Here is a 72,089-nt window from a genome sequence, read left to right as displayed (position 1 = left end):
CACACTCAAACCAGTCTTCGTCGGTGTCATGAAGGTTGCACGCCGCGCACATAGGCGACTTTGCGAGATGGACTGTATGCAGTTTGGAATTAGCTGATACTTTCCTGTTGACGGCTTTATACCATGTCGCCTTCGCCTTGAAGGGTAAGTTCCTATCATTGATGTTTCTCCAAATAGCAGGCCAGTCGCTGCTGGGATATTTCTTTTCAATGAAAATTGCCTTCTTTCGTGTCCATCAGACATGTATACACGTTCTTTACTTTCTGAGAGCCTCGGTGAGATGTAACTGAATTCAACGAGGAAGTATTTCAAATGATAAAGAACGTTGGTGTATATCTATAGGTGGTTGAAGGCTGGAAAGAGCAATTCCATTCAGCAAATGGGCTGTCAAGTTGTTTGGAGACTTTTTCCACATCTTGTATGTTCACACACATATAACCTCGTAATTTGTGTGATAAAACATCCACAGCCATCCTTACGATGTCATTTGCTATATGGCTAACAGTTTCGGTGCTTCAGTGCACCATTTTCAGACCTTATCTGACATTGAGGGGGTTAACACCATCCGTATACACGATTCAACAGTGACCAACATCAATAGTTTGTGGTTGGAGAGACAACATCGTTGTTACAGGTAGTGTGAAAAAAAAAACAGGTACTGATATTGGCCAGTGTACGTTTACATCGTAATGACGGCTGTAGGTATTCCATGTCATTACATGAGTGAACGGCCAACGTCCCTCAGACCTCCAATCACAAGGGCGGACATAGAGAAACAAGTAAATTGTAGCTGACGTTGGTGAATTTTAATTCTCCATTCCCTACGCGCAGTGTTAGTGTGTCGAACTTCACTTTAATGATATTGCCTTGACTCACAATGTTTCCGAGGTCCGACAAAATTCTTTTGGTTATTTCTGTGGGTATCGGCAAGGTATATATATATATATATATATATATATATATATATATATATATATATATACTAGAGTGCTCCCGTCCGCTGCTGGCGCGCCGCCATGTTGCGTAAGCCAAGGTCAGCGTTGCCAGGCGGGGTCAAAGGTCAAACTGATAAGAACTTTAACATGGAACATGCTGTTGCCTCCTTGAGCCCCCGGTTCGTGATGTACCCTTGTCCGGTTCTCAGCTGCGCTACAGATCAATTTATTTATGGAAATACAAAGTACAGTCTCCAACAAATTTTACATATTCACATACTCCTTTACCTTTAATCCAAATGAATACAGACTCATTTACAGATACTTTTCTCCTACTACGAGTATACAAAGACAATGCAGAAGGTGACATATACACAGATTTACCAAAGTCCTTATTAGCAAGTTCTCCAATATGGTAGGTACGGTATGCTATAATGTCTCTGTCTACAAAACTTTCAAGGCCAGGAACATTAGGAACTCCAGTACCACCTCGTACAATAGCTACAGTCAGCCAACCATTACCGTGCGTGAAAGAATCGTTAATGTCAATGCTAAAGTTAAGTCTACATCCACAGAAAACACATGGTCCGTCGACAAGTGCAGTATATATATATACATATATATACTGCACTTGTCGACATATATACATATATATACTGCACTTGTCGACGGACCATGTGTTTTCTGTGGATGTAGACTTAACTTTAGCATTGACATTAACGATTCTTTCACGCACGGTAATGGTTGGCTGACTGTAGCTATTGTACGAGGTGGTACTGGAGTTATATATATCAGTTTGGTTTTCTATATCTCTTCAAGTTGCCTCAGACCGTTTGCTGGTACAGACACTTGCTTACAAAAAGCTTTTTCTAATTAACCGAAATGGTATGACGGATGTTGCTTCTAAATTCAGTACCCACGGATTTTAACTTGGGTACTTCCGTCAGTTCTCCCAGATACTGCAGGCATATCCTCTGCCTACGTACATGATGCCTCACTTCTTTTTGTTCAGCTGGGCACCAGATGCAAGTTCGTACGTGAGTACAATCTGAAGTGCTTGCGCTACTTCACCTTCATTCGTGGCCAGGACGCCCACATTGTCTGCATAGGCGTTGCACACTATTTTCTTGCCATTAATATGCCGTTCTGGAGCTGTTGTACGAGTGTCGAGAGAGGAGCTTCTATTGCAATTGCGAATAGGACCATTGGCATGAGGCTGCCGTGTCTTACGGTAATGGGCATCTCAATCTCCTTACTTAGCTGTACATTAATGATTATTCGTCCTGTGCTGGTTTTGATAACCTGTTGAGTAATCCGCTTGATTCATGATAAGAATCCCATTGCTCCCGTTGATGATCAATTCTGTCAAACTCCTTCTCGACGTCTAATGACACTAATGCACATTTTATGCGGACGACTTCTGAGGTTGATATTAGATCCCTGTAGTCCCATGTTCTTAATGGATGTTATTGTATTTACCTGCACATGTCTGGTAAGGCCGGCCAGAGTGGCCGTGCGGTTCTAGGCGCTACAGTCTGGAGCCGAGCGACCGCTACGGTCGCAGGTTCGAATCCTGCCTCGGGCATGGATGTGTGTGATTTCCTTAGGTTAGTTAGGTTTAATTAGTTCTAAGTTCTAGGCGACTGATGACCTCAGAAGTTAAGTCGCATAGTGCTCAGAGCCATTTGTCTGGTAAGTACCGCTGATGGAGTTCATTACCCTATTCGTTACGCTACCTAAAACGCGGACCATGTTCTTGCAATCGCCGTTGAGCAATGTGATTGGGTGCAGATTTTCAGCTCCTTTGCTTACTGAATTTCTAGAATTTAGAACTAATAGTCCTTCAGAAAACTCTTTGGGGATGTCGGAATCTCCGTTTATGAGCTCGTTGAACTTGCATAGCCATTTGCTTTTCATTTGTGGCCAGAAAACGTGGCAGAATTCTACTGGAATGACATCAGGTCCTGGAGATATAGCTTTAGGATACAACGCCGTCAGTGACATTGTAGCGAGAAGGAAGTGCTTCTCTGGGCGGTATCACTAATCTCGTGTCTTACTGCTTTGGTAAGTCCCTCGTAGCACAGTAGTAGCGCTCAGTCGCCAGGTTCCATGTAGATGGTGATCCTGCTGAAGTGGAGTGTTTAGGAATGCCAGTTGTTGTCAACAACGTTTGTACCATATTTCTTTTAGTATAGAAATTGATTTGTCACACACGTCACAGAATCAGAATTTGCCGGCTCTGGACTACGCCGTTATATCTGACCCTTAACACACATTAACACCGTTTTCTCACTTTACATAATGATAGACACTGCCCATGACACGTGACGTTCTGATAACTAATAACTTCACTTTATATCTTGTTTAATAGCTGGAATATGCTCTCGCGACCGTTCTTTTAGAGCCGCCCCGGTTACACGACCGTGCGTTTTGAGTGGCTCCTCGCGACCAACTCGCCTTGTCTTCCCGAAGGACAAGAGAGACCCCCCCCCCCCCCCCCTTCCTCCCTCAGCCAATACGGACACTTCTCTCGTTTCTTACAAACATATATATATCCAAACTTTCAGCCAATGGGCGTTCAGATCGCTGTTGCTAGGCGGATTTGACGTCACGTTTGTGGACATTGTGGCGGAAGTTTGTCTCGGAACACTGTCTCAGATTGTAAGATCCCAATCCCGAATAGTCGGATCTTATCCCTACTAAGGTTGCACAACATTGCCTCCTATGATTTCATTACTAATACTCCTTGCTCACGCTTAATTGTCAAATGTACATGTAGCCTAGCTCCTACTGAGCATTCCCGATGGCATAAATATGCCTAATACTTGGCTTAAACACGTGAGCGGACTGCACATATGCATTGCAGGGACTCTGTGCTGTTGCTTCTTTCAGCTCGTCCTCCTCTATCTTACCCGAGAGATTTTCCGTTTCTTCTGTGCTAATTTTGCCTTGTAAGCTCCTAAAGAGATCTTGCCACACGTTGTCGTCAGTATGTTTGTTAGACCTTAGCTCTGAGATATGTCTGTGAACTGCATTCTTTATTTCATTCTCTTTTATAGAAGTTGTTTCGTCATTTTGGACTTTAGGTCTGAGATAGGTCTATGAACTGCGTCCTTTATTTCATTCTCTTTTATAAATGTTGTTTCATCATTTCACTTAATTTCTGTCAGTATTTTTCTGTCTCTTCTCTTATTCTCACGAATATTCTGCACTCTCGCCCATATTTTGTAGCTTCCGCCTGCTGCCGTTTCAAAGCTAAAATGTTTGCTTTGATTTTCTGGATCCTTTTATAATTGTCAATTATTCGTGCGTCAATGGTGTACAAATTTCTAGGAGAGTTAAAATAAAACTCAGTCTCTTTTTTGTACCAAAACTTTTCTGTCATGAGTATTCAGAGTTTCTCTTTTCTTTAGCTTCGCACACTGCATCCACCAAGCTATGGAAGAATTATATAAAACAATTCTGCTTTCACATTCTTTACATATGTTGGTAAATACCACACCATATTCCTTATCTTACAGATGTGAAATATTTATTTTCCATTAAGTCCACTCTTCGGACTGGAGGACGCGCTTCTTTAAATAAATTGATACATAAATCCTGTCCAGTTTGCTTGCTAGGTGACTGGCACATAATATGAAACCAGGCGCTGCACCATGGGTATGTTGTCACGAATCAGTTAGCTGCAACTGATAGACTATACGCTCCAGTTCTAAGCATTTACTTGAGTTCGGTATTTGATCTTTTGGACTGAGAACAGAATTAAAGTCGCTGGCTAAGACTACGTGGTCTAGATGATTACTGAAAAGAGGAACAATCTCAGTTTTAAACAATCCAACTCAAGCGTGCCTGTTATTGCTGCCAAATAGTACATAAACTATGGTAATCCGAGCGCTATTAACAGTTGCCGCAGTTCCTCTTCTATAGGGTGTTCGATGCAATTCCTGTAGAGGAAGACCGAGCGAGGTGGCGCAGTGGTTAGCACACTGGACTCGCATTCGGGAGGACGACGGTTCAATCTCATCTCCGGCCATCCTGATTTAGGTTTTCCGTGATTTCCCTAAATCGCTTCAGGCAAATGCCGGGATGGTTCCTTTGAAAGGGCACGGCCGATTTCCTTCCCAATCCTTCCCTAACCCGAGCTTGCGCTCCGTCTCTACTGACCTCGTTGTCGACGGGACGTTAAACACTAATCTCCTCCTCCTCCTGTAGAGGAAGATATGCTGGTACGAACTCTGGCCTCTACACACGAAATTGAATAGACACCAGGTTAGATGTAAAATATATACCAAAACTTGCCTATAACAACTTTGGTGGCTACCACAGTGAACAGTGTTGTATTATTACCGTTCTCTACGTACGGTGTGCTAGGTTCTTTTTTGTTTTGGAACAATATAAATACGTAATGTTCTAGTGTAAATACAAACAAATGTGCTTAAGTGATAAATGGATATTTCTTGATGTTTCCTGTGATGGTACAGTTTGGTGTCCCACGATTTTCTCACCTGTATGTAGGAAGTCTTGCGAGTGTTGTAGTGCAAAGACGAGCGTGTCTTACTAGTGTTCAGCTAGGTAATTTTGAATGCTCGTATTGCGTTCATCTGGTTTTATTTATTATCACTGTTAATATTTGTTATAAGATGTGCTCCCGGAAACATATCATTCCAGATGTTTGTTCCAGCAGAGTAGTTTCCAGACTGATCTCGTTGGGCAGGATCTACCCCGTACCTACAGTTTCAGCCATTTAACAGTCTTCTTTCAATTCATCCAATTCATCTGCCCAGTTCTTGTGTTGAATAATGTTTGATGTGTCGTTGTCTGCACGTTGTAACGCCGCTTCCTTTGGACGCAAAGAAAAAAATAAAAAAAATACTACTCAAAACCCAATACAAGCCCCAAATCCAAGATCCAAATTTAATAAAAAAAGAAAACAAAGTACCACTGTGATAGCATCACTTGAATAGTAGCAAGTATACTGAAGAGAAACAATGTAAAAAGAAATAGAAAAGAAATCCAGTATAAAGTAACTTAGTATTTTTGCAAAAGAAGGTAAAATAGAATCCATTTTGTATCACATTAAAGTAAAAGTAGATCGCAAAGTAGTGTACTTATGGATCACGGAACAGAACAAGTGACCTCAAAGAATACACCTTGTGAGTACTCTTTGAGGACACCGCGGAATACAGAAGATAAAGTAATACATTGTAAATGTGCTTCTAGCGCTTGCTTGATCGTGTCGTAACTTAACGTGTTCTCTTGTACGTAGGCGATGCGAGATTGTTTTTACGTTTTGGAGATTTGCGATCTGCTAGAAATCATTAAGCTTGAAATAGGTAGATCAGCAACTTTGAGTATATCATTACGTAAAACCAAGATAGGAAAAGAACCCAAATTGGCTTGAATTGATTATTGTCAATGGAAGACTGAACTTTGTCCCAAAGTGACAGACTGTTAGTTATTTAACAAAAAAGGAAGTGAATACTAGTATCAAATGGTGAGAAAATACTTAGGTTTCGTTAAAGCAGCTGGTGAAATCTGGATCTTATCGCAAAAAAAAGCAGCTGGTGAAATCTGGATCTTATCGCAAACTCTTTGACTGGAATTTACGTAACTAATTCCACCCAGATTAGGGAAAGGTTGCTTCTTTAAAACAGTGATAGGATGTGCTTAGACTATAATAAACGGGCCTTACGTGAATTCACCGTGTTTGACATTTATTTCAAACCAAATAATATTACGTGCTTACGAAACATTTTATCAGTGCAGCGATACAGATTAATAACACAGCGCTGCATATATGCAGCTGCAAAAAAAAAAAAATAAAAATAAAAAAAAAATATCGTACTGATTCAGACTATTTAGCTTACGTAAACTGAAAACTTTAGTGGAGAAACTATTGCTGTGTATAGGTTGTAACCATGATTAGTGCAATAGTAGCAGTTTGTATGCGTCTACGCGTAGCGGTGATCGTACACGTCGGCGAGCATATGATTATTTGAGCTGCCCGGTGCAATTAATACGCACTCGGCGTGAACATAGTTGCAGCATGACAGACTTCTCTTGTAACGTTCCCCATCAGACAGTATACAGACATTCTACCGCTAGCTGGTCGGGGCACGAACCTCATCAACGAACATTTCCAATAGAAGGAGCAGTTAGAACGTCTGGTCTCAGGAAGCACTTCCTTTGTGTCGTGAGTAGCGCTTAGCTGCAGTATTTCGTGGCACAGGGCGTGCAGTAATCTTCTCGCCTTGAACTGAATCGTATACATGTATGCTCAAACACAAACTTCTGTTTGTTACTGACTTTCTTTGTCTTTTCTCTCAGAACAAGTACCGATTCTTCAGCGCACTTGCGAACCAGTCTCCTCTTTTATGTTTTCTTGAACGACTGCTTCTTAGAGAGGTATCAGTGTTTTCCAGTGCCACATTTGTTTCTTGTGCGCGGTCCTATTCTCTGGCAGATGGGGCCTCGAGCATTATTGTTGTTTTCTGGCCTCTTTTTCGTCTGAAATATTTTAGTTGGCTCTGCTGTCTTTTCCGGCACTGCAGCAGTTTCCTCATCTTGACGCTCGGATTCCTTTGTTACAAGGGAGTCGTTAATGTCCATCAGTAATTCACTTTCATGAGCATTTTCATTCCGGGTGACTTCTGAAAGCCGGCCGCGGTGGTCTCGCGGTTAAGGCGCTCAATCCGGAACCGCGTGACTGCTACGGTCGCAGGTTCGAATCCTGCCTCGGGCATGGATGTGTGTGATGTCCTTAGGTTAGTTAGGTTTAAGTAGTTCTAAGTTCTAGGGGACTGATGACCACAGAAGTTAAGTCCCATAGTGCTCAGAGCCATTTTTTGACTTCTGAAGCACGAGGCACAGGGCTTTGTCCAGAGGCTGCCGCTGCGTAGGTTAACGGCAGTGTTCACATGGTCGGGTGTCTCACAGCTTCGCCTGCGGTAACTGGGCCGCTCAGCGTTGTATAGTGAGGTGAGAAAAGTTGTGGGACACCTCCTAATATAGTGTCGGACCTCCTTTTTCCCGGAGTACTGCAGCAACTCGACGTGGCGTGGAAGTCGTTGGAAGTCGTTCGAAGCCCCTGCAGAAATAGAGAGCCATGCTGCCTCTATAGGCAACTACGAGGGCAGTTCAATAAGTAATGCAACACATTTTTTTTTCTCGGCCAATTTTGGTTGAAAAAACCGGAAATTTCTTGTGGAATATTTTCAAACATTCTTCGTCTCGTATAGTTTCATTGACTTCCGACAGGTGGCAGCGCTGTACGGAGCTGTTAAAATGGCGTCTGTAACGGATGTGCGTTACAAACAACGGGCAGTGATCGAGTTTCTTTTGGCGGAAAACCAGGGCATCTCAGATATTCATAGGCGCTTGCAGAATGTCTACGGTGATCTGGCAGTGGACAAAAGCACGGTGAGTCGTTGGGCAAAGTGTGTGTCATCATCGCCGCGAGGTCAAGCAAGACTGTCTGATCTCCCGCGTGCGGGCCGGCCGTGCACAGCTGTGACTCCTGCAATGGCGGAGCGTGCGAACACACTCGTTCGAGATGATCGACGGGTCACCATCAAACAACTCAGTGCTCAACTTGACATCTCTGTTGGTAGTGCTGTCACAATTGTTCACCAGTTGGGATATTCAAAGGTTTGTTCCCGCTGGGTCCCTCGTTGTCTAACCGAACACCATAAAGAGCAATGGAGAACCATCTGTTCGGAATTGCTTGCTCGTCATGTGGCTGAGGGTGACAATTTATTGTCAAAGATTGTTACAGGCGATGAAACATGGGTGCATCACTTCGAACCTGAAACAAAACGGCAATCAATGGAGTGGCGCCACACCCACTCCCCTACCAAGAAAAAGTTTAAAGCCATACCCTCAGCCGGTAAAGTCATGGTTACAGTCTTCTGGGACGCTGAAGGGGTTACTCTGTCCGATGTCCTTCCCCAAGGTCAAACGATCAACTCTGAAGTGTATTGTGCTACTCTTCAGAAATTGAAGAAACAACTTCAGCGCGTTCGTAGGCACAAAAATCTGAACGAACTTCTCCTTCTTCATGACAACGCAAGACCTCACACAAGTCTTCGCACCTGAGAGGAGCTCACAAAACTTCAGTGGACTGTTCTTCCTCATGCACCCTACAGCCCCGATCTCGCACCGTCGGATTTCCATATGTTTGGCCCAATGAAGGACGCAATCCGTGGGAGGCACTACGCGGATGATGAAGAAGTTATTGATGCAGTACGACGTTGGCTCCGACATCGACCAGTGGAATGGTACCGTGCTGGCATACAGGCCCTCATTTCAAGGTGGCGTAAGGCCGTAGCATTGAATGGAGATTACGTTGAAAAATAGTGTTGTGTAGCTAAAAGATTGGGGAATAACCTGGTGTATTTCAATGCTGAATAAAACAACCCCTGTTTCAGAAAAAAATGTGTTGCATTACTTATTGAACTGCCCTCGTATAATGGCGAAACTGTTACCGGTGCAAGATTTTGTGCATGAACTGACCTCTTGATTATCTCCCACGGATGTTCGATGGCATTCATCTCGGACGATCTGAGTAGCCAAATCGTTCGCTCGAGTTGTACAGAATGTTCTTCAAATCCATCGCTAACAATTATGGCCTGTTCACATGGCGCATAGTCATCCATAAAAATTCCATCGTTGTTTGGGTACATGACGTCCAAGAACGGCTGCAAATGGTCTGCAAGTAGCTGAACATAACCATTTCTATTTAATGATCTGTTCAGTTAGCCCAGAGGACCAAGTCCATTCCATGTAAACAGAGCCCACGCCATTAAGGAGCCATCACCTGCTTGTTCAGTACCCACTTGGGTCCATGGCATAGTGAGGTTTGCGCCACACTCGAACCCTACCACCAGCTTTTACCAGCCGAAATCGGCACTCATCTGACCAGGCCATAGTTTCCCAGTCATATAGGTTCCAGCGGAAATGGTCACGAGTCCAGGAGAGGCGCTGCAGGCGATGTAGTGCTATTAGCAAAGGCACTCGCTTTGGTCGTCTGCCGCCATAGCCCATTAACGCCAAATTTTGACTCGGTGTCCTAACGGATACGTTCGTCGTACGCCCCACATCAATTTCTGCGATTATTTCGAGCAGTGTTGTTTGTCTGTCAGCATTGACAACTCTACGCAATCACCGCTGCTCTCGATCGTTACGTGAAATCCGTCGGTCACTGTTTTGTCTGCGGTGAGAGGTAACGCCCGAAATACGGAATTCTCGACACATTCTTGACACTGGTGATGTCGGAATACTAAATTGTCTAACGATTTTCGAAATGAAATCTGCCACGCTGTTGCATAGTTGTCATCTTGCATCGAAAGCGTAGCTTTCCGCGGAACTTGGAGGAGAGATGATGTTTGGTTCTCACACTGTCACGGCTTAGCGAATCGTGTACCGAAATAATGCTGCGTGCTATACGTCACGCATACGATCTATGAATCTGAAGAAGTACTATTAAATATTGATAGATGTTTTTCATACTTCGGTTACCAAATTCTGTGAACAACACAACCGTACTGTTAAAATTTAAAATCAATAATTTCAGCACTATGGAAGATATAAGTTTTACCTAAAACACACAAGAACCGTGCTGGCACTGTGAAACGTAGTTAGGGCCTGTAATGTATTCGTATATAGTATCAATTGAAACTACAACCAAGAGGATAGGTTCATAAAATCTAATTTTCTGGAATTTTCTTTAGTTTCGTTACCAAAGATTTCTGATGTAATTAAAAGTGCATTGGAAAATTATTATTTCGTCGTGTTTTGTTTGTGTGCTAAACCAGTATCTGGCGTCGCAGAGTGATGCGGCAGACAACCTGAAACTTATCCAAGTAGGCGGGCTGATTGTTTAAAGGGTAGTGGGAGACCAACCCGCTCCGCCGCAATGCGTCTAGCTGCAATTACCATTTCGCGTTCAAAATCTGTTAATTTCAGTCTTGCTGCCGTTTCATGTCGGAAACCTTTTCACATGGATCACCCACATACAAATGAGAGTTCTGCCAGTGCATCGCCCTTTTATACCTCGTGTACGCGATACTATCGTCATTTGCATCTGTGCATATGACTCTCCTATGGTTTAGGTCACCTCTCTGTATGCATTACGAGCGGACGTGCCTTGTAGTACCACACGACACGCAGGTTCTTGGCAACCCGTCATTTATCACGATGGCATGAAAACCGCACACATTGATATGTATTTATGTAAATCTACCCACAATTTCTAGTTCCATTGAGGATGGGGAACTTGTGAGCATGCGATCACTTTTCAGCAGAGTTACTGATTATTCTCCCGTAAGGAATTTATTTGTTCTACAGTGACCTCGAAAGGCAGCTCAAAGGTACAACCAGTGCTAATTCCAAATGCTGATTGCGTGACAGAAACCTCATTCACGTTGCCGTCCCGATTTTTATACTGAAACGTTCCACCTCTGGACTCAACGATTTTCTCATCAAACCGGTGTTTCTAAGCTTCACATACACTGTACTTCTCACAACAGAAAGGAGAATACCTACACTATTTGATCAAAAGTATCTAGACACCTGGCAGAACTGACTTACAAATTCGTGTCGCCTTCCATCGGTTATGCCGGAATTCAGTATGGTGTTGGCCCACCCTTAGCCTTGATAACAGCTTCCACTCTCGCAGGCACACGTTCAATCAGCCGCTGGAAGGTTTCTTCGGGAATGGCAGCCCATTCTTCACTGAGGGGAGGTATCGATGTCGGTCGGTGATGCCTGGCACGAAGTCGGCTTTCCAAAACATCCCAAAGGTGTTCTGTAGGATTCAGGTTAGGACTCTGTGCAGGCCAGTCCATTACAGGTATGTTATTGTTGTGCAGCCACTCCGTCACAAGCCGTGCATTATGAACAGGTGCCCGATAGTAATGAAAGATGCAATCGCCAACTCCGAACTGCTTTCAACATTGAGAAGCAAGAAGTTGGTTAAAACATTAATGTAGGCCTGTGCTGTGATAGTACCACGCAAAACAACGTGGGTTGCAAGCTCCCTTCATGAAAAATACGATCACACCATGACACCGCAGCCTCCGAATTTTACTGTTGGCACTACAAACGCTGGCAGATGATTTTCACAGGCCATTCGCCATACCCCACACCCTGCCACCGGATCGCGACATCCTGTGCCGTGATTCGTCACTCCACACAACATATTCCAGTGCTCAATCGTCTAATGTTTACGCTCCTTACACCAAGTGAGGCGTCGTTTTGCGTACACCGGTATGATGTCTGCCTTATGAGCAGCCACTCGACAACGAAATCCAAGTTTTCTCACCTCCCAACATCTGTCATAGTACTTGCAGTGGATCCTGATGCAGTTTGGAATTCCTGTGTAATAGTCTGGATAGATGTCTACCTATCACACACTACGGCCCTCTTCAACTGTCTCTGTCAGACAACAGACGAGGTCGGCCTGTACGCATTTGAGATGCACCTGTCCCTTCACGTTTCAACTTCACTATGACATTGGAAACAGTGGACCTATGGATGTTTAGGAGTGTGAAAACCTCGCATACAGACGTAAGACGCATGTTACACCCAATCACCTGACCACTTGCGAGGTCCGTAACTTCCGCGGAGCGCCCCATTCTGCTCTCTCACGATGTCTAATGACTACTGAGGTCGCTGATAAGGTGTACCTGCCAGCAGGTGGCAGCACAATGCACCTAACATGAAAATCGTATGTTTTGGGAGGTGACCGGATACTTTTGATCACATAGTGTATAATACCTACAAAAGGAATTTTCACAGTTGCCATGGCTCGATTTAAAACGAAGTCGTTCTCTGAACGTTCTCATCAAACATAATCTACAATATATCTCTCCTATTAGGCAGAAAAAAATGGCTCTAAGCACTATAGGACTTAACATCTGAGTTCATCAATCCCCTAGACTTAGAACTAATGAAAACTAACGACATCACACACATCCGTGCCCGAGGCAGGATTCGAACCTGCGACCGTAGCAGCAGCGCGGTTCCCGACTGAAGCGCCTAGTACCGCTCGGCCACAGCGGCCGGCTATTAGGCAGACTCATCTTTGTTTCTAATACGAATCCATTCAAGTCTGAAAGAAAGCAGCTAACTACTGCAACAGGCGCTCTGACTAGCCGAGCAGAGCACAGGAGATTGCCGTACACAGCACGTGTGGGACGTCTGCTCACCACGGCCGCCAAAAGCCGACCGCCCGCCACTGTGCCACCTCTTTGTTGAACTAGTCATTGATAAAAGGCATACAAACCACCTAGAAAACACTGAAAAGGTAGAATATCTACAGATAAGTCGAGACACCTGTTCGCTTATTTTGATCCCTCTTCGACTGAGCGACGTTTCTGGGAAATTAGATTATGGCACTTGCCATGTTCTCCTCATAAGTTATTCCGACTCGTTCGACCACACTGAAATCGTCTGCGCCATGTAAGCACTGTGTCTTGTAATGGTGCATTGTCATCGTAAACTGTGCCAGATCAGCATGGAGTGTAGCAGCGCCACTTTCCTCAAAATGTAGAAAGCGAAACCTCGACCTATAATCCATCTCATCAGTAGAATGGGTTGTTTTCTTTGGCATCTTCCATTGGAATACTGCAGCAATGAGCAAGGTGGGGATTTCAGTGACTACCGACCTATGCCTGTAAACCAAGAAATATTAATTAGGTACCTTTATTTTTTAGAGGTGACAATTAAATTTTTATGGCTGTGTCTCATATCATAAGTAGGTTGTCGCTGCAATACGTGCTATTATTTAAATTTATGACAGCGATTAACTGTACCAGCTTATTTTACTGCCTTCAAGAAAGTAGCAGTCTTCATGTTATTTAAGCACATATTATTTAATTGAAGGTGCAGGGGCGAGAAAGGAAACGAAAGAAAAGGAACTAAAGATATTAGCTACATCGGTACCTTATGCGGCTGGTCCCGGCGGAGGTTCGAGTCCTCCCTCGGGCATGGGTGTGTGTGTGTTTGTCCTCAGGATAATTTAGGTTAAGTAGTGTGTAATTTAGGTTAAGTAGTATGTAAGCTTAGGGACTGATGACCTTAGCAGTTAAGTCCCATAAGATTCACACACATTTGAACATTTGAATTTTTGGTACTTTATGCGGAATCAGCGGCGACGAACGAAAGTGCATGTCAGATTGCGACTCGAACCTAGGATCTCCTGCTTGCTAAGGACCTGCGTTAACCACTGCGCCACTCAGACACAGTGGTTATCGCAGATGCGTGGGCTGTCTCGGCACTCCCTATGTATTGTGTCTCACTGTTCAGAGGCACAAAACGCGTGGGTGTTTCAGCCGAGTTGATAGGAGCTGAAGGAATCCAGGTTGCAATAATATGCGGTACAGCACACTGTTAGAGAGAATGATTATTATTCAAGAAACACATAGTACAATGAAATTACTTATCTTCAGTAGTTTGTAGGACTGCAGCTGCTGCTATGAACTGACAATCTCGTAACATGGAATACCATGAACTAATACAACATATTCTCAGGGACTAAGCCTGATGGCCCTCCTCAGAGAATCAATGCAAACATTATAGAACTGGCTGAGGGCCGATTATAAAAATGCGTCTGCCTAGGTTGAAATCTAGCTAAGAAGTGAACGAGGCACACTCCAGTTCCGTCGAGCTGCACGGCCCTCTAGAGTGCGCTGTGCTCGGCAGACGACGGGCTGCCAACCTTGTGTTGGCGCGGCGTTGTAGTAGTATCTGTGGCAATCATACTACACTATGGCCGATTAATGCTGTCACCCAGCGCCATCTATCCGCAGTCCCCGCCTATGATTGCTAGTTTTTCTTAGATTCCCACTGGAAGTCCAACGTTAATGTGCGTCCAGACTGAAGGTTGTGGATTCATCGCCCATTGAGGCGAATCAATTATATGAATGCGTGGTGACTACTGTTTTGGGTGTGTCCAAAAGAACAGACATGACGCATTCATGTAATTGATTCACCTCGATGGGCGATGAATCCACAACCTTCAGTCTGGACGCACATTAACGTTCGACTTCCAGTGGGAATCTAAAATCACCGAGCATGGAGGACATGGATGGGGTCTGCGCTGGGTGGAATTGTAAGTCGGCCATGGAGTATGTCGAGATAGTCCACGCATTTGCATTCAGTGCTGTATCAAACATTTCTGTAAGTTATTGATCCCTTTCACAATTAAAGGTTACTTTTGTGTAACTAAATTATAAACACCAAGTGTGTCACAGCTGCGGATTCCGCGTGGTATCTCTTCTTTTGGACATTTCTGAAAGAACATATAGCATGCTCTCATATAAGCACATCTTTTTTATAATGGCTCATCTTCAGTCTGATGTGGCTAACACTATACCAGCCATGCACCTCATGGTAATTACTAGGCGATTATAATGAAAAAGAACGTTGTTCACCAGTACTTCGATACCATCGATAACATATACACCGAAAAAAATAATTTGACACTTTCTTTTGTAAGATTCTTCAAAGATTCTAATAAAACTACGTCGGATATTCAGAAAAAGAGAAAAGGATGTCTCCCACATTTCCCCTTGTGCGAAAGATATGCATCTGAGATGATGATGTCTGGTTTGTGAGGCGCTCAACTGCGTGGTTATCAGCGCCCATACAAATTCCCAATCTGTGCTCACTCCAAACTCGCCATTTTCATCAATGATGATGAAATGATAAGGGCAACAGAAACACCCAGTCATCTCGCGGCAGGTGAAAATCCCTGACCCGCCAGGAATCGAACCCGGGCCCCGTGCTCGGAAAGCGAGAACGCGACCGCGAGACCACGAGCTGCGGACTTCACCTCAGCAGGATAATAACGAGTTACCTACAACTTGTGTCTCATATTGCTAAAAACGGGATGTATTTAACGAATAATCAACAGTAATATGTTTTTTAAGGAGGTGAATAAATGGAATGTTCAAATGAAACCAAATACTCACTCAGTTTGTTATAAAAACTGATTTCTGAAGTGGAATTTTACGTGCTCCTTCGATAGAGCGGTTCCAAAGCAATGTAGTGTGACATTCGTTTTATGGATGTACAGGGCTATTACAAATGATTGAAGCGATTTCATAAATTCACTGTAGCTCCATTCATTGACATATGGTCACGACACACTACAGACACGTAGAAAAACTCATAAAGTTTTGTTCGGCTGAAGCCGCATTTCAGGTTTCTGCCTCCAGAGCGCTCGAGAGCGCAGTGAGACAAAATGGCGACAGGAGCCGAGAAAGCGTATGTCGTGCTTGAAATGCACTCACATCAGTCAGTCATAACAGTGCAGCGACACTTCAGGACGAAGTTCAACAAAGATCCACCAACTGCTAACTCCATTCGGCGATGGTATGCGCAGTTTAAAGCTTCTGGATGCCTCTGTAAGGGGAAATCAACGGGTCGGCCTGCAGTGAGCGAAGAAACGGTTGAACGCGTGCGGGCAAGTTTCACGCGTAGCCCGCGGAAGTCGACGAATAAAGCAAGCAGGGAGCTAAACGTACCACAGCCGACGGTTTGGAAAATCTTACGGAAAAGGCTAAAGCAGAAGCCATACCGTTTACAATTGCTACAAGCCCTGACACCCGATGACAAAGTCAAACGCTTTGAATTTTCGGCGCGGTTGCAACAGCTCATGGAAGAGGATGCGTTCAGTGCGAAACTTGTTTTCAGTGATGAAGCAACATTTTTTCTTAATGGTGAAGTGAACAGACACAATGTGCGAATCTGGGCGGTAGAGAATCCTCACGCATTCGTGCAGCAAATTCGCAATTCACCAAAAGTTAACGTGTTTTGTGCAGTCTCACAGTTTAAAATTTACGGCCCCTTTTTCTTCTGCGAAAAAAACGTTACAGGACACGTGTATCTGGACATGCTGGAAAATTGGCTCATGCCACAACTGGAGACCGACAGCGCCGACTTCATCTTTCAACAGGATGGTGCTCCACCGCACTTCCATCATGATGTTCGGCATTTCTTAAACAGGAGATTAGAAAACCGATGGATCGGTCGTGGTGGAGATCATGATCAGCAATTCATGTCATGGCCTCCACGCTCTCCCGACTTAACAACATGCGGTTTCTTTCTGTGGGGTTATGTGAAAGATTCAGTGTTTAAACCTCCTCTACCAAGAAACGAGCCAGAACTGCGAGCTCGCATCAACGATGCTTTCGAACTCATTGATGGGGACATGCTGCGCCGAGTGTGGGAGGAACTTGATTATCGGCTTGATGTCTGCCGAATCACTAAAGGGGCACATATCGAACATTTGTGAATGCCTAAAAAAACTTTTTGAGTTTTTGTATGTGTGTGCAAAGCATTGTGAAAATATCTCAAATAATAAAGTTATTGTAGAGCTGTGAAATCGCTTCAATCATTTGTAATAACCCTGTATATTAACAGGGACAGTGTAACACGAAGAATAACCACTACTGCAGCAGCCACAGCACCACTGACACTCGCGCTGAATGCAGCAGCAGCGCTCCCCAGTTGCTGCCGGAGCACTGGGCTTGTTCTTCGTGTTATACTGTCCCTCTTAACACGAATCAATAACACAAACATCGCAGGAGACTAATTTGGGACTGCTCAGCCGAATGGGCAATTAGATTGCACTTTAAAAATCATTTTGTTCGTAACGGGAAACAAACCGACTCTTTCCGTCAGCAGCTGACGTCGTATGAATGACTTGATGAACTACCTTTGTTTGAGCTAACTCCAGCAAAATCTAAAGTGCAAAATATCTGTCGGAACACTGGAGAAAATGCACCTGACCACTCTTAGGACAGACAACTTGTCTATATGTTTACGAATATGTATCTGGTGGATCTCTCACAGGTTCAAGTGATTTTAGTGACTGAATTGCTCTAAGATAAACTCGAAAGTTTTGGCGACTTGTTCTAATTTGAATATTTTTTTGCAGTTCGAACTGAGGTACAATAATTTTTACGTTCCCAATTCTGCATAATGTTTCTTGAGCAGGAAAAACATTTGCTCTTATCACACATTTCACAGAGAGCATTAAATCTCTCTAAACGATTGGCATGCAAGTCAATCATTACTTAGTTCACTAATTTGAATCCACTGTGCAAAAAATATCAGAGTGTTTCGCTCAAATGTTGGTTAGCTACGTTCCTTTCCCTGCGTCTTGGTACGAGAACAATCTCAAAAGTAAGATCTATTTTTTTATAAGTACATAGACCTGCTTATTTCTACAGTCGTTTACATCAGTTTATAGCTTGAACATGTAACTATTTTTCGACATAATCACAATTTCTGTCGATGCATTTTTGTAGACGCTGGCGTAGTTTTTGTATGCCCATGTCATACCAGCTCGCCGCCATGCTGTTCAGAAAGTTATGAATCTCTTCTTTCACCACGTCGTCGGAGCTGAATCGCTTTCCGGCCAAATGTTCTTTTAACCTAGGGAACAGGTGATAGTCACTGGGCGCCAAGTCAGGACTATAGGGTGGGTAGGTGATTATGTTCCACTGAAACTGTTGCAGGACAGCAACGGTTTGCAGGGCTATGTGTGGGCGAGCGTTGTCACGGAGAATGTGTACGCCCTTGCTCAACATTCCTCTTCTCCGGTTCTGAATTGCCCGTTTGAGTTTTTTCAGAGTCTCACAGTACCTATCAGTGTTAATTGTGGTCCCAGCGATTCAGCTCCGACGACGAAGTGGAGGAAGAGGTTCATAGCTTTCTAAACAGCATGGCGGCGAGCTGGTATGACATGGGCATGCAAAACCTGCCACAGCGTCTACAAAAATGCATCGACAGAAATGGTGATTATGTCAGAAAATATCTAAATGTTTGCAGGAGAGCTTCTGTAAAGTTTGGAAGGTAGGAGACGAGATACTGGCAGAAGTAAAGCTGTGAGTACCGGACCTGAGTCGTGCTTCGGTAGCTCAGATGGTAGAGCACTTGCCCGCGAAAGGCAAAGGTCCTGAGTTCGAATCTCGGTCGGGCACACAGTTTTAATCTGCCAGGAAGTTTCATATCAGCGTACACTCCGCTGCAGAGTGAAAATCTCATTCTGGAAACATCCCCCAGGCTGTGGCCAAGCCATGTCTCCGCTATATCCTTTCTTTCAGGAGTGCTAGTTCTGCAAGGTTCGCAGGAGAGCTTCTGTAAAGTTTGAAAGGTAGGAGACGAGATACTGGCAGAAGTAAAGCTGTGAGTACCGGGCGTGAGTCGTGCTTCGGTAGCTCAGATGGTAGAGCTCTTGCCCGCGAAAGGCAAAGGTCCCGAGTTCGAATCTCAGTCGGGCACACAGTTTTAATCTGAATTGCCACTATCTGCCGAAACATCAGAGAAAATGTGCTGACGTCTCTTAGGAGGGGCGTTCCGTGTATACACCGACGAAAAAGGAAAGAACATCGCTGGATCAAGAAGGAATCGTGCGACGTTAACGAAAGTTGGTTGGTATGTTTCTACATCTGAAAGATGACGTCTGTTCAAATTTCACGCCAGTCAAATAAGAATGACGTTAGTAGCGCCACTGTGAGGACTCAAATTCCTTTAAATACAGCGTGTAACAGTCATGAGCGTTAGTTTACCTTTGAAATTGGAAGTGGTCAGTCGATGTTAGTCAAGAATGCCTTTGATGCGATAGAGACGCCATTATCAACACCTCTCTGAATCTGAACGACGTCGTGTAATAAGGCTATGACAAGCTGGACGTTCCTTCTGCGGTATTGCAGAAAGACGTGGCAGCAATGTAGCTGGCAGTGCTGGTCACGGGGATGTACAGTATCGAGACGGAAGACCATCGTTTTCGGCGTATGGCTCTGGCTCATCGTACTGCACATGCAGCAGCAATTTTAGCAGCTGTTGGCATCACTGTGACACAATAAACTGTTCCAAATCGGCTACTTCAAGAATATCTCCGAAGACGATGCGCTGTGGCATGTAATCCACTGACCCCAAACCACAGTCTTTTGCAACTTCAGTGGTATCAAGTTAGAGCTCATTAGAGAGGAGGTTGGAGGTCTGTTTTTTTTACGAAAGCTGGTTCTGCCTTAGTGTCAGTAATGCCCGTGTTAGGAGGAGGCTAGTTGAGGGCCTGCTGCCAGCCTGTCTGCATGCTAGACACATTGGACCTACATCTGGAGTTACGGTCTGAAGTACAACTTCATATGACAGCAGGAGCACTCCGGTTGTCATCCGACACACCTTGTCTGCAAATCTGCATGTTAGTCTGATGATTCGACCTGTTGTGCTGCCATTCATGAACAGTATCCCAGAAGGTGTTTTCCATCAAGATAGCGCTCTCCACATACCGCCTTATTAATCCAACATGCTTTACAGAGTGTCGACACATTGCCTTGGCCTGCTTGAACACCAGATCTGGCTCTAGTCGAGAACATAAGGGGCATCACCAGGCGATAACTACAACGTCATCCACAAATAGTATTAACCATCCTTGTATTGACTGACCCAATGCAACAGGCATGGAACTCCATCCCACAAACGGACATCTGGCACCTGTACAACAGAATGCACTCATGTTTGTATGCTTACATTCAACATTCTGGCTGTTACAGAGGTTGTTAATGTACCAGCATTTCACATTTACAATACCCTATTTTGGGCTTAATCAACGTATGATCTTGCAACGGAAATCACTTGAATATGATACATAGCCAGATGTATTCGCGAAATTTCATTACTCTACATTAATTTTTTTTGGTGTTGCGATTTTATTCTGCCTGTATTTTTTTCTTGTACCTGTTGCTTTCTGTGCCACAAACTAATCAGAGCGAAACATGTTATTTCTTTTCTTTATTATCTTACCAATAATTAAGCACCTGTATTATTCCCATATCCTTGCCCTATAAATTAACTGGCTTTGCTATGACAGAATCTCTGAAAATTGATTTGTCAAGAGAGTAGCCAACAGCTGTCTCTCTGCTGTTGTAAGTTCGTCTGTTGCTCCAGTTTTGCCAATAGCTGTAGCAGACGTAGCAAGGCAGAGAGGTTTCTGTAGATCATTAGAACGAGTATAATAGCTGATAAACGTCTAAACCTACAGGTAAAGACTAGTCACATCTTTGGTGGTTTCTTCCACCATAGAAGAATGGAAGCACTTAAGCTTTTGTTACTGTTCTGCAGAAGCCTGGTGAGTATGGACTGTGCTGTGGGCACTCCATGGATGAAGGTATCTGAATTATTTAGTGGCTCAATTTCAATCATTTTAATTTCACTTCTTCCAAAAGTCAGGGATGAACCATGCTAGTTATCAGTAGTGGGACAAAGTTCGTATTGCCCCACTCTGCATTCTTGTCAGATATTTTCAAGATGGCGGATCCAAGATGGCGGCTGTAGATGTCGCAACGCCACACTGACGTCAAGGTGGGAAATTCAAATTTTGGTGGGAAAATGGATCAATTGGGCTACATACACCAACCTCACTCCTCCCTCCCCTACCTCCTCCAATCTGCTCACCTCCCCCATCTTGAAATTCGCTGGAAAAGGGCTCATTCTGTGCTGAGCTGCCAGGTAGGATGGATGTTAGTCCTTATTTTATAAGCAGTGTGGTATATTGCTTATTTGAACAATCTGAGTTGCCACTGATCGAGCACTGGACAGTTGCTCCATCTAGTGTGTTCACTGAGGTCTGGAGACCAACTGACAACGCCACTACCAGAGCATGCCGTTGCGTCTCCCCAACTCCCTCCTCCCCTCCCTACGTCTGATGCAATCCAAGATGGTAGCCTGGGGGAAACGGTGGGGAATTCAAATTTATTGGTGGGATATCAAATTTTGTGTCTTCACCTTGAGGTTTGGAGACCAAATGACCTGGTTCACAACACCACTATCAGAGGGCTCTGTTGATCCTCCACAACACAACTACCAGGACGCGCTGCTGACCCCCACCCACCCCCCTACCCCTCCCCAACTGGAAATTAGCAGATTAAAGGACTCAGTCTGCTGGACTGCTAGATAGCACAGACATAAGTCTTTATTATTTTGTATGCAGTTCGGAAAATATATATTTAAACAATTTGAGTTGCCATTGATCGATCACTAGACAGCAGCTTCATCCAGTTTCAATAATAACCGCTGGACATGGAGTGGATGTTTTTGCTATTAGTCGAGAACTGGAGAGTTGCTCCAGGGAGACTATACAATAGCCCTATATGGGAAGGATGGGTGGTGGTGCTAATATGACAGCAAGCTATCACTGAAGTACAGGGTGTAACGTTCTTTTAAAAATTTCTTCTTTTTTTTAACACATTGGATGAATGTGTGTGCGTACAAAGATATATATATTGTCTTACCTTTAAAGCAGCTACAATTGAAAGCAGTATATTCTGATCTCTCATGAAAAAAAAAGTATTCTAGCTACAGGCTCAGCAGTGTGCAATGCTCGCCATAATATTTTGAAATGGACATGAAATTCTTTTGGCTCATAAATGAAAACATTTAAGAAATATCGAATGCTTTTGAAAAACATATGACCTGGACAGGTAGGCAGTACTGATTGTGGTGAATTACTAACACAGAGTTTTTTTTAGCAAAATTACATTCCAAGTTAAGTTTATCTTTTCAAAAACATTTGACAATTTAAATTACATTGGTACATAAATCTTATTTACTAATAGATCCACAAAACTGAGATTTATAAAGCAGGTATTATCTAAACTCACTACACCAGCATAAATGCAAATCATAAAATTACATATAGCTCTGTTAACAAATCTTAGAAACATTATAAAAGTGAAATGTCTAACTAGCCCCTTTATCAATCAGTTAATTCACATTCTCAACAATTACAAATTATCAGCTAATTCATCTATATTAACGTGCAGGCAAAATGAACATCATAATTATTTAACAACTTTACCTTGCTTCCATGAAGACTCCAGCTTCCATGTTCCTATAATTCCTATATTATTCTAACACTTGGTGGCTTCACAAAGCACACCACAAAAACTGCTTACTCCACCCCATTTCGCTCACAGAAAGTTACCTATAACTGTGTGCTCAGCGCTCTCTTACTACAACACTAACATTTCAAACCAGATACAGTATCTTTGGCTCTGTGGTCGCGCGAAGTCAGCAAGTCTCATTATAAAGCCTATCAGATACATACATCATTTATGAAATCATAGTTCCATTTTGGTTTTCATTAATTATTATTGTCATATTCGGATGCTACATACATGCATGCCCTAGTAGACTCCTTTCACAACCATCCTGCAGGGTTGAACAAATTTGGCACATATTTGGAAGTACCTTGTACAATAAGTGTGTGGTAAATTTATCTCTTTACTGAGAAGCAGAAATCTTCAGTAGTCTAGCAAGATTACAGTGTAGACCTAAGGACTACTATAAAGTAACATGTCATGACTGTACAAAAAAAAATCTATCTACATAAGATCATAAAACTTCAAATAATTGATAGCGCTCAGGTGCACTAGTATGAATTATAATATTGTTATATTATGAGTAAATTGTCTCGTAAACAAGATTTCTGACAAGCAAGGCATATAAAACAAAATCAGTATACAATCCTAATCGTCAAGATAATGCTACAGGATTGGGCAAGGGAAAGGCAGAGTCATGGCTTAAGCCTATGAGCATGTTGAAGTGACTGCATCATGAAGTCCATTTCTTTCTATTGTGAGCAGCTTCAACAACTTAGTAGTCACCAAAGTGGATTGCATTCAGTGTACCAAGAATCTGAACTCCATATTATTTGCTTCAGTTATGTGCAGAGATACAATAGGTACTTGGCAACAAATTACCAACAACTACTGTTAGCGATTATGAAAATGTCAGTAATGTGATGACCATTGTCATCACTGATCTTCGTAGTAGATTCTTGTTAGATCCAAAGACGCTCGCATAGTCACTTATGTTGAAGTACGAATGCTAGTAATAAATTGCTCCAATACCATGAACAGAGGTGGGAGAGAATAATGGAACGTAAGAAATGGTAGCAAACGTAAGGTAATGGAACATGACCATTTCTACCTACGTCAACATCGAATAATCTGTCTGATCAGAAGAAGTTCAGTATCCTACTGGAATTAAAGAAACAGTGCTTTACATCATACCGAATAGGCAAAATTGAAAGTGAACTCTGAATAAGACAAAATCAATAAGTGTGGCAGCAGGCTGCCAATTAGGCATAGAATAACCAAACATGACAGAGAACGTTACTGGTTCATAACATCATACTGTGGCTCTCAGTGGCCTTGTATGTGCAATACTGAGACATTATTACTTAAGAACACCTAAAAGTAAAGTCAAGAATTGAATGGTTCCAGTTGGCCTTGTACTTGGAATACATGCAAATCTTAATAATTAAAACAACTAAATAGAAAATATCAATCAGAGATTCAAAGTGGCCTTTAGACATACATAAATGCTGATCTTAGTAGCTATAAAATGATACAGAAATCATCTTTGTGGCTCAAAGTGGCGTCGTTTTACATCAAGTAAATGCTGATCTTAGAAGCTAAAAAGTGACAAAAATCTCCTTTGTAGTTCACAATGGCCTAGTTTCACATGAAATAAATGCTGGCTTTAAGAGCTAAAAATGTGACAGGAAACATCTTTGTGGCTCAAAGTGGCCTCGTTTAATGTAAAATAAATGCTGATCTTAGCAGCTAAAAAATGTGAATAAATCTTCTTTGTGGCTGAAGGTGGCCTAGTTTTACACAGCGTAAATAACAAAGCTTAGAAAGTATCACAAAATATTATTTACCTGTAACTTTCTATGGCACTCAGATGCCTATGCATAATTCATAATGAGAATACATAACTCGACATAGCTTTTACAAGAGCAAAGTGCATAAATAGCAGTATTGTATAAAAGTACAGGTCTGTATGGCCTGTATGAGAACATGTTAGATAAACAGAATCATAGAATTGAAGTATGGCGTCATATGAGCAAAGACACAGTATTTATAAGTTGTGTCGCATCCTCAGGGCTTCATAAATTTCAGTCAAGTCAGTAACCTAAATCTCTAACAATGCGCATACCTACAGGGAAGGCTATGTGAATGCTGATAAGGGCAATGCACTTTATCTGTAAAGAAAACGATTAACAGTCAATCGTCATTTGTCTTGAGCCAAGAATTGCAATGGCGAAAGCAAAGAAAAAATGTGATTATAGTATATGCAAGAATAAAGGCAGGAGTACTAAGTGCTACATAATCTACTCACTATGTAAATTTAACATATCACAGTAAATCATGAGATAAATATACAAAGATGCGATTGAATTGCAGAAATAGTGGAAACTAAAAATGTGATTATTAACCTGGGAAAAAAGGCAGCCATGCACACTAACGTAAAAAGGCAGTATAATATGCAATCTCATTAGGAATGGTGAGAAATGTTTTAGGTGCAAAGTTTCTGTGACAGTCTCACACAAACACCTCCAGTCATGTGGCACAAGGGAAGACAGATTGTTCTAAAAAGGACATACACAAAATACATATTAACATCATACAATATCATTATAGGAGAATCATCAATATATCAATATAATCGTCATTACTGGAGTGCAGCTCAGGCCATAAACACTCACACTGGTGCAGGTCATGGCATGAACACTCATTTAATATTCTAATAATACTCTTATACTTAACATAAAATGCAGAGAAAAAATATTTTTAATCCTAAAACTTTATAGACCATTTCCCCAATGTACCTAGTGCACTAACAGGAAAATGTTTGTAAAGGCCTGCCAGGAAATAGTGTGAGAAGTGTCAATGGGGTTTAGTATTCCATGTAAGTTGCTTTGTCATGCTTTCTACGTAATGCATTTCCTGCACACCTTTGCAGTGGTGCATTTCTCACTTTCATGTGCTTCTATTTATCAGCGTAATGTCTTGTTTGGATACAATGAGACTTCGGTACATTGGTTTTGTAAAATATACAAAAAGAATAAGTATATGCGAGGGACATGAGTTACAAGGCACATTGATTTCTTAAATATACACAGGTGAAAGCAAGTAAACTAGTGCCATCATCAAGTACAAGAGATATATAACAAATTAGAGCACAAGACTGGACTTAAAGGAAATGTGGCAAAGACATAGAATACAAAGAATAACCAACCTAACAGAAATGTAGTAGTAACTCATTAGACAATAGTGTAAATATCAGTATAGCATCATAAAACAATAGCACATTAAGTGGTATCAGTAAAGACAAAATACCATCAGATATAAATGAACATAACATACAGAGGTTATATACAAAAAGGACACACATTCTTATTATGAAAAAATGTCTGACTTACAGTTTGCAGTGGTCAGACCACCCAAGGGATGTGATCGTATCAAGTCTGGCGTGTATATAGGGATGTGAACTTGCATGTAGAACCAAAATAAACATAAGCTGAGATATGCTGGTAATGCAAATAACGACATCTGCAAGACCAATGCCATGCATCATATTTCCTGAAAAGTAGCAAAAAACATTTATACAAAGCTGAAAAGTTTTAAAGAAATATGTATAGCAGCAGTGTGATGTCTTCAGAATTCAAGATGTTGAATTGAAGAAATAATGTATGCCGTCAAAATTGGTGCATATCAGCAGTGTAAATAAAGTAACTGGTTAAATAGAAATTTCGTAGACTAAATGCCATAAAATTTTCTTCTGAAATTCTTGCTGCTGAAATAAGTGTGTGTATAATTTCGTTCATAATGGCAGCCGTATTCTTGGTGCTAAGACTTACCTTATTGGTATTTCAGTAATTTCTTGTTATTGCTATACAATGGAAGTTGGAATTCAGTACATATCATTCAGGTGTTGTACAGCTACAAAAGACGTAAAAATTGGGCAAATTCAATGTATCAATGTCAAAATCGTGTGTATCGTCGCAGTCCAGGAAAGCAAAATCGTATAAAAATACAGTGTGTCCCACTCAAACCTCCCTGATTTTAAGGACCCAGGAGATAAAAATCACAGTAGATACGCCAATGAAAAATGCACCACATTGTAGAGCATCTCAAAGAATTTATACTCCCACGTCAGAAGTGCCAAGTATTGTCGCTAGAGTGCAGCATGGTCGCATAAAGTGAAAATGGCGACTCCACGGCAGCGCGCGCAATAAGTAGTGTGGTTCGCAGAAACCAAATTGTTGATTAATCTGCAAAGAAATTATCGTCGTGTGTATTAACGTGATCCACCTGATGTGAAACCAATTAAGAAATGGTATAGGAAGTTTCTGGCAACAGGAAGTGTCCTGAAACATTCTGGTGGTGCACATTACGAAGTTTCAGAAAAGACAGTGGAGGATGTCAGACAAACGTTTCTCAGAAGTCCGCTTTAGTTGATTCGTCAAGCATCTTGGCAACTTGATGTACCTCGATCAACATTGCATCGTGTAGTATGTGTGCATACAAAGTGCAAATTCTGCTACATCTGACGCAGAACGACAAACCACGCCGACAACAATTTTCTGCGGATATGCTGCAGCGTATTGATATCGATTCCAGCTTCCTGGGAAGATGTTTATTCTCAGATGAGGCAACCTTTCATCTATCAGGATGAGTTATAGGCATAATGTTCGGATCTGGGATTCGCAAAATCCGCACGTTGTTATTGAACATGTTCGTGATAGTCCTAAACTAAAGGTCTGGTGCAGGCTAATGCACGACAGGATTGTTGGACCGTTCTTCTTTGAGGAACAAACAGTGAATGGGGTCAGTGTACCTGGACATGTTGGAGCAGTTAGTGTACCCTCAGATACGAGACTTGCAACCCAACATCAGTTTTCAACAAGATGGAGCTCCGCCGCATTGGTCAACGGCTGTTCGCAACTTCCTGGATAGGAAATTTCCCAATCGTTGGATCTGACGCGGAGGACCCATTGCCTGGTCACCACGTTCACCCGACATTACGTCTCTTGATTCCATCATGTGGAGATTCGTGAAGGACTGCGTGTATGCGACCAAAGTGGACGATATTCTTATGTTGCGACATCGTATCACTTATGCGATTCCAACAACAACAGAGGAAATGTTACAAATAACTTGGCAAGAAATTGAATATAGACTCGATATCCTTCTTGCTACAAATAGCTCACATGTAGAGGCGTATTGATGATAAATAAATAAATTCTTTGAGATGCTCTACAATGTGATGCGTTTTACACTGTCGTATCTACTGTGTTTTTTTCCCCTGGGTCTTTGAAATCAGGGAGTGGGACACCCTGTAATTTATGTGATGGTAGAATCTGCTATGTTGTATCTACATAGTGCAATCCAGCCCTGATTCATCCCTGTGTTTGGTTTGGCATAATATTTTTGAGATGAATGCAGGTGTGATTAGTTTAGGAAATCGATGTTTTCAAATAAATATGCTTGACAGTGTGGTGCTGGTAGTATTGAACACTGGTTATTTCTTTGTGGATTGGTTTGCTGCTGATGACTTGGCGATTAATTTCATAGGTCTGTGCAATGCTGTTAAATCAGATGGGCATTGCGAGTAAAAGAAAGTAACTTTGACTTCGGTGGGCTTGATGTTTATGGAGGAGAGTTAATTTTGGTCAGCGTGGCGGTACATTGCTCCCCGAAGGTATTGTTGACAGCGCCGCTGCTATTTTCAAGGAGGGCGTGGTACATACCTGTTGCAGGTATCACACTTTGTCTGTTTGCGGTCTCTGACGTGGAAAACTTAACTTTGTTATTAGATTTAGTAGGCACAATTGGTTCATCAATGTTGTCCGAGATTAGTAAACTGCTGTTGTTGATGGTAACGTCGGAGGAAAAACTGACAATTTAATGCCGCTTAATAGAGGTCATGGTTAATTCCTCAGGAAAATTTTGTTCTTTGTAATCGATGGTTTTTTAAAAATAGGATGTGACGTTTGCGACATGGCAACGTCTGTAACGGGATCTATGGAATTATTTTCAGTAGCCTTGGTACCTGTATCTACTTGTTTGAAACGGTTGTCAGTCGTTTCTGTATACGATGTAGGCTCGTCACCTATGCGGTAAAATTGTTCATTGGACTGTGCTGTGTCGTCATGTAGTTGTTGTATGCTGGTGAACTGTTCATCCCTTTTATTAAATCGTTGATTGATCTGAGCAGTGAAGGCATCTTGCGTTTCTAGTATGCTGGCGGACTGTTCGTCCATTTCATTAAACCATCCATTGAACAGAGTATTTCGTTCAACCATCAACTGCATCAGAGTTTGAAGCATCGCTTCCATATTACTGTAAACTGATGTGTCGGATGTCACCTGTGTTGTGCTTTGTGATGTGGAGACAGCATTGAAAATCATGGATGTCTCGTTTGCTGCATTATCTGCGTAATTACCGTTTACGGAATCTGCAGGTTTTTAAAAACAGACTGAGTACTTTTCAATGCTGTTTCCTCTGACACAGTATCGGCATTCTGATTATTTGTCTGAAAAGTAGGTTAAACATTGACCTCATTTGGTAAACAGTCAAGCTTTGAACTGTGCAAGTAAGCTACGCATTGATTAGATGCATCCGCAGTATATGAATCTACCGTCTGAGTAATACTCAAATCAGTGGTTAAAATTATAGTGTGAGGAGTTTTTTCATTATTTTGAGAATAGGTATGTACAGTGCCTGTGGTGCATTGCAAATTAGGCATTGCAGAATTGTCACTATCTTTGTCACTGTTACATTCAATGTTGTTGCCATTAACAGGTACATTATTCATGTTAGTATTGTTAACAGTGAAATTGCGTACCCGATTCGTAATAACAATGCGTGTCATCGTAAATCACATACAAAGTACTAGTCAAAGACGAAAATATTCAACTATCAAATTAATGAAAAACAAGGCGGAGCATAGGAACGCCGATGAATATATATATTGTCTTACCTCTAAAGCAGCAATGGTGGAATGTGGTATAATCTGATCTCTCATGAAAAAATAAAAATATACTAGCTACTGACTCAGCAGTGTGCAATGCTGGCCATAATACTTTGAAATGGATATGAAATTATTTTAGCTCATAAATGAAAACATTTAAGAAAAATCAAACTTCTTTGAAAAACATGTGACCTTGACAGGGAGGCAGTACCGATTGTGGTGAATTACTAATACTGAGTTTTTTAGCAAAATTATATTGCAAGTTAAGTTTGTCTTTTTAAAAAATTTGACAATTGAAGCTACATTGGTAAAAATATCATATTTACTTATTGATCCACAAACAATGAGATTTATACAGCAAGTATTACCTAACCTCATTAAACTAGTATAAATACAAATCTTGAAATTACATATAGCTCTGTTAACGAATCTTAGAAACATTACAAACGTGAAATATCTAACTAGCCATTAAATCAATCAGTTTATGTACATTCTGGGGTTACTCAACAATTACAAATTACCAGCCAACTCAACTACACTAACGCGCTGGGTAAACGAGAATCATAATTATTTAACAGCTTTACCTTGGCTACATGAAGACTTCTGCTTCCATGTTCCCGTAATTCCTATATTAATTTAACACTTGGTGGCTTCACTAAGCACACCACAAAAACAGCCTACTCCATCGTCTTTCGCTCACAGACAGCTAGCTACAACTGTGTGCCCAGTGCTCTTTTAATCCAACACTACCATCTCAGACCAGACGCAATATCTTTGAATCTAGGGTCGTGCACAGTCCGCGATCCGCATTATAAAGCCTATCAGAGGCATACATCGTTTATAAAATCATAGTTCCATGTTGATTTACATTAGTTATTATTATTGTATTCAGGTGCCACATACAAGTGTGCCCGAGTAGAATACCTGCTCGAAGTGAAGAGGATATTTTCGCTATTAGTCTAGCACTAGATAGTTGCTCCAACCAGTCTAACCAATAGCCACATAAGATGTCAATGGATGCCCCAGGATAAAGGTACAACTAAACGGGCTTGAGAAAGGTGTGGGCCGTTTATCACATACTTCTTCTGGTTGGCATTGAAATCATTACAGTTCCCAATAGTGGTCAATGTCATAACTTGTTTCATTTACTCACATACATCCATGGCTTTGGGATCAAGAACAATGTCTAGTCTTTTGGAATTGTCTGAAACAACAGTCACAACACATATTCATGTACATACGTTTGTCACTGGAAAATTCAGCCACTAATTAGTATAGAGGTGTATCATTCTGATTTTATCATATGTGTACAGTTTTTGGCTCTCTGTTGCATTCTTACATAGGTCAGGCAATAATCTCCTATTTTCGTTGTCAATAATTTTTTTTATATCTGATTATTGCCATGATTTTGACCATAGAGAGAATACATTGTTATCTCTTACAGGATTCCGTGGAATATATTTTTGGTTGTTTTCTTGTCATTTTGTATGTTGATTCCATTTGTACATTGGTTTTTATGTCGTGTAAGCATTGAGTAATGGCGCCACTTCTGCGTTTTGGTAGTGCAGGTTGTCTACATTCAGGAGCAAGCATTCATTCAGGGGCAAATATTCAGGTGAAAACGTATTATTCTCTTTTCATTGACAGGTCCTTAACCTATTGTTCTGCTAAGTGGATTATGACCCCCTGGCGGCAAGGAAAAATGGCGATATTATCCTCCATATGAGTAATACAACCTAACATCCAATTATGACTTCTTTGTGTGAGAGGAAGCTACCAGGGGCTGTGGGGCTCTGCGATAAGACTGTCACATCTCCTCTGGCTACTAATTGTGGTATTTATTTCCTCATCAGATGGCACTGTTTCTCTGTTTGCATTTTCGGCTGGCAACGGTCATTTTATAGAACTGTATAACGTCTAGAGCGCCCATAAGCACGCAGAAGAGAGGCAACGTAACGCGGTAGGGACTTGACTAATCTCTGAAGTAGTGCTGCAGGGGACTGACACCATGAATCCTGCAGGGCCGTCCATAAATCTGTAAGAGTACGATGTAGTGGAGATCTCTTCTGAACAGCGCGTTGCCAGGCATCCCAGATATGCTCAATCATGTCCATGTCTGGGGATTCTGATGTTTAAACTCAGAAAAGTTTTCTTGGAGACTCTGTAGCAATTCTGGACGTGTGGAGTGTCGCATTGTCCTGTTTGATTTGGCAAAGTCTGTCAGAATGCAGAATGGACATGAATGGATATAGGTGATCAGACAGGGTGCTTACATACGTGTCACCTGTCAGTGTCGTATCACTCGAACTGTACACGCCCCACACCATTACAGAGCCTCCACTAACCTGCTGTCATGCAGGTTTCATGGATTCATAAGGTTATCTCCATACCCGAACACATCCGCTCAATACAATTTGAAACGAGACTCTTTCCGACCAAACACCTCGTTTCCAGTCATCAACAGTCCAATGTTGGTGTTGACGGGCCCAGATGAGGCGTAAAGCTGTGTGTCATGTATTCAAGGGTACACGAGTGAGCCTTCGGCTCTGAAAGCCCACATTGATGATATGTCATTGAATGGTTCACACTCTGACACTCAGTGACCGCCCAGCATTGAAATCTGCAGCAATTTGTGGAAGCATTCCACTTCTGTCCCGTTGAACGATTCTCTTCAGTCGTCGCTGGTCTCATTCTTTCAGGATCTTTCTCCAGCGGCAGCGATGTCATAGATTTGATGTTTTACTAGATTCCTGATATTCACGGCACATTCGTGAAATGGTTGTATCGGAAAATCCCCACTTCATCACTACCTCAGAGATGCTGTGTGCAATTTCACTTAAATCTTGATAACCTGCTATTGTAGCAGCAGTAACTGATCTAACAACTACGCCAGACCCTTGTTGCCTTATATAGGGGTTGCCAACAGAAGCTCAGTATTCTGCCTGTTTACATATATCTGTATTTGAACACTCACGGCTATATCAGTTTCTTTGAATGTAAGAATGCTCTATGACTTCCATCCATATAGGGCAAGATGGGCAATCGTCTTTGTATACTACGCAGTGTGATCGAAGTGCTACAAATATGTAGATCGGTATAGGACGCTACCTGGTATACTTTGGAATATATGTTCGAGAATTAACCATGAATGGACGTACTGCAGAGTCCTCTATCTACATTCGCAGTCTACTATATGCTACTCGAAAAGTAGTGGAGGGTTGCTTTAGCGATGACACAGAAATTGGGAAGCGTGGTGTCATGTCATTGGTCGGTGTTGAAGTTATGGAGCATCTGGTAAAATTGCTAAAACTGATCGTACTAACAGGTGAGGTGCTTGTTCCAGTACATTGTCCCATATCGACGGTTTCTTTTCCATCCCATGCGTCCACTGGTATGCTGTTAATTATCACATAATGACTGACTAACGCCACTTCCGTTTATATTAAGAGAGTCTTAGTGGGTGCATCACTTTCTGAGGATGGCAGCACAAAATAGTGATCGCTTACATGACTGCAAAATGAGGAATCAATTAAAATGGAACAGACATTTGCTACCATATCGCTGTGAAAGATGGGTTTAAATGTAGAGGTCATCAATCACCTTCATGAAGCTTTTTGGAGACACTCCACAGTGGCGCAAAACTCTCCCAGTTTCCACGTGTCTCGATGTCTTCTATTTTCTCAATAAGAAACACAGCCCTTGTCTTTTATTTCAGTCATCCTGTGTGTTGTAAGAGCAGCAGCAACAGCATAATTTACATTGTGCGATGTCTAGCTTCCTTTGAAAGGCAATGGATCGAGACATGTCAACGTCAGTTTAGCACCTGACATAGATCTCAAAGTCGTGGAAAAACAAAATGTGTGGCAGTGTACTAAGCTGCGGTCTTACACTGCTTGAATGTGTTACAGTAGAAAAAACAATGTATCAAACAATAACTCACTGATGGTCCTCCTACAGTATAGGCGATGAAACTTTTCACTGATCTGTGGAAGCGACTCCAATCACTGTCCACTTGATCCAATGGACCAGTACGTGTATATTTGATGGGATCACCGCATATGGTCAATGTCAACACACAGACGGTATTTGTTTTCATTATATCGAAAGAGAGACGTCTGGTAAAATCTTATAGAATTTTCTACCTGGTGACGTTAGTGGAGCTTTTGTAGTTGGTAGTTTTTCTGTGTTGGATAGTACAATCTAATGAGGTTAGGGAGAATGTTTGGGTGACGAAAGCCCCCTGAGAGGCGCAGAAATCATTTGGACTGGAGTACCCACATGTAGTTTGGCAGAGACTGGCAAGTAGTTACAAGACGACAGGGACTGTCTAAAAAACCACACTGCAGTATTACTGTGCGGGGTGCTTGGCAGATAGGTTCGAAAAAGGTGACTCGCTTCGAGATATCAGAGTGGGATGAATATGATTCCCCAGTGGCTGTAATCATTAAAAGACTTCTCCATAGGATCCAACACAAGTATGTGGTAAATGCACATACTTGATTCCAAATCACCGGCAGCAGTTCTACCAGAAAGTGTAACACTATCAGTGACTTTTGCACGTGACTGTAGAACCACGCCAGCTTTTTATGTAGGCTGACAGCAACATAGTCGTTGTGATCGTTTTTTTTTTTTTTAATATCGCGGTCCTTACGCGAAATGTATGTTGCCAGCGGTAAAATCCTTCTGCAGTCAGCTTAAGATGCAGGTTCTCAGTAGTGTTCTCCAAAAAGAACATTGTCTTCCCTCCAGGAAATTCCTTTTCAGCTCCCTGGCGAGTGTCCTCCGACTGCTGAAAAAAAAATTACCCGCCATACAAAGTGACTCTCATGATCAATTTAATTGATTAGCCTATCAGTTTGATATCAGTAACATGATGTCCAGCGGGTGTAAGCGACGGCTAGGGAACTACAGATATGATTTGGGAGTGGGAGTGGGAGCAGACATCTTTTCATCGTGGCGATATCTTTTAACGAAAATTTCAGTCATTCAACGACAATGGTAGAGACGAACATCGTAATAAAATCAGATGATTTACCGAATTTATAAACTGATATGTAGTATAAATCTGATATTTACGACTTCTCTGTGCTGATGCCTTAAGAGACTTCATATGTGGCGAAGCATTTGGTTAATTTAAGAGAGATCGAAAGTGAGAAGGCATCTTGTGACAGGTATATCATAACACTCCTTCATGAGCCAAAAATGAGTTAAGTATTCTAGTCCTGTGATGTAGGATGTATCAGATGTTAAACTGATTAGAACAGATTTTTTTCTACCTGATGAGAGAATGCTTAGAGGAAATGTAGCCTACACCATACTATTGCACGATTTTCACAAGTAACGATACAGCGATGTGAAGACACTTGTATGCCCCGATTTCTTCTGTCTTCGGAAATAACTTGTATATGAGAGAGAAATCTGCATTAAATGTGAGAAATTCGAAGTGTGTGGTCAACAATATCGCTGTCGTGGATTGAGTAAAGTTCATTTTGTAATCGAGGGGGTCTACATCGGGCTGAAATTGGTTAGAACTACCATATACATTTGAGCCGCAGCTGTTTGTTTTGTAGTGTACTGTGGCTGTTGACGTTTGTTTCGCTGTGCACCACGGCTGTGGCAAAAGTTGTCACGAGGCTTCAGTGACTAGAACTTGTGGATTAGCTCAGCCTGTGATAGGCGGTTAGATACAAAGAATGCAACAAGGTGTCTCTGACCTTGCCAGGCAGAGGGGGCTAGCAACGTAACCAATGTGCTGGGTGAGCGGGGATAGTAGCAGACGTGTGTGACTGGTGTCTGCATTGAATGTATTGATAACATATTAATTCCTACCACTTCATTCATCCCCGAATGCCCTCCATGACTGGGGGTGGTGCACTCTGGCACACTCACACGCCTACAACAGTAGTTTCCACCGACCTCAGAGTGTTGGGGTCGGCGGTGTATGAGGAGACTGGGATGCTGTTTGTGGATACGGGACATGAACGCACGGGATGTGCAAGTGTTTCAGCGATCTCCCACATCTAGCCATGACAACTACTGCTACAGTCCAGATCGTGGTTTAAATGTGTCGTGTTTAGTGCTTCCCATTACAAAAATGGTTCAAATGGCTCTGAGCACTATGGGGCTTAACATCTGAGGTCATCAGTCGCCTAGAACTTAGAACTACTTAAACCTAACTAACCTAAGGACATCACACACATCTATGTCTGAGGCAGGATTCGGACCTGCGACCGTAACGGTCGCGCGGTTCCAGATTGAAGCGCCTAGAACCGCTCGGCCACACCAGCTGGCGCTTCCCATTACATCACAGAGATATTTTTTGTTGTTGTTATTATCCCATTATGCAGTATTCCCTTCTTCCATCCGAGTGCATCGGACCGAACCGATTTAGTAATTCTATAATGCTTTAAAAACCCATTCGCGACGTCAAATTCCAGATTGAGAGCTATCTCTGACATCTAGCCATTACAACTTATTACAAAGTTCATATCATGGCTTAAGCGTGTCGTGTTTAGTGCTTCTCAATAACTGCAGTGGATACTATCTTGCAGAGGTATTTTGTTGTTACTATCCCATCACGTGGTAGACCCTTCCTGCTCCTTCCAGATGTAGTGGAGAGAACAAGTTGAGCAATTCTATTGTGCTTTAGAAACCCAACCGCGACGTCAGATTCTCGATTGATCAGTTTATTGTTTCTTATAGTTCTACTGCAACGTAATGAACTTCCTAACAAATGACCTAACTGTGTCAGTATCCACAGATAGGAGGCAGAGGAAAACAAATCCAGTGAGGTTTGAAAACTGGGTGTTTTCGGAATAGAAACCTGCCAAATATTCCAATTCTAGTATTCACCAGTAGAAAGCAATGAAAAACTTCCCACACAAAAGGTATCGATTTAATACACTAGTCAATCAATCTGATGGAGTGATGGAATATTTGCAAGACATCCACAGCTGGGGGTTTACCAGGTATACGCTGCTTTGTTTGTGGTTCAGGTGCGTGCAGGTCCAGCAGTGGCACACAGCATGACGTGGCCTCTTGAGACAGAGAGCGAGCATGTGTTTTGCCAGGAATTTCTCAGTTATCGACAGGAAAAGCCTGCTGCCACCTAACGCTATTGCTCGGGAATTAACGCGGTACTTCACGTACGTGTGAAGTGGCCGACAGCCGTCCAGCAAGCGCTCTGGCGTTTCCGAGTCCCTCCAGCGCGCCCCAACTCTGGGCAGCCTGCACAGACGGCGAGACGTGAGAGCGTTTTTCAGTTATATTTAAGCGATCTGTGACTGTGTAACTACGTGTTTCCTTAAGCTACTGGAATGAAAAAGCGCCGCAATTGCTTAAGTATTCCACACACTGCAACAGATTTCCTGATAAATTCTTTAAATAAACTATATTCCATAAACCACCTTGTATCCCATAAATTGTTTAAATAAACTGTATTGCATAAACTGAACTCCATTACCCAACATTTTCTTAAATAAATGAGTGAACTGTATTCCAGACACTGCCTTGTATCCCATAAATTGTTTAAATAAAGAGAGTTCCACACTTCGTCTAAATTGTTTGAACGATATTCCGTTCACTGCAATCGGATTCCTGCCAAACTCCTTATAAATAAATAAACTGTATTCTATATACCGCCTTGTATCACCTAAATTGGCTAAATAAACAATATTCCACGAATGGTTTAAATTGTTTAAACAACATTCCATACATGGCATTTGATTTCTCACCAAATGACCAACCAATTGAGTATTTTCCCAAGCAGATCATATCCAGGCTGTGATGTGTAAAGTGACCACATACTCATTATGATGACGACTGAACTAAAATTCAAGAACATTAAAAAAAGAAGTATATGTAAATTGGATTTGACAAACCTGAAAAACGAAAATACACTGAAGCACTATCAACTAGAAACAGACAAGAAAACAAATGCAGAGGGCTGCAATGATATCCAAAGCAGCTGCGAAAAAATAAAAAACTGGTATTTTAGAAGCAGCAGAAGAAGTAATAGGAAAAGAAAGGACAGAGAAAAGGAAGGAATGCGTTACTAATGACCTACTAAATATGATGGAAGAAAGAAGGAAATTAAAAAAATCTGTGAAGAGGGAAGACCAAGAGAAATACAAGAGTCTGAAAAACAGAATCAACAGAGAGGCAAAACAAGCAATAGCAAAATACCTTGATGATCTCTGTATTTCAGTTGAGGACAACATGAGAAAGGGAAATATTGGCAAGGCCTATAAATGTGTGAGACATTTCTTTGGAGACAGAAGAAACAAGTGTAGAGCTGTGATGGATAAAATGGCAATATGTTGGATGACGATGGTGAAATTGCAAGAAGATGGAAACATTACATAGGAAAACTGTACAGCGGACCAGAACTGTCTGAAAACATCATGGAAGAAGAAACAGAAGTAGACGCACACAACGTAGGTGAACCTATATTAAAGGAAGAGTTTGAACTAGCTCTGAAAAAATTGAAAAACAACAAATCGCCTCGTATAGACAATGTCCCAACTGAACTTCTGAAATCTGGAGGAGCAAAACTGAATCAGGAGTTGTATAATCTTGTTTTCAACATGTACGAGCAGGGAAAAATTTCTTACAGACTTTGAGAAAAACATTATGATCCCCATTCCAAAGAAGGCAAATGCTACAATATGTGAAAATTATAGGACGCTTAGCCTAGTTACTCACGCCTCTAAAATAGTAACCTCAATTATCCTAAAACGCATAGAACAAAAAGTCGAAGCTACACTCTCCGAATAACAGTTTGGGTTCCGGAAAGATAGAGGAACCAGAGAAACAATATTTGCCCTGAAACTAATAATAGACAAAAGACTTCATAAGAACCTGACAACATACATAGCTTTCGTTGATGTAGAGAAAACTTTTGATAATGTTAAATGGGATAAGATGTTTGAGGTACTCAAAAAAGTCGGAATAGACTATAAAGATAGATAAATGATATGGAAGCTGTACAAAAACGAGACAGTTATCCCTGGACGGACAAAACAAGAAGAGGTGCAGATACGGAAAGGTGTCCGACAAGGTTGTCCACTATCCCCGTTATCTTTAACTTATACATTGAAGAGGCGCTGAAAAAATAAGGGAAAATTCACAGACAGGTGTAGTAATTCATGGCCAATGAATAGATATAAGATATGCCGATGATATAGCTGTCCTAGCTGAAAGTGAAGGAGATCTTGTAGTCCTACTGAATAGAATGGATAAAGTTATGGGGGAAGAATATTATATGAGAATTAAAAAAGCAAAAAAAAAGTAATGGCATGGGACAAAAAAGATCAAGTGAAAGTCCAAGTTCATGTAGGCAATAAACTGCTTGAACAAGTTGATAAATTTACTTATCTTGGCAGTAATTACCAGGGATGGAAGGAGCAAGGCAGAAGTGAGAAGTAGAATTGCTCAAGCAAAGGCTGCTTTTAACAAGGAAAAACATCTTAACATCTAAGAACATCAGCCTTGAAATCAGGAAAAGATTTTTGAAATCATATGTGTGGAGTGTGGCACGATATGGGTGTGAAACATGGGCTCTCGGGACAGAGGAAGACCAGAAGCTCAGAAGCTAAATTCTGTTGAAATGTGGTGCTATAGACGCATGCTCAAAATAAAATGTATCTGCAAGGTCACAAACGAAGTGGTTCTGGAAAGAGCAGGTGAGAAGAGAATCTTCTGGAGTTTCATTGTTAAAAGAAGAGTGCAATTTACAGGCCATCTATTAAGACATAAAGGACTCCTGAACACAATCATAGACGGATATGTCGAGAGAAACAGACCAAGAGGAAGACCACGGCAGAGGTAGATGGATCAAATCGTGAAAGATGTGGGATGTAACACCTATAAATAAATGAAGAGAAAAGCTAAAAGACGCACAGAATGGAGACAAGCAGCCATTGTAGCTGTTGCAAATCAATACTTGGATTGACCACTACAGAAGAAGAAGAAGAAGAAGAAGAAGAATTTCCAGTTGGGAGAGGGGGTGGGGAGAACTGGGGCTTGCCAGAGGGGAAGAATTAATTAATTGATCGAGTTAATTAATTAGTCAATTAACTGATATGAAAGGTGTGCTTGTAACACCGAGGAGAGTTCCCAGAGGGGCAGGGGAGGGGGCGAGGGGTAAGGTGCCATGGAATACCACTTAACTGAACAACAGGTAAAGGATGTTTCAGTCAGAAGACAACTATAGGTTTGCCCTGAATATATACTTGTCCCTGAATGTGGACAACCTGCACTAACGAAATCTCCTCATGATGCCATTACTCGACTACTGATATTGTGGTTCTGTGGTCGTACAATCGTTACTACATACTACATATTTTGATTGTTTATATCCAATTTCTTCATTCGTATAGCACAGTACGTCCTGACTGTAACGAAGCCAGTTAGGTTTTCGGCATCGTTAAAATTTGAATAGGTCGTTTCATGGTACTACATAGCTGAGTTTCCTGTTATGTCTGTTTTGTACAACATAGTGCACCTCACCGTGTTAATTCTAGTACAGTATTAGTTTTTTATTCTCTTTTTTTGCTCGTTGTATTACTTATAATACGTAAATGCACTGCTCACGTTTCTGTAGTACAAATATGAAGTCGTGATACTTTCCTTAAAACTTTGGATGATGAACACTTTGCTTACAATTGGAATTAGTTCTTATATACAGGGTGTATCATAATTAATGGTGTAATGTATACAGTTGATGTCTGTCTACACTAGAAGCAGAACTGTCTGAGTAAACATGGGGTCGATTATGCATACCTTAAGAGCTACGAGCAATTTTTCATCTTCAATACAGTGAAACAGATCTCTTCTACTGCATGTTCTTTGCTTGCCATATTTTTGGAACTGGTAGTATGGACCAAAACAAGAAAAAATGTCCAGTAAACGTGTGCTCTAAAATGCGTTCCGTAAGAGCTATGAGCACTTGTTCATCTTTGTTACTTCGAAACACAACTCTGCTAATCATCAAGTGCCCGTAACTTTTAAGGTATGCGTTTTAGAGCAGATGTTTGCTGGACATTTTTTTCTTATTCTGTTCCATACTACCACTTCCCAAAATATGGAAAGCAAAGAACTTGCAGTAGAAGAGATCTGTTTCATATTATCGAAAATGAAAAGTTGCTCGTTGCTCTTGAGGTATACAGTTTAGACCCTATGTTTACTGAGACTTTTTTGCTTCTAGTATCGTGTACTTTCAACTGTTTGGGTTTACGCCATTAATTATGATACACCCTGTAAATGAGGCACCACATTTTTTTTTTTATGGGTGGCACTTTCATTTCAAGTCATTACCGCTCTTACTTTTCCCGCAAATCGTCTACATGTTCCCAAAATTAGTCTACTAAGGCATTTATGAATGTGCATCTTAAACAGCATAATGCGTGCTAGATATATCTGGTAGCACTCCACCATACTGTTTTACTTTAGGTAATAGGGCTTTGAGTCAGTTCCGTGGTGCATAGGAAGGTCTGCACACGATGCAGTGTGAACTCAAGTTATACACCCCTTCTAGTGTAGAATGATTGGTATGATGATGGATATTTGTCTGTTAAAGAGTTTTTACATTGGACGGTACACTACTGTAGACATCGATTTGATTTATTCTTCAGTTGTTTCGGTTACTTAATATGTGAGTAGCGTGTTCTATAACGCGTCTACTCAGTCTGTTCTGGTTGATCGTGACTGACAACAGTGCTTCGCGGATTTCTTGTCCTCGCCACACCAAGGCGCTGTGAGCCCACAGTAGTGCTTTGGTTTCGTCTCTGATCGGGAATATTAGGTCCAGTTCGTTGTTCGTAGTTGAGTAACTTGGGACCCATGGTTATTCTCACTCGAGGTTCATAATTTGTGATTGGACCGCTTTTCTTTCTAACATGCACGCTGTTCCTAGATGATTTACATAGGGGCAATTATATTGTGTTTCACAGACTTAGATTAGGTTTCCTTCGTAATTTATTACAGGAGATACAGAAGAAAATTATACCTGATTACGCATTTGGTACCTTGCGCATAAGATTCAGGCACTTACTTCAAAGTTTCTCCTATTAATAACAAACTGCACAAGTACGAAAATAGTGTTTACGTATATTCGTATCCATACAGTTTGTTACTTAATCAGATGTGAGGATGGGTTGTTTAGTGTAGTGTGCTTTGACTGTATCAGTTTTACTTCCAGTTATAGATGTTACCCTCTTAGTCAGCCTGCTTACTATGCATTTTTGCAACACATTCGAGTATTGATGGTTTCTTGGACTACATAAATCCTATATTTTGAATTTGTCTTCAGGTGTAGAATAGTTGACAAAGTACATATTTCTGGACTCTTACTTCGTGTAATACTGCGCACAGTACACTATGTATTTAGGGATAGTATTAACATACCTCACTCTGTTGTATTTAAGGACGGTATCTTCTATTGATGTCTGTCTACACTGTACCCTACGCCTATGGTGTAGGATTGGTTTGGCAGTCTACATTGATACCGAACTCCTGTTAACACATTTAACTCAGTCATGAGGGTTTTCTATTCTCTCAGTTTTTTAGATTGTCTCTATTTTAGTTCGTTAGTAAACAGTTCACATGACATACTGGCGGGGATATGACGATTTTATTTTAATATTACACCTATTTGTCGGTAGGTTTATTAATGGAAAGGTTATGTTTCTCTGATATCCGTTAATCTATTTGTTTACTGGTATGTAAACTATTGTGCGGTATACTAAGAACATTAGCTTTTGTGTGGTATTGGCTTGGTTCAAATGGCTCTGAGCACTATGGGACTCAACTGCTGAGGTCATTAGTCCCCTAGAACTTAGAACTAGTTAAACCTAACTAACCTAAGGACATCACAAACATCCATGCCCGAGGCAGGATTCGAACCTGCGACCGTAGCGGTCTTGCGGTTCCAGACTGCAGCGCCTTTAACCGCACGGCCACTTCGACCGGCTTTTGTGTGGTATTCTAAGAACATTAACTTTTATGTGGTATACTAAGAACATATATTTCACTACCACCTCAGATTCATTCAGATACATTATTGAAAACCAAACATGCTGTTATGTACCTACAGTTTGTACCTTTACTTTATGTAATTCTTCTTGGTAATATTGCAGATAATTTTGTCATTTAGAACCTTTTGATGGCGTATTATATGGCTGAAACTGGTAGCCTACAAAAAAAGTGGAGATCAGCTAGCAGCTAACGGTGTTCTTGATATTTTATTCATATTTATTGTTGTCCTACCATTCAGCAAAGCAAGAATGAATGCATCTATGTTAGATTTGTCTATGTTTTGTTTATGGGTGTAACAACTTCCCAGAGTATTACTTTTGTAATACTTAAATTCTCCGAATTCATATGCTGTGTGCAATGTGCTGTTAGCATTCTGTGGGCAAGTCAGGTAAGTTCGACTGGTGTGAATGCTGCGGTTGGACCTCAGACTTGCAGGCAAAGACGTAGTTGTGCTAAGTACAAGATCCACTTCACTCACCCTGTTAGACTACAGCAGCCTGATATGTGTAGTTCGCATGTTGTACACTGTTGTTTAGAGTCAGAAACGTCATTATTTTATCACATAGCATACCGATGTGTTTTATTTTGTTTGACACAAAAAGGTAACAAGTCAGATTCTCGTAAAATACGAGAGGGGAGACTGTATAGGTTAAAAGGTGACTGTGTACCGAATGCGTATTGTGCCAGTAAAATGACTCATACTGATGGTATTCTAGTAGTTATGGTAACTTATCAAAAAAGTTAATCAAAAAGAGCTCATGCAAATTGAGTTCCATCTTAAGTTATTTGTGTAAACAATCTTTTATCAGCAGAACATTTCCAGACACCAAAATATGCTGAAGTTAAGCCTCTTTAAAAGAAGGGAAGTAAAGGGATACCATCAAACTATTGGTTAATTTCACTTTTGCTGGCTTTTTCAAAAATATTTGAAAAGATTGTGTTCAAGCATTTCTTCAATCATCTCACTACAAATAATATATTGACTAAGTCACAGTTGAGTTCCCCACAGGTTCCAACGTAGAGAAAGTTAAATGCATGTACAGTGAGGATGCACTTCATTCATTAGATAACAAATTAGAGGCTAGTGGCATTTGCTGTGACTTGTCAAAAACTTTTGACTGCACAAACTGCGGTGTCACTGGCAGTGCAGCGAGATGCTTTGAGTCTTATTTAACTAATAGGTCATTGCAAAATACCTGTGGAGCAAGCAGTCGGTCTCACCTGATTGGGAACTAATTATATGTGGTGTTCCTCAAGGTTCCATCTTTGGTCCATTGCTTTGTCTTGTGTACATTAATGACCTGTCGTCTAAAGGTAAGCTGGTTTTGTATGCAGATGATACAAATCTCGCAATGAGTAGCAAGTCATGTACAGATTTAGTAAGGGCTGCTAACCACATTTTCACTGACATTAATAAATGGTTTAAAGCTAATACACTGTCATTAAATTTTGAAAAGACTCACTATATGCAGTTCTGAACATGTAAGATATTTCTTCCAGCATGTGTATAACATATTATATTTTAACTAAAGTTCAGTCTTGATCAAAACACTTATGTCTCAATAACATAGGTGACTGGTTTCAGTTATATTTATGTAACCATCTTCAGAATTAATTTAGAAAATACTAGAAACCAATCTTAAAATAACATGAAAAGTGTATAATGATGACAAATTTTAACGAGATAAAATAAAACTTATTATACCCATGGCTTCCTTAGAGGATGGTAGGCGGAGCTCTCCTCAGCTGCTACAAAGTCAACTGATGTTTATGAGTGCTGAGCATGAGCTTAAATATGCAGAGGCTCCGCCTACTTCCTCTCACACTACTTCACAACTGCCAATCAGCGTTCATAATATGACGCTATCGTCAGAGTATAAAAATACGAAATACACTAATAACATGAAATTGATTCATTTAAAATATCTGATTAACCACTGCTTCTCAGTATATTTATTCTGTAATGAAATTTGTTGCAAGTAATGTATTTCCACCCAACAGCTCAATTTATACTATCAGTACTAGGAATGTAGACATGCAGATCAAAGAGGTTGAAGGTGTTACATTTCTGGCCCCAATTATAAATTCTGTTTGGAATGGCATACTACAGAATTGCTGAAGCACTTGAACAAGTCTGCATTTGCAGCAAGAATCATGTCTGATGAAGGAGATATAAAAATAAAAAAATTGCTAAATTTGCTAACTTTCATTCTATTATGTCATACGGGATCACATTCTGGGGTAAGTTGTCAAATTGACCAAAAGTTATTAGTGTGCAAAAGCACTAATAAGACTTTTTTGTGGTGTAAATTCAAGAAAATCAGGTAGAAACCCTTTCAAGGAACTTTCTATTCTAACCACTGCTTCTCAGTATATTTATTCCTTAATGAAATTTGTGCAATTAATGTATTTCCAACCAATAGCTCAATTTATACTATCAGTACTAGGAATACGAATACTCTACACAAAGACCTAAAATCATTTACCTTGGTCCAAAAACGGGTCCAGTATACAGGAACACACATTTTCAATAAATTGCCAGCAATGATTAAAAACTTGGTTTCAGATAAAGCACTTTTTAAAGAGCGTTTGAAAGTCTTTTTGACGAGCAACTTGTTCTACTCCATAGATGAATGTCTTTACAGGGATTTTTAGACCGGCTTAATAAAAATGTCTGCTAGATTTCAATTGTGACAGCACATGGGCACAACAGTCAAGATTCAGTATTTTGTGTATGATAAATTTATTAAAAGTTGATATCTATGTTTCATTCTGACATTGTATTAATTCTGGAAATATTAGCAGTTCCAGATTACTTTAATGTATTCACTTATTTTGACAATGTCCTGGCAAATGATGAGGGTAGTGAGTACTACATTCTAATGTTTTACGTTTTTTTAATGTTATACTTTGTGACATGTTTCAAACTCATGAGAATCAGCTCATTTTTGCACTATGGAACGAAAGCCGAATCTAATCTAAACTAATCTAATCTACCAGTCATAATTCCACACAAAATTGTTCTCATTAAAGGTGTACTGTTCCTAAGTGGATAAAAACCCAAGAGATAATGTTAATGAGTGTTGTGACTGCCTTTCATGTGTGATTCGATACAGCCACTCATATTCAGCACAAAGGATACTCTTTGCCATCTGAACTGGTTTGCTGTGTTTAACTGAACAAATGTCTCATCATTGAATACAACATTGGATCCTATAAGCAGAATCTAGATCATATCTAGTAGGCAAGACAAGTGCCATAATTGTGAATCGAATTTTAATATATAACACTTTACCCCTAGGTTCCGATAATACAACGTTATCACAAAACATTGTCTCAATACGTTGAAAAAACTGCTGTTCTGTAATGTTCAAGGCAAATTTACCTTGTAGACCTAGAAACAATTTATTAAAGTAATAGAAATCTTGCCTGTCTATGCAACTCGTACGACCTGAAAAGTTCTTTCAGCTGAATGTGAAGATAAAGTGTAAGTAGGCTGTTTATGTTTTCTTATTGGTAACGCCACCTCTGTATGAAAATCACTGACTGTGCTGTGTGCAGTCTGTGGCTGCTTTGCGTTGTTGTAATACTCGCCATTGTAGTGTTGGGCAGCGGCAGCTGGATGTGAACAGCGCGTAGCGTTGCGCAGTTGGAGGTGAGCCGCCAGCAGTGGTGGATGTGGGGAGAGAGATGGCGGAGTTTTGTAATTTGTGATGAACTGCTATATGTACTATGACTATCAATGTAAATACATTGTTTGTTCTCTATTAATATCTTTCATTTGCTAACTATCCCTATCAGTAGTTAGTGCCTTCAGTGCTTTGAATCTTTTATTTAGCTGGCAGTAGTGGCGCTCGCTGTATTGCAGTAGTTCCAGTAACGAAGATTTTTGTGAGGTAAGTGATTTGTGAAAGGTATAGGTTAATGTTAGTCAGGGCCATTCTTTTGTAGGGATTTTTTGAAAGTCAGATTGCGTTGCGCTAAAAATATTGTGTGTCAGGATAAGGACAGTCGTCTATAATTGTTCTAAGGGGACGTTTCATATGTCGACCCTTAGCCGAGGATACCTCACTGGAATCTTCTGATTTTTTTCTTGTAGTTTGTGTAATTAGTGTAGCTATTGTTTATTGCTAGCGCGTAATTGTAGAGAGAATCTTCTTTGTAGTTGCAGTCATTCATTGTTGTACAGTAAAACAGTTGTGGCATGCATGTAGATTTGCACCAAGTATTTCGCAGCTGCAATTATCTAGATATTATTTTCAGTGCTATGTTAATGTGTTCCCCTATTTTTGCTCTTCAAATTGTGTTTTTCTGTGTTGTCTTGTGAAATATTGTGACAATAATGGCGTGTGAAAAACGTAACACTAGGCTCCAAAGTTAACTGAGAAATAATAGTGACGACGAGCGTAGCTTATCAGCACCACTGTGTAGTGAATTAGCAGACATTCGAAGTAGTAATTTGGTAATTGTGCATAGGGAAATGGAGCGGGCGGCAAATAATGGTATGGACAGTGAAACAGGTAGTGAACAAGGAAGCATTATCGATCGATCGGTCGGCAACAGCTCGCCTCAGGAATCCGAAATGACAGAACACAATATTGCAAATACTGTAGACTTAGGTTTTGGGTCCTCACCGTTTTCTCAAATGAGTCAACACACATTTTCTGCGTGTCAAAGTGTGAATGTTGCCGGTGAAAATGCACTGCCAAAAAGCATAGAGAAACAGATTCCAGACACTAATACATTATTATTGCAATTAATGCAACAAATGGAACAAAATTAGAGACAAATGGGACAATGGCTTTAAAAGTTAGACACAATGGAACAAAATCAGAGACAAACACAGCAAGTTAGACACAATGGAACAAAATCAGAGACAAACACAGCAACAGTTAGACACAATGGAACAAAATCAGAGACAAACACAGCAAAAGCTTCAGAAGTTAGACACAGTAGAACAATATCTTAAAAAGTTAGACACAATGGAACAAAATCTTCAAAAGTTAGACACCACGCTTGAACACACACGTGAAGATTTAACTACTGAGTTACATAACATCGAATCGAAATGTCAAAAAGTCTGTAATGACGTAAAAACACAAATTTGTGAGCATTTCCAACCTATTTTTTCGCGTCATGAAAATGCACTACAAATCACGAAGCAGCCATAAAAGAACTGCAAACTATTGTTCATGAAAATTATGAGACCTTGCAAGCTAAATTTGACTCAGTTGCATCTACTGATTCGGTTACGCAACTAGCAAAAACTCAGGAAAACTTAAAGGGCACAGTAGATACTCTGGAACTTGGTTCAGAAAAACACACTGAGGAAATAAGTACACTATCGGAGAAAGTAGCCGAACTTTCGGATCAGGTCACTAATTTATCTACGAAGGTAGATGATAATCTGAATGACATAGAAGAGTGCAAACAAATAGGAAATTCAAACAAAATCAGAATCAGATTAATACGCAACACCAAAGAGCAATCCGGGAAGTACAAGATCAGCTGACACAGTTAATACAAGAATTACGTATTTCAGAGGACACTCGCGCCCCAACACGGGAAGAGGGACACAGAAATACGGAACAACCACAAAATAATAACACAGGACACTTCGGAAATTATGAAAGAAATTGGCAAGGAACACCGAATTTTGAGATGGAACCACCGAAACAATGTAACAATGACAGATATGCTACTCGCCGACACGATAATTTTGACTATAAGCTGTTCATTACTACAAGTAAATTCAAAACGTTTAAGAATTCTGCCAACGACATTCATCCACAAGCATGGCTCCATCAATTCTCGCATTGTTTTCCTCCCAACTGGTCGTTAGAACACAGATTAGAATTTATGTGTGGCTACTTGGAGAATGAACCAGCTGTAAGAATGCGATTGGTAATTCACGATTGCCACAGTGAAGGAGAGTTTTACCATGCCTTCCTCTCAGCGTATTGGTCTCAAGCCACACAAGACAGAGTAAAACATAGCATCATAATGATGAAACGTTTCGAACAATCTGAATTTTCCAGTCTTATGAAATATTTTGAAGACATGTTGCATAAGAATCAGTATCTTTCAAACCCATACAGCCCCTCAGAACTCATCCGCATTTGCTTATTCAAATTACCTGAACATTTACGGCATATTATTTTAGCAGGACGTTGCAAAGACGACATTGAAGCTTTTCAGGGGCTCTTACAAGAACTGGAAATTGACACTGACAGTCGCGGGATGCGAAAACAGGAAAACAATCACTACAGGTCACATCCGTCACAATTCCGTGATGACAGAAGCAATAACTGGACACGACAAGCCTATTCTTACAACGTAAATCGTGACCAAAACAGACACCACCCGTATGACAACCGTTGGCAGAGTAGTAATAATTACAGGGAAAGATCACCTCTCCGCGGTAATGACTATCACAGAGACAATCAGAGAAACAGGCAATATGGGAACCAAAATAATTATTATCAAGGGAGACAGAATAACTTCAGATGCAACGGTCCAGCGTGCAGTTACGATTCAGGGAGAAATTCTCCACCACTTAACCGACAAGAAAGAAACTACAGGAACTACCGACATGACGACAGACGAGATAATCATAACGACAGACCTGAATTTCATCAGAACTGGCGGGATTCAAACAGAGCAGGGCACTTTCGACAACGTGAATTTGTAGAAGTTCAGTCTCCTAATCCCAATAACGGCGCGCGCCAACAAAGAAACAGACAATGACTCTCACCGCAGGCAGCCATCTGCGCCGGCTGGCTCAGGGAAAAATAGCATACACGCTAACCTTGAGAAAAATTTTAGCATTCCTTACCGACGTATACAACATGATAATTGCATTCAAATCAAACTGTGAGTACTAGGATGAGTAAAGGTTTACACCACATTTCACATGTAAAACCGTTTATTGAAAGATAATCCGTTTTTTTACTTAGTCTTTGCCATAAAACTTTTCACTTCACGCTACTAGTACAATTTGTCACACTGAGAAACTGTTAACATGCAACAATGTTTTGAAGTTAACTATCCACCCTAGAACCTAGGGAACATTTTTAAACAGAAATTACGAATGCATTGTTATTGTGAACAGACGACACAGTGTTATTGTGTGTGTACATTCTTGCTTGTTAGTTGCACGATTACGTAACGACTATAAGGCTCACATACTTAGAACATTTACCAGTACTGCTAATGAGATTTTAATGCAACAGTTTGGTTTACTTGAAATTTGGTGTATCATGAGGTAAGTACATTGGCTTTTGCAGTACTTAGCTTTCGGAGGACAATAACTACGACACTTTCACAGAGATTATCTTACAACAAGACTCACATTTAGCGCTACAGGACACGTATTTGAGTGATTAATTTTATACTTAAAACATTTATTTTTAAAGATATTTGAAGTACAATGATACAAAGGTTTTCCGTGACACATTTCATTCCATTGCTGTAATCTGTAGCACCTGAGGGTATTATTCATTAATCCTCAGGGGGGTACATGCTTACTTTGTGTACCATGTGTTTGGCAAACACAAGGAGCCCTAGCTAATATGGTATTTGCATATACAACTTTACACATCGGTACCATATTTCTCTAACACAGAATTACACAGCTATCTGATTATTTGACAGAGAAACAAACATTCTTTTTACTACGTCAGTGACAGATGTTTACGCAAATTACACAGTTGGATAACTTCACACTTATGAAACTGTATTTTTTCTGTACTTTGTAAACTGTTCATATTTTTTTGGAACCATTGTGATACTATGAGAGCTTTGAATGATGTATTTGGTATGGGATCATGATTTTTAAAGTGCGTTTGAGGCAGATGACACTTTTGACATGAGCAGAGAATTTTTTTAGGTTTTGAAAATATTGGAGGAAGCTACGACGATTTTGAGAGTTGACTGAGGTGTTATGATGTTATTATTACGATGACTATGTGTATTATGCTGTTGCGGTATGTTTATGATCAGTAAGCTGATGCTATTTGAGTTATTTGATTATGCTACATATCTGTAATGATGAAATATTGAAGAAGTGTCAGCGAATAAGGTAAGGAATAATGAGTAGTGGTTAGGGACTCTGGTTTCTGAAAAAGGATGTTGGAAACCAAGAATCGTACTTTAAGGGTTATGAAATGTGTGTAAATGCGTGAATGTATCACAATGCCAGCGAAAATTTTTTTGGACACTGTTATATTCATAAGATTTTGTATCTACACATTTGCAACGCAAATTCTCGACCTCTGAAATTTTTTATATGAGACTGTCACTGTAGCGGAAACTGCCGTCGTAAATATTTCAGCAAGAAAGGTAAGTGACCTTGGCGTAATGCGTTTTGGGCGTCCAGCTGAGAGGTAGTCGTCTGACAAAAGAAAGCCATTAGGTGTAAAAAAAAAAAGAGGCCATTATCCTCGCTATTGACATTCCTTTGTAGAAAGCACTGCAAATACGACACGCTCATTACTTGGAAAGATACTTACATCTGCACACCTGATTATGACAAGTGTCTTTCTTGAGAATTGAGAGAATTTTTTACTACCTTATGAAATGCCACATGGCTAATGAACGATGTTTCATGCCTTCCTTTGTACATATTTGCTCATTTTCTTTAATATCTAGTTTCTAGCTGCACGGCAGCATTGGTTAAAATAAAATTTAATATATGTACTAATACAGTTATTTTATGCCTACAGATCCAGTCAATAAGAAATTTATGATCTACTTCCAAGAAAACGAGGGCACATAAATAGACATTTCCCTTCACAGGAATTGCATAAATAATTTCTTTACGATTTGGTAACTTATCTGCTAGTGTAAGTTCTCGTGATGCATCACTCTAGTGTTAAGATGTGACATAGGTATTAGACATGGCCATTTTTAGTGTAATATTATTTTCTGCTTGAGCTATGTCATGTTTAGATATCTGCTGTTTGCCAGGCATAGTGCTACTAAATTTCACTTTGCATTACTCTGTTAAGCTAGTTTTACTACTGATTTATTTGTCTTGTTGCTGCACATTGGCTGATATTAGTTGTAATGTTGCATTGCGTGGTAATTCAGATTTACTGTAGCTTGCTTTGACAATTTCCATTTCTTTTTTATTGCTGTGTGTATTAATTGTTTTATGTGCTGCTGCATTGCCTCGTCCCTTGGTATATATATTTGAGCTCAGTAGATTTAAGTTAGCTTTACAGGGGGTAGACTATATAAGAAACTAACTATGATGAATTGGAAGATATGCATTGAGAAGCTATAAGAAAATGGTTTGGCCAAAAAAAAAGTAGTGCACATTGGAGAAAACTATTTTTGAAAGAGGATGTGAACAGAATACAGAAAGCATGCTTGGATAGGATTCTTTTTTTGGCTGGAGCAAATGTTGAAATAAGAGGGACGATCTACGGAATGAAGTTCTGGGCTGGACTGCAGCACCAAATGTTACACTGAAAACGAACCCTGTCCTTTCCATTGTGTTATCCTCCTATGTGTTTGTGTACTCCTGTATATTTGTGTTTTTTCTGTCTTTATGTGTTTAGCTAATAAGAGTTATGTTGTAGAATTTTTCTAATAATATGTTATTTACTTTGTAAAGATGTTTAGACATTATTTATCTGTTCTGTTCTGTTGCTCATATGTGAAGTTGATGTTTCGAAAGTTATTCAGACCTTTTATGTATTTAATTATGTCATATTTCCTGTAACACTGATATATATGTTATTTATATTCTTTTGTAAAGCCTGTTTTACTACAAATGTTATCTGTATTGTTATGTTCTTTAAAGATGTATTTTGTACCTTTGTAATTGTATTCTCATGTTATAAAATTGTAATTGACACCAGTTCATCAAATTAAGTACCTTGTAAGTTACATTCCACTGCACACGTTTCTGTTGGTCACAGTATATGGACAATATGTGAGAAGTAGGGACTGTTAGTGTTTGCACGTGTGTTAATAATTCAGCAAGGGACTGGATAACAGCATTGCTGGTTCTAAGGACATTTCAAACAAACTTTTTGTGAGTGGACAAGTGGTGGTTTATGGACTTGCTATATTCTCCGCAAGACTCTTCGATGGTGATTGTGCACCTGCACAGTCGCAACAAGTGGCTGCTGGCCGTCTATACAAGGACTACAGTGGGTCTACACCTTTGCTGACTCACCAATACCATCATTTCTACAAGGACTACAGTGGGTCTACACCTTTACTGACTCACCAATACCATTATTTCTACAAGGACTACAGTGGGTCTACACCTTTGCTGACTCACCAATACCATTATTTCTACAAGGACTGCAGTGGGTCTGCACCTGTGGTGGCCGACCAATACCGTAATCTCTACCAGGACTACAGTGGGTCTACTCTGTGATGACCTACCTACCAATATTCTTCAAAACTTCGACTGACTCTGCGGTGGGTTTGCTCTGTTGTGGCCCATTACCAGTCTGCATGTCAAGAGTCAGCACTGTCTTTCCGTTGGAAGGACAACACTACTTCTTCAAGACTGTATGGAAATCCACTACTTCCGTGTGCATTTTCTTTTACTGCTCAGACTTTGAGAAAAACACTGCTATTTTACTGTGATGAACGATTAGGACTGTGTTTATGGACTGTTAGAAAATTTTAGCTTTTGACCAACATTGTATCAATAAGTGTGTGCATTTGATTTCTTTGTTATTGTACTTATGAAAAATTGTATCAAATCATTATTGGCCACTGCCCAAAACAATTTGTAAAATTTTTTGTGGGGAGCATGGGGGCTATGTAAGTAGGCTGTTTATGTTTTTTTATTGGTAACGCCACCTCTGTATGAAAATCACTGACTGTGCTGTGTGCAGTCTGTGGCTGCTTTGCATTGTTGTAATACTCGCCATTGTAGTGTTGGGCAGCGGCAGCTGGATGTGAACAGCGCGTAACGTTGCGCAGTTGGAGGTGAGCCGCCAGCAGTGGTGGATGTGGGGAGAGAGATGGCGGAGTTTTGTAATTTGTGATGAACTGCTATATATATTATGACTATCAATGTAAATACATTGTTTGTTCTCTATTAATATCTTTCATTTGCTAACTATCCCTATCAGTAGTTAGTGCCTTCAGTACTTTGAATCTTTTATTTAGCTGGCAGTAGTGGCGCTCGCTGTATTGCAGTAGTTATAGTAACGAAGATTTTTTGTGAGGTAAGTGATTTGTGAAACGTATAGGTTAATGTTAGTCAGGGACATTCTTTTGTAGGGATTTTTTGAAAGTCAGATTGCGTTGCGCTAAAAATATTGTGTGTCAGGATAAGGACAGTCGTCTATAATTGTTCTAAGGGGACGTTTCAAAAGTATTGTTTATTTTGTTATTCCTGTGCAATGGATTAATACAAGATCTCATGATTGCCTTCTAGCTTCATCAAGAAAAATGGTTATTTCATTTAATTAAATTGATGAGGGATCGAAATGTATATAAACATATAAATACCAAAGAATACAAATATTTAATGGTAATCACAAGTTAAATAGTACACGAATCACGTGGTACACACGCCACTATCATAAAAAAGTCTCTTAAAAGTAGCTGTGAAATGTACAAAACGCAAAAAACCTGACTTGATAAACTCGCTTACGGATGAAACACACAATGTTAACAGAAATGAAACTGCCCCACGTTAATCACGACCACGAATACCACTCTACTATTCATTTCCAATACGGATAAGCAAGTTTGTAAACATGGAAAAACGTTACCTTGCTTCCAGAGTACACACTTGGAGAAACATTGCGGACAACTCTGAGTATAACGTCATGAATACAAGCCCATGCTGCTTTCATACATTGCTCTCCCTTTTTCAGCATAATTCAATGCACCAACTCTCATTAGCACACCATATTACACAGAAGCAGAAGTATACCATAACTCTAGAACAGAGTCGAACAAAAACGAACGAAAAAGAAAGCTTTATTTAATTTCAGGCTTCAGGTGAAATGGGCCATAACACAGATCTCAGTCCTCATTTTCTGAACGCATTCTCCTCTTGAAGATCTTAGCCAAGACAAACAAGCGGTAGTGACTACAAGAAAATCGATCAATGAGTGCAGATACGTCAGCAAAAATTGCACGTAAGTGTAGACATATAAAACATAGCTAATGGAACTTCGAAAAATTACAATCAACCATTTTCATCAGGGCAACGGCCTTGCCGCAGTGGATACAACGGTTCCCCTCAGATCACCGAAGTTAAGGGCTGTCGGGCGGGGCCGGCGCTTGGATGGGTGACCATCCAGGCCACCATGCGCTGTTGCCATTTTTCGGAGTGCACTCAGACTCGTGATGCCAATTGAGGAGCTACTCGACCGAATAGTAGCGGCTCCAGTCAAAGTAAACCATCATAACGACTGGGAGAGAGGTGTGCTGACCACACGCTCCGACGATCTGTATCCTCATTGAGGATGACACGGAGGTCGGATGGTCCCGGTGGGTCACTTCTGGCCTGAAGACGGAGTACTTTATTTTTGTCAGAATCCTCTGGAACTGGACAACAGACCTGGAATGTCTTCTGTAGAGTAATAAACAGAACACATTCCAAAACAACATTTCAAATCATTCTGATAAGGATAAGGGCAGTCCTCAATCACGAAAATATGGTGAAAGTTAACATAGCTCATAAATGATCATAGTATTGAAATGTATTTGAGGAGAAGTAGTCCTGGTAACCAATAATGTTGTAGTATTCGTATATCAGTTCCCTGGACATTTTTAAAGGGAGCAATAACAGACACAATTTTCTTTTTTTTTCTTTTTCTTTTTTTTTTTTTTTTTTTTTGCATCACCCTGTTCCCCAGAACTCCTGAAGATAGACGTTGACTGTGGATATTATATCACAGAACTAGACCCTTTGGCTGTTGAAAGATGTCACTAAATCCGTCCATAGATGCAAACAACCATGCATGAGCAGCGCCTATTGGAGGGGGTCCAACAGCCCGTCAATTCCAGTCATTCCACTAGGAAGGAGGTACATGGCTCTTTTTCTCTGTAATTCAACCATGTCTCCCCGGTCAATACCGCGGTTCGATCGCGTGCGAAGTGTTACTTCGTGCCAGGAAGGGCTCTCAACAAGGGAAGTGTCCAGGTGTCTCGCAGTGAACCAAATCGTGTTGTTCGGACTTAGAGGAAATACAGAGCGACAGGAACTGTCAATGACACGCCTCGCTCAGGCCGCCCAAGGGCTACTACTGCAGTGGATGACAGCTACCCACGGATTATGGCTAGGAAGCACCCTGACAGCAACGCCACCATGTTGAATGATGCTTTTCGTGCAGCAATAGGACGTCGTGTTACGATTCAAACTGTGCGCAATAGGCTACATGATGCGCAACTTCACTCCTGACGCCCATGGCGAGGTCCATATTTGCAACCACGACACCATGCAGCGTGGTACAAATGGGCCCAACAACATGCCGAATGGACCACTCGGGATTGGCATTACATTCTCTTCGCTGATGAATGTCACATTTGCCTTCAACCAGACAATCGTCAGAGACGTGTTTGGAGGCAACCTGGTCATGCCGAACGCCTTAGACACACTGACCAGCTAGTGCAGCAGGATGGAGGTTCCCTGCTGTTTTGGGGTGGCATTATGTGGGGCCAACGTACGCCGATGGTGGTCATGGAAGGCGCCGTAACGGCTGAACGATACGTGAATGCCATCCTCCGACCGGTAGTTCAACCATATCGGCAGCATATTGGCGATGCATTCGTCTCCATGGACGACAATTCGCGACTCCATCATGTACATATTGTGAATGACTTCCTTCAGGATAACGATATCGATCGACTAGAGTGGCCAGTATGTTCTCCAGACATGAACGCTATCGACCATTCCTGGAATAGATTGAAAAGGGCTGTTTATGGACGACGTGACCCACCAACCACTCTGAGGGATATACGCCAAATCGCCGTTGAGGAGTGGGACAATCTGGACCAACAGCGCCTTGATGAACTTGTGGATAGTATGCCACGACGAATACATGCATGCATCAATGCAAGAGGACGTACTCTTGGGTATTAGAGATACTGGTGAGTACAGCAATCTGGACCACCACCTCTGAAGGTCTCGCTGTTTGATTGTACAACATTCAATGTGTGCTTTTCATGTTCAATAAAAAGGGCGGAATTGATGTTTATGTTGATCTCTATTCCAATTTTCTGTACACTTTCTGGAGCTCTCGGAACCGAGGTGATGCAAAACCTTTTTTTGATGTGTGTATTTGTTTCTAACACATGAAGCTGAAGTACTAAAGCGTTCAAAGTATGTTTTACGTAAGAAGTGAGTGTATTTATGCAAACCGCTTTCTGCGTTAAAATAGCTGTACCCCTTGACATCAGTCAGTGAAAATCACACAGGTGTCATAGCATGTAACTAAGTTAATTACCGATCAACAAATAAAAATTGTTAGTAGCCAAAATATGACAGTGATATAGGCTGAATGGTTATATGTTAACACAGAAGCTGTCCAAAAATCATCAGATGGAAAAAGTTAAGGTAAATACCAGGTGATCAAAAAGTCAGTATAAATTTGAAAACTTAATAAACCACGAAATAATGTAGATAGAGAGGTAAAAATTGACACACATGCTTGGAATGACATGGGGTTTTATTAGAAAAAAAAGGTCACAAAATGTCTGACAGATGGCGCTGGACAGCAAAACTGCTACCGTGACGAGAGAGAGGTACGCCGATGTGTTACAGAGTCGCATCATCCCCAGCCTGGCTGATAAACACCTGCTGGAACGTACGATGTTTATGCAGGATGGCGCTCCACCCCATATTGCTAGACGCGTGAAAGATCTCTTGCGCGTTTGGTGATGATCGTGCGCTCAGCTGCCACTTTCGTCTTGCTTGGCCTCCCATGTCCACAGACCTCAGTCCGTGTGATTATTGGCTTTGGGGTTACCTGAGGTCGCAAGTGTACCGTGATCGACCGACATCTCTAGGGATGCACAACATTAGACGCCAATGCCTCACCATAACTCCAGACATGCTTTACAGTGCTGTTCACAACATTATTCGTCGACTACCGCTATCAACAAATAAAAATTATTAGTAGTGATCAAAAAGTCAGTATAAATTTGAAAACTTAATAAACCACGAAATAATGTAGATAGAGAGGTAAAAATTGACACACATGCTTGGAATGACATGAGGTTTTATTAGGAAAAAAAAGGTCACAAAATGTCTGACAGTTGGCGCTGGACAGCAAAACTGCTACCGTGACGAGAGAGAGGTACGCCGATATGTTACAGAGTCGCATCATCATTGTGGATTCTGACCACAATCTATTGGTTATGAACTGCAGATTGAAACTGAAGAAACTGCAAAAGGTGGGAATTTAAGGAGATGGGACCTGGATAAACTGAAAGAACCAGAAGTTGTAAAGAGTTTCAGGGAGAGCATAAGGGAACAATTGACAGGAATGGGGGAAAGAAATACAGTAGAAGAAGAATGGGTAGCTCTGAGGGATGAAGTAGTGAAGGCAGCAGATGATCAAGTAGGTAAAAAGACGAGGGCTAATAGAAATCCTTGGGTAACAGAAGAAATATTGAATTTCATTGATGAAAGGAGAAAATATAAAAATGCAGTAAATGAAGCAGGCAAAAAGGAATACAAACTTCTCAAAAATGAGATCGACAGGAAGTGCAAAATGGCTAAGCAGGGATGGCTAGAGGACAAATGTAAGGATGTAGAGGCTTGTCTCACTAGGGGTAAGATAGATACTGCCTACAGGAAAATTAAAGAGACCTTTGGAGAGAAGAGAACCACTTGTATGAATATCAAGAACTCATATGGCAACTCAGTTCTAAGCAAAGAAGGGAAGGCAGAAAGGTGGAAGGAGTATATAGAGGGTTTATACAAGGGCGACGTGGTTGAGGACAATATTATGGAAATGGAAGAGGATGTAGATGAAGATGAAATGGGAGATAAGATACTGCGTGAAGAGTTTGACAGAGCACTGAAAGACCTGAGTCGAAACAAGGCCCCGGGAGTAGACAACATTCCATTAGAACTACTGGCGGCCTCAGGAGAGCCAGTCATGACAAAACTCTACCATCTGGTGAACAAGATGTATGAGACAGGCGAAATACCCTCAGACTTCAAGAAGAATATAATAATTCCAATCCCAAAGAAAGCAGGTGTTGACAGGTGTGAAAATTACCGAACAATCAGTTTAATAAGTCACAGCTGCAAAATACTGACGCGAATTATTTACAGACGAATGGAAAAACTGGTAGAAGCGGACCTCGGGGAAGATCAGTTTGAATTCCGTAGAAATGTTGGAACACGTGAGGCAATACTAACCTTACGACTTATCTTAGAAGAAAGATTAAGAAAAGGCAAACCTACGTTTCTAGCATTTGTAGACTTAGAAAAAGCTTATGACAATGTTAACTGGCATACTCTCTTTCAAATTCTGAAGGTGGCAGGGGTAAAATATAGAGAGCGAAAGGCTATTTACAATTTGTACAGAAACCAGAAGGCAGTTATAAGAGTCGAGGGGCATGAAAGGGAAGCAGTGGTTGGGAAAGGAGTGAGACAGGGTTGTAGCCTCTCCCCGATGTTATTCAATCTGTATGTTGAGCAAGCAGTAAAGGAAACAAAAGAAAAATTCGGAGTAGGTATTAAAATTCATAGAGAAGAAGTAAAAACTTTGAGGTTCGCCGATGACATTGTAATTCTGTCAGAGACAGCAAAGGACTTGGAAGAGCAGTTGAACGGAATGGACAGTGTCTTGAAAGGAGGATATAAGATGAACATCAACAAAAGCAAAACGAGGATAATGGAATGTAGTCAAATTAAATCGGGTGATGTTGAGGGAATTAGATTACGAAATGAGACACTTAAAGTAGTAATGGAGTTTTGCTATTTGGGGAGTAAAATAACTGATGATGGTCGAAGTAGAGAGGATATAAAATGTAGACTGGCAATGGCAAGGAAATCGTTTCTGAAGAAGAGAAATTTGTTAACGTCGAGTATAGATTTAAGTGTCAGGAAGTCGTTTCTGAAAGTATTCGTATGGAGTGTAGCCATGTATGGAAGTAAAACATAGACGATAACTAGTTCGACAAGAAGAGACTAGAAGCTTTCGAAATGTGGTGCTACAGAAGAATGCTGAAGATAAGGTGGGTAGATCTCGTAACTAATGAGGAGGTATTGAATAGGATTGGGGAGAAGAGAAGTTTGTGGCACAACTTGACTAGAAGAAGGGATCGGTTGGTAGGACATGTTTTGAGGCATCAAGGGATCACAAATTTAGCATTGGAGGGCAGCGTGGAGGGTAAAAATCGTAGAGGGAGACCAAGAGATGAATACACTAAGCAGATTCAGAAGGATGTAGGTTGCAGTAGGTACTGGGAGATGAAGAAGCTTGCACAGGATAGAGTAGAATGGAGAGCTGCATCAAACCAGTCTCAGGACTGAAGACCACAAAACAACAACAACCGCTATTGTTGAGGAATGATGGTGGACATATTGAGCATTTCCTGTAAAGAACATCATCTTTGCTTTGTCTTACTTTGTTATGCTAATTATTGCTATTCTGATCAGATGAAGCGCCATCTGTCGGACATTTTTTGAACTTTTGTATTTTTTTGGTTTTAATAAAACCCCATGTCATTCCAAGTATGTGTGTCAAATTGTACCTCTCCATCTACATTATTCCGTGATTTATTCAGTTTTCAAATTTATACTGACTTTTTGATCGGCCAGTATATCAAATTTTCAACAAACAGTATTCATGACGTGATCATGATATGGCCTGAATAGTCATACACTAACAATAACATGTGGTGAACTGATCTTCATAGTCTTACTTGAAATTTCATCATATCCAAGGCAGTCTTTTTCTTGAATGCCATAATATTTGTTTCAGTTTCATCTTTGCTCGTTAACTTGTAGTTGCAAGTGAAACAGTTGTCTTGGAACTCTAATCTTGAAGTCGAGAGGCGATTACTAAGTATCTTTTACAACTTGGCCACAGCGATTTAATTTTACTCTTTGAGGTTTCTGTTCTCATGAGGAAATGCATTGTTTTATCCCATCTGACTACATTCTTCATTCATTTGCGGCATTGTCTAAGGTGATATTCTGTTACTGTGCTCTGATTGTTCTTCGTATTATGATGCAGCTCACCTTCCTTTCTTCTTACATGACACTCTAATTCCAGTGGTTACTCAGATCGGCTTCATGCAGTTACTTTAATTAGAAAGAGCTGTCAAACAAACTGATAAAGCTTTGAAGAAATGTGTTATATTCGTCGTTCATCTTATCTCTAATGTACACACATTCTCATAAATTAAGGATAATGCTGATACATGGTGAAACAACGCTCTGGTGGGCGGTTTGCGAGTTTAAATCACCTCGGGGTGTGACCGTGCGGTGCATCTAACATGCGGTCGTCGCACGGTGGCGCTGGGAGCAGTACACACACGCAGAGGTGGGTTGGTGCATGACAGAGTACAGTGCAGCGAGTAAGAGTGCAGTCGTTTTCAGACGTGCTAGTGGTGACTGTGTTGAAAATGGCTCGAACAACAAAGATTGATGGTGTTATGAGGGGTAGAATACTAGGGCGACTGGAGGCTGGTTAAACAAAGCAGGTCGTAGCACGAGCCCTCCGTGTGCCACAAAGTGTGATCTCAAGATTATGGCAACGATTCCAGCAAGCAGGAAACGTGTCTAGGTGCTGCAGTATGGGACGTCCATAGTGTACAACACCACAAGGAGACGGATATCTCACCATCAGTACCCGCAGACGGCCACGGAGTACTGCAGGTAGCCTTGCTCGGGACCTTACCGCAGCCAGTGGAACAGTTGTCTTCAGACACACAGTCTACAGACGACTGAACAGACTTGGTTTATTCGTCCGGAGACCTGCAAGGTGCGTTCCACTGACCCCTGGTCACAGGAGGGCCCGTAAAGCCTGGTGTCAAGAACACAGTGCATGGTCATTAGAACAGTGGTCCCAGGTTATGTTCACCGTCGAGTCCAGGTATAGTCTGAACAGTGATTCCCGCCGGGTTTTCATCTGGCGTGAACCAGGAAATAGATACCAACCCCTTAACGTCCTTGAAAAGGACCTGTCTGGAGGTCGTGGTTTGACGGTGTCGGGTGGAATTGTGATTGGTGCACGTACACTCCTGCATGTCTTTGACAGAGGAACTGTAACAGGTCAGGTGTATCGGGACGTCATTTCCACCAGTATGTCCGCCTTTTCAGGGGTTCAGTGGGTCCCACCTTCTTCCTGATGGATGATAACGCACGGTCCTACCGAGCTGCCATCGTGGAGGAGTACCTTGAATCAGAAGATATCAGGTGAATGTAGTGGCCTGCCTGTTCTCCAGACCTAAACCCCACCGAGCGCGTCGAGGATGCTCTCGGTCGACGTATAGCTGCACGTCTTCAAACCACTAGGACACTTCAGGAGCTCCGACAGGCACTGGTGCAAGAATGGGAGGCTATACCCCAGCAGCTGCTCGACAACGTGGTCCAGAGTATGCCAACCCGTTGTGCGGCCTGTGTAAGTGTGCATGCTGATCATATCCCATATTGACGTCGGGGTACATGCGCAGGAAACAGTGGCGTTTTGTAGCACATGTGTTTCGGGACGGTTTTCGCAACTTATCACCAATACCGTGGACTTAGTCGTGTGTATTCCCTACATGATTATGCTATTAGCACCAGTTTTGTGTAGTGCCACGTTCTGTGGCACCACATTCTGCAATTATCCTTAATTTATGAGCATGAGTGTAGATATCTTTTCAAGTCCACCCATCGAAACTGGGTTTAAATGTTTGCAGTGCAAGTGGACTTATATCTATACATCTACTTTGGTGTACGACTTCCCGTATTATTATCTGTGACCTGTGTCTTGTGATATGACACTCCATTACCAATTTCTCTCACATTGTACCAATGACCTCGTGAACAATCTGTGGAGATATTTTGTATGATAATGTGGCAGTTTCCCTAAACCCTAGTCGGAAAGAGCACTGTCTGTACCATGTCGTAAGATTCAAGTAAACCCATCAACATTCTTTTTTTCTAAAGGATCAGTGCGGTAGTTTACAATGAAATCCCCACACATGAGCTTCATGTGTTTTTTAAGAACCGAGCCTAGCACAGCATCAAATCTGCAGAGCAAAATAATTTAGTCTAAACATGAGGTTATGTAGTGTTCCAAATGAAAAGAATTTCCTTGAAAATTTTAACTGTCCTTCACAACCTTCTGGTATATAACTGACACAAATGGCCACTCCTCCCTCCAAGGACGAACTCCTTACAGTGAAGTAAGGTAAACTGCATTCATACGCAGATAGCCTTGGTATTTCTTTTCTATGTAAGTGGTGCTCTGAGATAAAAATAACGTCTGTATCAGGACCTGTTAACAATTCGTCTGCTTTATCTCTAATTTTCCTATTATTTTGATGAAATATACTACGTCTTCTGATCTGCGTTCTCCATTTATTGAACTAACTTCCAACATTAAAGGAACCGCCTCTAGCAGCGATACCTCCTCCCTCGATTTCAGCCTGAAAAAACGCCAATCCTTCTGCACACTGTCACCGGAACTTGGCCTTGAGTGAGCCCAGATCCACCGACATTACCGTCAGTTCTAAGCTTCACCAACCATCCCAAACCTACGCATGTATCGGCTATGTTTAGTGCAGGTGGCACCTCCGGAATGTGTGCAATTTCAGTAGTCATCAGCGCATTGTCAAGTCCGCTGTCAAGTCGTCTTACAGCACTGTCATGATGAAGTCGATTGTAACGCCGGACCAGCTCCACAACGCGATCGTTAGTGGTATGAGTAGCAACCCTGTCGGTGTCACCACCTGTAATGCAAGCCCAGTCCCTACTAAGACTATTCCCGGCCGCTAACACTATGGCTACCCGACTCTTCAGTACAACCCTTACGCAAAGCCCCAAGGTCTTCTCTCACCTTACTGAGCCTAGCGGTTGGTTTAAAAATACTGGCTACTTGGTACTTCGTAGCTTATGTGTCCTGTAACTGTGTGCCTACACCGCACCCATGACTGCTACCTAGTAGCCACATTCTCTCTTCCTAACCTTACTATCTGACATAGGCTTCCTAATAATGTGAGGTGTCTGTTGCATCTTAGCTGCTCCTACAAATGCTGGATGCACCTTTGCACATGACTCTGGCTGCTCGCTAAAGCTATTCGTAACAGTCAAAGTGAAACTAGCGGAACGCATTCTCTTCCTAAGGGCTTTACAGAGAATTGCGAGTTTGTATTCTCTTAGCGTCTTTCTCCATAGCCTCTGTAGTTCTTGTCTAGAAACCACTAACTTCACCTGCATCTCCACCATCAGTCTATTCCTGTTACATGTCCTGTAGTTGCAAGAGAGGTCCCTGCTAGATTCTCCCTAAAGCTTTCTCTCTATGTTCATCACAGTGAAACCACATGCTACGGGGAACTTCACACACAAGACACAACTCTGTAAAAAAAGAAACTAGAGAAAACACGGAAACTTCATTGGCGCTTTCAGCTTATACACACTAAAGAGTCAAAAGAACTGGTATAGGCATGCGGATTCAAATAGAAGGATATGTAAACAGGCAGAATAGGGCGCTGCAGTCAGCAACGCCTACATAAGACAACACGTGTCTGGTACAGTTGTTAGATCAGTTACTGTTGCTACAATGGCAGGTTATCAAGATTTAAGTGAGTTTGAACGTGGCGTTATAGTCGGTGCACGAGCGATGGATCACAGCATCTCCGAGGTAGCGATGAAGTGCGGGTTCTCCCGTATCGCCATTTCACGAGGGTACCGTGAATATCAGGAAATCCATAAAACATCAAATCTCAGACATCGCTGCCGCTGGAAAAAGATCCTGCAAGAACGGGACCAACGACGACTGAAGAGAATAATTGAACATGACAGAGCTGCAACCTCTCCGCAAATTGCTGCAGATTTGAATGCTGGGCCATCAACAGGTGTCAGCGCGCGAACCATTCAGCGAAACATCATCGATATTATGGAGTCCTCCTACTCAAATCTTATAGGGTGCCTAAGCGATGCTGCTTTCTCGGATAGCTATACAATTCAAGCAAATCACATTAATGGTTTTTATTACAATAAAGTAGATTGACAATACTTAACTTTGGGTTTACGATCGTGTCGCAAGCGATGGGCGACATGCAATCAACAAATGTTCTTCCGCTATACACAATGTGGTTTCTAGTTCGGGTCTGCTATTGTCCGCCTCCTACTGTCCGGCCGAGGCAGGCAGGAGCGGCGCTCATATTCTCTTCATATAGAGGCCGCGCCTGTCGTGGTGCGGTCTTCGTCAGCATACTACTGGCTGGCGTCGTCTCACAGTCTTTCTGGCGTTCTTCATCTTCGCGCCGGCGCTTCTCGATACTTCGGAACAGATACGGGCTTTCGGAGCCGAAGGCCCACTCGTGTACCCTTGATGACTACACGACACAAAGCTTTACGCCTCGCCTGGAGCAGTCAACACCGACATTGAACTGTTGACGACTGGAAACATATTGCCTCATCGGATGAGTCTAGTTTCAAATTGTATCGAGTGGTTGGACGTCTGCGGTTATGGAGACAACTTCATGAATCCATCGACCCAGCATGTCAGCAGGGGACTGTTGAATCTGGTGAAGACTCTGTAATGGTGCAGGACGTGTGCAGTTGGAGTGGTATAGAACCCCTGATACTCTGACAGTTGATACGTACATTAGCATCCTGTCTTATCACCTGCCTCCATTCATGTCCATTGTGCATTCCGACGGACGTGGGCAATTCCAGCAGGACAATGCGACATCCTACACCTCCAGAATTGCTGCAGAGTGGCTCCAGGAACACTCTTCTGAGTTTAAACACTTCCGCTGGTTAAAGGCGCTACAGTCTGGAACCGCACGACCGCTACGGCCGCAGGTTCGAATCCTGCCTCGGGCATGGATGTGTGTGATGTCCTTAGGTTAGTTAGGTTTAAGTAGTTCTAAGTTCTAGGGGACTTATGACCATAGCAGTTGAGTCCCATAGTGCTCAGAGCCATTCGAACCACTTCCGCTGGCCACCGAACTCCTCAGACATGAACATTATTGACCATGTCTCCACCCGCTTTCTGATATATGGACAGACCTGCAGGATTCATGATGTCAGTTCCCTCCAACACTACTTCAGACATTAGTCGAGTCCATGCTCCGACACTTCTGTGTGCTCGATGGGACCCTACACGATATTAGGCAGGTGTACCAATTTCTTTGGCTCTTCAGTGTATAAGATATTTTCTCTTTGTTAGTCTACCACTTAATGGAAGGTCTTCTACGACTAAACTGTACTGCAAGAAACAACTAAATCCTTGAAACAGTTCTTGGCTACTGGCTATCTCCACGTGAAGTTACTCTGTGGGAAGAAGAGGTTAGCGTAACAAGAAGCTCTCTAACCTGACTGCGGTAACTGTGTGTGTGTCAATTCAGAGGTTTCAGAATGATATATGTGTTTTGAGCTGCAACAGCACTGAATGTTCGAAAAAACGTGTGTGTGTGTGTTTATTACCTGTTTCAGTTTCGTCCTTCAACGGACACTGCGTCATATTAAATAAACATTCAGAGTTCTGCGCCCGCTTCTTGACATATTGCGTGGGAACATGTGTTTCGCGCTCTTCGGCAGGTGGCAGTTTGGCAATCCGACATTTCTCCAGCACCAGTGGACGGCGTCCTCAAATCGTTACCCTCTGTTACTAGCCGCGGGCTGCGTCGTCTGTCGCTATCAGTTTAAACTCAGAGGAGCGTTGCGGCCATGGTAAGACGTGTCTTGGCCAAAGATGGAAACTACCTACGCGTAACTGATGGATAGATTTGATAACAGAACAAATCACTAAACGCACTTTTACTCTCACGTGTAACTGATATATGGGAAAATTCATAATTAGAGTATATAAGTACACCTTAACTTGATCGACGGTAATTTTTTCACTCTCTTGTAAGGATAACTTAACAGTGATAAGATCAATTCTGGGCCTCCATCGTCGTCGGCTGATATCTGGCTGCGACGACTGTCGTTATTAAAGACGCTGTGAATTTTCAGTATAAAAGAGGCTGTGAATGTCTTGTAGGCCTAATTAAGGACACCATGACGCAGACAGCGTTGCTTCTGTTGCTCCTAGCAGCGTCCGTGCGGTGTGCCCCAGGTGAGATCTGTACCTGTTTAAATGCACACAAGCCGGCTGCTGTGGCCGAGCGGTTCTAGGCGCTTCATCCCGGAACCGCGCTGCTGCTGCGGTCGCAGGTTCGAATCCTGCCTCGGGCATGGATGTGTGTGATGCCCTTAGGTTAGTTGTAAGTCTACGGGACTGATGACCTCAGATGTTAAGTCCCATAGTGCTTAGAGCCATTTGAACCATTTTTTACATGCACACACACACTCCGATTCGCTCTTAATGTGAGTTTAAGAGAATTCATTCTTTATTGTTCTGTACATTAAGATTTCTTTAATTTACATATAGGGTATGAAAGGATCGGTTCCAAGAGGTGTGTGGGTGTGTAATGGAGAACAAGGTCCCTCACCTTCAAACTCCCCAACCCCCCCTCCAAAAACAAATTTTACTAAAGGCGTTCATACTTTTATATATGCCAGTTTCCAGATTTCTCAACGAAGTTTCGGAGAGTGAAACAACACGAACGCTAACAGCCTGTGTTAAACACAGGGTACTCTTTTGGATTCCAGAGAAATGTAGAAACATGGGAAGCAATACTGATCGTACGACTTCTTTTGGAAAGTATTTTTAGGACAGGCAAACCCACGTTTGTAGCGTTTTTAGACTGAGAGAAAGCTGTTGACAGTGTAGATTGTAATACCCTCTTTAAATTTCTGAAGGTAGCAGGTGTAAAATACAGGAAGCCAAAGGCTATTTACAGTTTGTACAGAAACGAAATGACACTAACAATGGTACGGGCTATGAAGAGGAAGCAATTCTTGAGAATGGGCAGAGACAAGACTGTGGCCTACCCCCGGTATTATTCAGTAAGTACGTTGAGGAAACAGTAAAGAAAACAAAAGAAAATTTTGGAAATGGAATTAAACTTCAGGGAGAAGAAATAAAATCTTAGATGTTTGGCGATGACATTGAAGTTCTGTCAGAGACAGTAAAGGACTTGGAAGAGCAGTTGGACGGAATGGACAGTGTCTCGAAAGCAGCATATAACAAGAACATCAATAAAAGTAAAACAAGCGTAATGGAATGTAGTCGGATTAAGGCAGACAATGCTAGGGGAATTAGATTAGGAAACAAACAGTAGATGAGTTTGCTATTTGGCAATATACAGGGTGATTCAAAAAGAATACCACAACTTTAAAAATGTGTATTTAATGAAAGAAACATAATATAACCTTCTGTTATACATCATTACAAAGAGTATTTAAAAAGGTTTTTTTTCACTCAAAAACAAGTTCAGAGATGTTCAATATGGCCCCCTCCAGACACTCGAGCAATATCAACCCGGTACTCCAACTCGTTCCACACTCTCTGTAGCATATCAGGCGTAACAGTTTGGATAGCTGCTGTTATTTCTCGTTTCAAATCACCAATGGTGGCTGGGAGAGGTGGCCGAAACACCATATCCTTAACATACCCCCATAAGAAAAAATCGCAGGGGGTAAGATCAGGGCTTCTTGGAGGCCAGTGATGAAGTGCTCTGTCACGGGCTGCCTGGCGGCCGATCCATCGCCTCGGGTAGTTGACGTTCAGGTAGTTACGGACGGATAAGTGCCAATGTGGTGGCGGTCCATCCTGCTGAAATATGAATTGTTGTGCTTCTTGTTCGAGCTGAGGGAACAGCCAATTCTCTAACATCTCCAGATACTGTAGTCCAGTTACAGTAGCACCTTCGAAGAAAAAGGGACCAAAAACTTTATTGGCTGAAATGGCGAACAAATGTACAACTAAATGAAACTTTATAGCTCCCTTAATTCGCCGACAGATAGTGCTTAGCTCTGCCTTTTGTCGTTGCAGAGTTTTAAATTCCTAAAATTGTGGTATTCTTTTTGAATCACCCTATATATATATATATATATATATATATATATATATATATATATATATATATATATATATATATATATTATTAGTCGTAAAGCTCCCAACATGGAAGACGCTAAGTAAAGATGGTTCACTTCTGGGGCTTCTTATTCTTCTTGTTTGCCCACCAGGTCTTCATTCTTTGCGAGAATTCAGCTTTTCTTTCTTCGCTCCATTTTGTTCCAGTTCTCGGCGCTTTTGTCTCTGGTTTGACCTCCCATTTGTCAACTTTAAGTTTGAAATTGTTTCTTTTGTTCATGTCTTCAGTAGTAATGTTGGCTAATTCCAGATCTTTCTTTACATTTTTGATCCATTCTCCTCCATTAACAAGGGATGCTACGTATCTTACTATTTTTTTTGTAAGTCTGTGATCGGGAAGTCTCATTATGTGGCCATAGAATTTTAGACGCCTCTTTTTCATGTCTATCTCTATGTTAGAATATTCTTCAATTTTAGAATTTTTCTGTAATCTATACCCCTCTTTGGTCCATCTTGGTCCCAGAATTTTCCTAATGATTTTCCTTTCCTCTTTCTTCAGGTTTTCCATATCTGTTTTCCTTTTAAGTGTCAAGGTTTCGCTGGCATATAGCATTATTGGTTTAATTACCGACTTATAATGTTTAATTTTTGTATTTATAGATAGACATTTTTTATTGTAAATGTTTTGGACCAGCCCTAGACCCCTACGAGCTTTTAATATTCTTTCTTGTTGTGAGTATTTTTCAGAAATTATCTCTCCTAAATATTTAAAGTATGGTACCCTCTTAATTTTTCCATATTTGGTTTGTAACTTAGAAATTTCTAGATTTGTTGTCGTAAACACCGTTTTCTCAAAAGATATTTGTAGGCCAACTTTTCCTGCACACTCTTTTAAGGTTTCTATCTGTTTGACTGCCATTTCACTAGAATCTGCCATTATTGCAAGATCGTCTGCGTAGGCTAAGTAGGGGATTTGTAGGTCATCTTTTTTGGTTCCCAGTGATATTGGTTTCCAGTACTTTTCTTTTTTGAGTTCTTTTCCCCATTCTCCCGTGACTCTATCCAGAACTAAGTTAAATAACAGAGGTGATAATCCATCACCTTGTCTAACCCCAGTTTTTATCACAAATGATTTTGAAAGTTTTCCCATCAATTTCACTTTGCATTTTGTATTTGTTAATGTCTGCTCTATGATGTTCCGTGTCTTCTTATCCAGTCCTTGTTCTTCAAGAATTTTAAATAGTGTGGGTCTGTGAATTGAATCATATGCCTTTTTAAAGTCGACAAAGACATATACTGTAGGCTTCCTTCGCATTTGTCTCATCCTTGTAATCAATTTCAAGTTTAAAATTTGTTCTGGACATTATATATATATATATATATATATATATATATATATATATATATATATATATATATATTGCGTGTGAGTGAAACGTGGCGGTAAGAAACAAGAAGAAGACGGAAGCTTTTTAAATGTGATGCAATAGAAGAACGCTGAAGATTAGAAGGTAGGACACGTAACTAATGTGGAGGCACTGAATATAACAGGGAAGAAAACATATTTGTGGCACAGTTTCGCCAAGCAATTGATAGGGAGGACACTTTCTGACAAATCAAGGGAGCACGAAAGTTTAAGAAACGGCTTTTCATACAGTCGCTTCTTAGGGCTCCGTGTTTCAGTCTCTAAGAAATGGCAAGGATACAAGGAAGCTGCAGGCTTTATTTAGCAGAGAATACTGTCCAGCCGCCTGCCTGAGAGCCTGCTCACGCGGGCAAGCTGGTGGCCAAAACGACTGCGGAAAACATCCCAAACGGGTGCAGATTCTGCCCTGGCCACGCCTTCTCGCAGCGACCAAACCTATACGCTTCCTGATTCCACCGTCAGAACCGGCAACTCTCAGCAACCTGAGCAAGGCTAGGCACAAAGGGAGAGATCCGACTCCGAGGAGAAAAAAAAAGCTGCGCCGGATTAGCCGAGCGGTCTGGGCGCTGCCGTCATAGACTGTGCGGCTGGTCCCGGCGGAGGTTCGAGTCCTCCCTCGGGCATGGGTGTGTGTGTTTGTCCTTAGGATAATTTAGGTTAAGTAGTGTGTAAGCTTAGGGACTGATGACCTTAGCAGTTAAGTCCCATAAGATTTCACACACATTTTATTTCGAGGTGAAAAAAATAACAAACAGTGATTTTGTCAAACGTAGACCAAAAATACTGAAAGTAGTGGCATTCCCTTCCTTTACGACTCGCTTAATTGCAGATTACAGATCTATGTTTACTATGGTAGAGATTAGTGGAATGCTAATTAAGTTGTCGCAGTTGTGACGGTTTGTTGCTATTATAGTTCTTAAATTAACTGCATGACACATGGAAATTGTATGTTTCGTACGAATCCTTTCTTCATATTACGCATTTCTCTGAATTGTACTTAATTTAAAGTAAATTACTAAGTACCAATCTAAATGGATCTTGTTGAATCACATGTGCTTTTAGATTAGTTTCCCAGATCTCGTATATGGCTGTCATTCTCTGTGCGTCGACTGTTTCCTTTCTTCTGTCCCCTTGGTTTCTCCTTTCTTCATTTTTTATTTATTTATTAGCAACCTTATTTTATTTATTTATTTATTTATTTGCAACCTTATTCTCTGGCTGTACTGCCCTTCTGAACGATCAGTTTATCCGCACCTACTTCTTCCATTGCATCCATCTCGGCTCTGTGAAGTAGTTTTTAACTTGTTGAATCTATGGTACATTCTTTAATTTTCCTCTATACGATAAAATATTCTGTGTAAACCTTGTTGAAGTGAGTTTTTAAAAACGGCCACAAACTTCAGGTCTGTTGCCAGATTTATTGACTTGCCTGTTACTTCGCAGGTTTGCACTTTGTATTCAGCCTCCATTTCCTCCTGAGCCAGGAATTGGCTTCATAATCCTTCGATATTCCTTTAGGCTGTTTTCCAGATCGCCGCTTCTGTTAATAATTGAAGTTTCGCTTGCATACAGGACTTCAGGTTTGGTCACCGTGTTGTAGTGTCTAACCTTTGTACGTATAACCATTCACTCACGTCACGTGAGTTTCTGCAGTAGATGTCTCAGTACTTCCTTCTCTAGCCCCGTTACTTCTATGATCTCACCGACGCAATTGAAGTACCTGACCCTCTTGACCTGCCAGTACTTCCGAAAGCTAAATTTAAC

The sequence above is a fragment of the Schistocerca americana genome, chromosome 1 (genome assembly GCF_021461395.2).
Source record: "Schistocerca americana isolate TAMUIC-IGC-003095 chromosome 1, iqSchAmer2.1, whole genome shotgun sequence".
NCBI classification, from domain to species: Eukaryota; Metazoa; Arthropoda; class Insecta; order Orthoptera; family Acrididae; genus Schistocerca; species Schistocerca americana.
The sequence above is the reverse complement of the archived record's forward strand: the minus strand, read 5'-3'. Positions refer to the sequence as shown.